Here is a 72,089-nt window from a genome sequence, read left to right on the forward strand (position 1 = left end):
TTCCGCATACCAAATAGGATTTACCAATACTAACAAATCGATGCTAATATAGGAATAGATGAACATACAATCCAAAAAGTGAAGAAAGCCAAACTGAACGGGGTATATATAAAGAAGCCGAAACACAAAACAACCTGGATGGGAAATTACCCAATACTGTTTGAAGATGCCAAGACTTTTCGACACCCTTATTTAAAACACACTATGTTTCAGAATGACTTTCCTACGAAAATAATTGCTTCCTTTTTCAGTTTTTGAATTTGTTACAAATTTAAAGAGGGTACAACAACAGAGACCAAATGTATCTATCCGAAACTAACGTAAGAGCAAGGAACTTGCTATGAATTGACACATCGAATGATGTTAAAAATTAAGAGACATGATTTAAACGCGCATATCTCATGTAAGTAAATGTGCAGTAAATACATTTCATGTAAATTTTGCGGAGTAGGGCGAATTTAAATTTTCTAATTACTTCAGCTGATGAATACCATACCGTTCGTTAATACTCTACAGGATAATTCATAGGAAAGTTGGCTGACTGCTCGACAGGAAAGAGGCCTTGTTTAAGGCGGAATATTTTTGTTGTTAATTTACGCTATTCGGGCGTTAAATTCGTTTCATTTTACAGTCTCCAGAATTACGATGAGGGACTTTCCAAATGCGGGTATACTAGTGCGCATTTCATCAAAGTTAAGAAAGGACCACTTGACCATCACCGAATTAGTTTCGACAAAGTTAGCATTAGTAAAAAAAATCGCCGTCCAAGGCTCTGCAGCATATAATTCACTGCTGTCTATTGGCCAAAGATGCAAGTGGAAAAACGCAAGAATCATTTGTTGCACCTCGGGTAAAACCATTAGATAGCAAGTATTAAAGCCTAGCAATGAGTTTTTCTGGTTGTCGCCAACACGAATATTACTCAAGTCGTCCAGAAACGGAGAATGCGATATAATTCTGCTTGACGAGGCTGGGATTGCTCTCACAGATGACGGTATACACTTCGCCCTGCTACTGTAAATTAGGACGTCGACATTCGGTTGAATAGAGATAAGAAATAAAATAATTAGTATTATTCTTCATTCACAAAGTTTTTTGATAACTCGCCATTATTATTTAGCAGACTACGCGTAACTTAACGCGCTGCTTCTCCAAAATGTCCACTCTCGCCGCGCCGAGCCAAGCATTAGAGTAAGCCATGAGATTGCGCAACTTAACCTCGAACGAGTGCCTGCACTGCCGAAGTTAAGCTGCGCTCTCGCAAGTTCACCTTGCCCTTCAGCAACTTACGACTCGCGTAGGCTATCACCCATTCTTGCATTCTGCAAGACGTAGTCGGGACAAGATAACTGGGCCAATCTTCAGGCTTCCATTTACCTGTCGCAGTTCAGGAGCACAGTCAACAGCCGTATCTGAATTACAAAATTGACTACAAAACGAATGTTCCACAAGCTCATCCCGAGATATCGACGCAACTTTATTTAATTAGTCGGGGACTATAGTACAAGGATCGCTCTTACTTCCTACGGATCGGTTCAGATTTCCTCCCCGCATATCCCGTAACCATGATAGATGCCTAATGAGATCAAATTTACAGACTAAATGGCAACATCCGCTATTGTGACAAATCCCTCCCCAGAAACGTAAGTGCAATGCATTCTCCATGCGGATATCAGGAACATGGCCTATAGCTGGGAAACTCAACGGAAGAGTTGCGATTAGTTGTTGTTTATATTATTGAGCGGTCCTCCTACGCTCTCCCGTATTTGTTGATAGCTCGCTACCAGCCTCTTCGTGCGTCGCTGATGAATATAGTGTATGAATACCCTCGATCTTAAGCACTCACTTGACTCAATTTTTTTATTTGTCTTTAATTCCGTTTAGGTCAGTAGAACTGCTCCTTTTTGCCTTTTCTTCTCTATTTCTGTATTGTCTCTTCATCTATTTTCTTTTTCTTTAAACTCTCTTATATTTTAAGCAAACTGGAAAAAAAACATGGGCGTGCACCACCTCCTGTATCTCACGGTCATATCGTTTTTTTCCTCGCGCGATGCCAGAGGAAAATGGAGCCGCAGATAAACACGCAGGTTCCTATTCCGACGAAAATTGCCACCGAATACACTGTTCTGTCTTGTCCGGTTTTCTCTAGACCGCTGGACACTTTGTGCCTTTTGTATTCAGGCTCCAATCTGTTCCTGCCAACCTGGTTCGGGATTGAACATTATCTCAATTAGTCTTCGATTGGCGACAGAATGAATTGTGTGGTCATTCTAACAAAATTATCGCAGATATATCCTCGATTCTCCTTTCTATCTTCAAACATCTTGCTAATTCTAAGAGCGGGCTGTGAAAACGCTCTTCATCACCGTTTGATGTGCTGTTTAACTAAGGTGCTTTCTCTATTGTCACCCCACAATTGATTGACAACAATAACCGCATTGTCTCTGAGTTGAGAGACGCCGCATCGCAGTATATATCACGGGAAAAGTATTGATTATTTAGATAAGAGATGTTCTCTCGTCCACTATGGTGCAGGACGTAATCTGTTGAACGATAAGGAACTTAGAAAATTTGGAAATACTTCTTATTGGTTGAGAAATATTATATAAGTCTTTCCCCAATGTGAATTGGGATTGGGATTTCGCCAAGCTCTTGTTTGTTTAGGTGCCTATTATAGTTGGCTTTTGAACTGACCCTGCATCTTAGAACAATTTCGCTGGCTGACTCTGTCATTTTGGGAAAATAGTAATCGGACATGAGCTGTTTAACATTCTCTTTAGCATCCCTGTGCGCTCGGTTGTATTATGTCACAAGAATCTCACGAATCTTGTATTGTGGAAAATGTTGGACACGAAGTTTTTGCAGTGGCGAAAATTTGTAGCTGGAAAGTTCCGAACCTGAATATCTTGAAGGAACGCCAGTGTGGGAAGGTCGCAATACAGTGCGCTTACCACGACTTATATAAACGCCGCTTTTATTTAATTTAACACGGACTCTTTGAAAGTGGACGGGCTTATATGGCGCATCTTGTTGCCGAACAGAATGTGCTTGAGGGGGAAACGGGCACACAGTCGGCTCACTGTGGATAGTGTTTACATCGGACCCGTCACACTGGTTTTCTAACGCGTCAAAGTTATTTCGTGACAAGGCATCAGCGACATGATGCCCTACCGGGCTTGTAGAAATGGTAACATTCAATTAAACATTGAATGATCAAATGGTGAGGCTTGATGGTTTGTGTACATTTTTATATCTTTTGGTCCATATAGTTGATGATGCAGCTTTGTTGAGGCAAAAATTTCACAAAACTTCTGTAATAAAAAAAAACAAGACAACAAAACAACAAACAAGATTTTTGACTCAATGTACTCCTTGAGGGCCAGGCTTTATTAGACTAAGTCGTGTGCTCGATCGTTTTCAGAGAAAATAATTTCATCGTAGACATAGACATATCAAGTCTTACCGATTTGTTCGCGCAGACCTTCATCAATAGCCCTCTAAACTATGCCACCTGCGTTTTTAAGTCCACATAAAAGTCGACAGAACTCCCACTTCCCTCCGTTAACGGAACATAAAGTCTTCTCCGAGCAACATTTTATGATAGCCGGACTTTAGATCCAGTGGTGTTAAGCATCTGGCCATCCCCAAATTTACTAAAATTTTTGAAATATCTGGCATCGTGTTCTTGTCTGGAAGAGTACTTTCGTTTAGTTTACGAAAATCTATAACCATCCGCTTTATATTATTACCCAACTCATCTGCTCCCTTTTTATCGACCGCCCATATTGGATTATAAATGGGGATCGTGACTCTTTGACAATGCAGTTCGTTAGAAGGTCTTCAATATCACGAGTTTTGAAGTCGTTTACTTCCATTGTGTAGGAATATAGCTTTGAATAAAGGAAGTGGTTATTCGTTGTTCAGATTGTGGCTACTACAGATTGTTTATATGACTTTAGCTCTGCTTTTGAGCACTTTAACAAATTTGGCCTTTGCGGCTATTTGGAATTTTGGTTAAATTACCATTTATACATTTTTTTCGTTGGTCCTTAAGCTTATGACATGAACAAGAGAATGGGTTGCTTCTGCCAAATATTTTCAACAAACGTTTTTGTTTTATATTATTTGATCTGTAATTGGAATAGATCGTGCAGGTGGAGTCTGCCCTGGGAAGAGCTTGATGTTCCATTTGAACGCCCGTGTCGATTAAGAATTTCATCGTTATCCGTGCTACATTTCGCTTTTCACTAAAAATGAATATCATCACCATCATACTTGGACTCATCTTCTTTTTCTTAAGCCCCGGATTTTTAGGCTTTCTTGAACAACAAGGTTTGCCCTCGGACCTTCCGTGAAGTATTTACTTTTTTTCCTGCCCACGGATTTAAGTTTTGCCTCCCCAAACCTTGATGTTGCTAATGGGCAGGGGACGCCTTGTTTTTGTATATTATTTTGATATCTTAATTTGAAGTTCGATTTGTACATATTTTTGCAAATATTGTTTTTATCCCCGCAATATTTTGATTTTTATACCCTGAACCCATTAAAAATGGGTAAAAGGGGTATATTGTATTTGTGCAAAATGTATATGTAAGTAACAGGTAGAAGAAAGCACCTGCGATATATTCTTGATCAGCATCAATATCCAAGTTGAGCCATGCCGTCCGTCCGTCTGTCCGTACGTATGAACGCAAGGATATAAAAACCTATAATAGCTGGAGACTTACAATTTTAGATGTAGGTCCTCCAAGTGCCTGCGCACATCGAGTTTGTTTCCGATAATCGATAACTTGCCCCGTTTCCAAGTAATCGATAAAAATCTATATCAAATTCCTGTTTTTGGGCAATTTTGGTAAATAATAAGCTAATGAGCTAGAGTCACCAAACTTAAAATGTAGCTTCTAGAATAGTATATATATTTGCATTTGGTGTTGGAAGAAGAGGGTTCAGGGTATCCCCTAGTCGAGAGCTTTCGACTAGAACCTCTTTCTTGTCTACATTAATTTATCTGACATAACATATCACAAAGATATTGGAAAGGAATATAAAAAACTCTTGACCATAAATGACTTCCCGTGGAATGTAATTAAAAAATTATTCAAAAAACCCCAAATCAGATCACAAACCAAAATATACAAAATTCAAACATTTGTACCACGATTATTAGAACGCCTCAAAAACTCAGAATGCTACAACGAACAAGATATAAAAGTAGCTCACAAGCCTGCAAATATAATACAAAAATTTTTTTGTCGAAAAAAAAATAGTGAACAAAAGTAACATTATTTACAAAATACAAAATTTCGGAGATAACAACAACATTTGTAATAGCGTGTACATCGGCACAACAAAATCCAAACTAAAAACAAGAATGACTTAACACAATTCGGACTTCAAATTAAGATTTCAACATAATAATCTAAAAACAGCACTAATGACCAACTGTATGAAAAGCAGCCACACACCAAATATTGATACGAAAACAATTCTACAACAAGAACAACACTAGAACAAAAGACATATGTACATTATTTCACATAACAACACACACCAAAAAACAAGCGAGTAAACAACAAAACTACACTCAATTATATAGACATATATTATACTGCTGAATAGTTGTAACTGTAAAGAAGCTACTGGCCGGGAGGCAAATCTCAATTTCACTAGGGCCAAGACATTTGTTAGATGCTAGGATGGAGGGCTTAGAGAGAAGGGGAAGTGATTCAGACGGGCCAGTCCAGTACTATTTTACAGGGTATGAAGAGCTGTCCACTGCCCGCTCGAGGCTCAGTGGCCATCCAGGACATCGCTACCCTGTCGTTAGTCGAACACATGCATTCACTTCTCGTGTGGACGAGCCTCGCAAAAAGGGCCGCTTATACGGAACTTCTGAGGTGACCTTGACCACTCGATGGCTATCGCGGGCGTTCCCTACCGGAGCTCGTCTCAACACACGCGCACACTTAAAACCGGGATTGCTCTTACGGACGACGGAATGAAGCCTCGTCATTCTAAACACCACACTTTAGGTAAGGGAAAGGGGTAATGTTCAACACCGGCTAGCCACGGTGCCCGAGATTAGTGCTTTCATTGTGCTTCTTTTTCTCCGATTATTATACACTACCCTCCTCTGTGTCCGCCCACTTAGGGTTATGTTCGTCGCTTTATCTTCCTTGACACACGTCTACTTACTCTGATAGTCACTGCACGGCGACCGGAAGTTAAATTTAATATAAAATGACGCCTTCGATGACTAAGTGGCTACGTGCCCTTAATCAACCACAATCTAATAATAAGTACATTTAATTTATACTCATTTTAATTGTTTTTTTTTTTTTTTTGTTTTTTTGTTAGTGCCCTGAAGATCGGTGAAAACTTAAGCAAAATTGTGTTTCTTTGTTGACTTAAATAAAAACCACGGACCTCGGATCAGCCAAAGAAATATTTATAAAATGGAAACGTCGCCAAATACAGCATCTTTGAAAATTAAATGAAATCACCAAATCGCTGAAACATTAAGTTCTTATGTAGTGTTTTGAAAAAAAGTTTGAAGAAAATCGGACAAAACTTCTGATTTCGCAGAAAAATCTTTTAATTGCATTTTCCGCTGAGGCAGCTTGGATAATGCGAAAAATGTGAAACACGTCTCAAATAATTTTTCCTTGGAAATTAAGTTGGGCGCGAAACGTCACCTTTGACCCACATTTTTACCAAAGAGGTGTGGATTTTTCAAAAAGTGTAAAACAGAAAGAAAATGAGTCTGACGTCTATCGGTTGATGAACAAAAAAGTTGCAAACAATCGTGATTTTGCACACTTGTTGGTGGGAAAGTGAAAATTTCACCATGTTTTTTTTCTGCAACTTTTGCACTAAGCAGTGAATTTTAATTACACGCTAATTATCCGTTAAGTCACTGACACGAAAGGTTTAATTTTAAATATTTAAAAGGCGTTCAAATAATAAAGATTTCATAAATTGGAAAAGGTCGGCAGCTCGTTGCCGTCGTAGGCTATCGATTAAATTTGGTGCTCCATTTTTTTAAAGCTTGGCAGGTGCGGTTTATTATTCTTCATGTTTTAGAGCACAAAACCAAATAAATTTGAATGCTTAAATGTATATTATTAAATTATTGTCTAAATTTATTTGTTTTTGAATTTCAACTCATAATAAGGATAGGCCTTGGGGTTCAAAAATTAGGTTTTCACTATTCTTTAATTGACCAAATTCAGGGATAATGGATCCGAAAACCGCACCTAGCTAATTGTGAAAATTTGGTCAAAGAACAGTCTATCGAACTACTAGTTCCTACGTGAACTGAACCACTGTTTAAATTTAGTGCTGCAATTTTCTACAGTATTGGGCGGGAACACAGCAATTCGAATTTTATGTATGTATGTTTATGTATATATTTATAGATAATAAAACAAAATTATGTTAATTTTTGTCGACCACAGGAAAACGTTGCAAGCTTGATATATATATACAGTATGTCAAGAAATTGTTTTGACAAAGCAAAAATATATATTTTAAAGACTTATATGTACTTTCAACAACATTCTTTATCAATTTATTTCTTTTCTTAGAACTAGTTAGAAATAATACATATAGAGATTCATTGCTCCACATTATTTTAAATAAGTGTAAATTCGGAACATTTCGTGTTTTTTGCGATGATTAATCAATGGTTCTATCGATGTTGTAAACAATGTGAAAGAAAGTACCATAACCATAAACAGCTGATAAATTAACGAAGGCAAGCGGCAACTTTAAATAAGACATTTAAAATTGTACTAATCGCACAGTTTATAACATTTTAACATGGCGAAATGTCGAAAAGAGTATTTAAAAAACTTTGCGGCGCTTATGTAAATTAAAGCAACTAGATCAGCTGTTTACATGTTACGCACAACCGGTGGAACACCAATATGTGAAATTTGAACATGAGACATTGCTAGTGGAGAAAGGCTATTACTTTGCCTATGAATTCTGTTAGCATTTTCTGATGGAATTTTGAGCGTTTGTTGAACAATGTGGACAAGCAAAAATGCCAGGGAAGAGAACATCTTTTGATATTGCCCGGTTGGTTTATTATAACCACCAAATCGGGAAAACTGTAATGGAGTTGTCCGCGATGTTTTCGTTGTCGAGACGAACCATATATAACATCTTGGACCGAGCAAAAAATGAAAATAGACTAGACACAAAGGTCTCAAGTGGACGTCCGCGAAAACTATCTGATCGAGACGAGCGGAAAATATTGAGAAAAGTGGAAAAAAATCCCCAAATTTCTATCAGGAACATTTCACGGGATCTTGAAAATGAAATTGGTGTCAATGTTTCCCATGAAACAATAAGAAAGCTTCTGAATTCCAATGCCTACACATCGCGCGTTGCACGCAAGAAGCCCTTCCTTTCAAATATAAATATTGAAAAGCGGCTTACATTCGCGCGAATGCACTTGGAGAAGCCAGCAGGGTATTGGGATGACGTCATATTCTGTGACGAAACTGAAATTATGCTTCTTTATAATGATGCACCATCCAGAGTCTGGCGGAAGCCTTTAAACATAATGCCGACGGTAAAGTGTGAAAAACTTTCCGTAATGGTATGGGGCTGCATATCAAGTAAGGGCGTTGGTGACCTGGTCTTTATTGAAAGCACTATGGATGCTGCAAAATATTTGGAAATATTAAAGACTCATTTAATAAGTAGCGCTCATAAATTTGGGTTTTTTGATGGCAACAGACCAAATTTCAAATTTTATCAAGATAATGAGGATATCAAGCATGAGACTCATATGGTGAAGATGTGGTTGCTATACAATTGTAAAAAAGTATTGGACACTCCACCACAGAGTCCAGACTTAAATCTAATTGAAAATGTTTGGTCCTTTTTAAAGAAAAAAATGGCAATGAGGAGTCCGAAATCTCGCGACGAATTGAAAGCTGCTATTCTTGAAGAATGGATAAAGATTCCTGAAACCTATAATATGGATAACCTGGTAAAGTCTATAAACCGGCGATTGCAGGCTGTATGTGCTGCGAAGGGCCGTCATACAAAGTATTAGCGTGTTTTATTTTTACTTATTTCCATAAGTATTGTAGGTTTACAACGTTTTATCAAAACAATTTCTTAACACCATTGGAAATCGATACTTTTTCAATTTTATTTTTAAAAATTGCTTGGACCAATGGATCTAAATATGGATTTTTTTTAATAAGTTCTAAGAAAAATATAAAAGACATTAAAACACTAAAAGTATGTGCTTTAAATTGCATATTGCTCTGGCAAATATGAATTGTTTGCTTTGTCAAAACAATTTCTTGACATACTGTTAACATACTATACGCACATATATATATACTATATATGTATATACAGGCTGTATATATGTATATACTATACTATATGGATATATGGGCGACTTGTTTCTTTACTAAAACACATCTTGTCCCAGTCTTCCAGGCACTGGCCTTCTTTATTGGAAGTTCTAATTTAAACAGTATTTCGATTACATTATTGGTTTTCCATTGTAGCAACTGCGACTATTGGGTCCCGTCGAGTTGACGGTCCAGGTTCATCGCCAGGTGAAGAATTGTCATCATCATCTCCCTCAGGTTTTGATATTATACTTGATGCACCTCTCTTTTTAGCCATATTTAGGTAAAAAATATTTTCTTCCTCATTGAGTATCTTGAACGGTTGATCTTTGCCAACAATTGCAATAGTAATATTCTGCACAAAAAAAAATATTTAAAAATGTAAAAGTAATTTTAGTTTAATAAAAATATATTTTACCAATTGAGATGCGCCGTCATCTTTGCTTAGCAGTTCATCATTTGGTAATGAACTACGAATCGCATGAATGCCATGACAAATAATTTCGTCTTTGGAACAGTTAATGAAATCTGACAGATTGCGCTCCAAATAAGTGCGTGCACTTTGTGATCGAGATCCAATAGTCATAGCCACACAATTAAAAAAGTTTGCAGAAGGTTCTACTTGATAAATATGCGGTCCCTTCTCATCATATCCGGCAATAAGTAAACCCACTCCATATGGTCGACGGTCGTAGCGTTGAGTTGTCGTTTGCATTTTGTTACCCAAATTGGTAATTAATCGAGAAACAGGAAACGCAGATTCATAAGAATGTTTATAGCTTAAACACTCGGATCTCAGGTATTTGCTTAACACCCGCGCATCAGCTGTAATGCCCGCAATTGATATGCCCAAATGATCATCAATTGGAATTAATTTACGTTGAGAAGCCGACAACTCAGATGGCGGCTTTGATAGCGCTACAAGAACGGCATAGTCACGATTTTTTAAGCCAACAGTTGCAGTTCCGAGTTTAACGGCAGCTACAGCGTATTCGACTTGATGTAAGCGACCCTGAGGACTCCAAACGGTAACATCACTATCATATTGATTCCGAAACTGAAATTAAAAACATGTTTTATAATATTAAAATAAAAATTGCGATTTATACCATGATGATTTAGCCAATACGAAGTCAATTCAATTCAGTATATTCAATGATGACAATCAAATTGTATTAGTGCTGGGTTATTTGAATTTACAAAACAATTAATCGATAAGAACATAAGTAAAAGGTACTTTATCAAACTTTGAGTATACATAAGCATACATTTTGGAACGCAGAACCAGAACATCGTAGTATATACATGTTAACCATTATTATAATATTCGGACTATTTAATTACTGCAGACATGTTATTCAATATGTAGGCTCTTATATAGAAGACACCAGTACACGTTCTATATCCCCTTTGAGGGGAATAGCCACATTTAACAGCCACTGCAGTGAGGAACAACACATACATATATGATTTTATGTATGTACACTCATGCACATGCAAACATAATTGCTGACACAGCACTCATTACGACGGTGCTAAGAAGCTATTTAGTCTGTGAGAGCGCACCAATAACAATTTCGTTTTCGTTCTCAATTTTGTGAAATACAAACTGCATAGTAACATTTGGTTTCATGGCGTTACTCATCTGACTGTCTAAATTAGCCTTGGTTATGTCTATATATATATCTTTATATATAAATTATATAAATAAGACAGGTGTCGAACTTTTTGTCCCTTGAGCGTTCTTAACAACTAGACAATGCAAAGGTGGCCTAAGGGAAAGCAGTTCACATGACGCTGAAAAATGGTACATACTCATATTACTTCCACAATTTTGTAGGGTCCTATTTAATAATGGCTTTTGACAAGGGTAACTTTTTTAACCCGCATGCTTGTGGAATTAAACTGTAGATTTTTTTGCAATAAATAAATTTTCTTAAAAGCCTTTATGTCGTAAAGGTTATAAAATATCGATAAGAAGCAAACTCTTAGCACTTAAGGTTTTGACATGAAGCTGTTGGAAGATTATATACGGAGCAAGAATCTTATTTGAGTCCCTATTTTTGTGCTCATGTGATTTATGTGAGTAAACGAGTATTCTACAGCACAATAGGTTGTACGAATATCATCAAGATCGGTTAAAAAACACAGACGTTGATAGAGTAAGCGTGTGGTTCTGTTAGCAAGACACGTAACCGACAGCGCAATACGCAGAAAATGTTGTATACATGTACATACATGCATATACAATTGCTATAGTTCAATTGTTATAGCGATTATATTTTATTGTACACATCAGATACACAGTACTCAAATTTTCAGCGTTAATAACCACCAAACAGTAGATCCTACACCATCGGCCCATGTTATACGTTGAATTTTGTAACTGTTACTTTAGAATGTGAAAAAGCAGTAATTAGTTACTTCTAAATACTCGATAACTGAAATGGTTTAAATTAATATCGATCATCTCTACTATTATTACAAATCCACTATTATTACTTAATCAAGTATAAATTATTGAACTGACAGTAAAAGTTGTTGATATTTAGAGGTAATTGGTAATGAATGAAAACCCAAAAAATATGTTTATGTACTTAAATGTGCATATTTATACATATTCACAGTTACTGTATGCAATCCTAAAGAAGCGGCCATAGAAGAACACATCAAATGTCACCATCAAATCTTAACGCAAATCTTTTAATCATTGCACCCATCTTAAAGTCGGTAAAAAGGGTATAATGGTATAGTGCAAACGTACGCGACAGGCAGAGTTAAGCTTCTGCGACCCCATCAATAGCCGAGGCGGTCTATACAAATCGATGTCGTAAGCCGGTTTTTTAGAAAAGCTCTTAAATCGAAGAGCAAGTCACCAAATTAGATGTATAGTTTCTATCTCTATATATAAAACTGTTTGTCCTGACTGACTGACTGGTTGATTGGTGATCAACGCACAGCCCAAACCGTAAGAACTAGGAAGCTCAAATTTTCACTGTAGTTACCTTATGTGATGAAAGTGCACGTTAAGACGGGATTTCGGGAAATTCCACCCGCAAGTATGGTGAAACTTTGGCCTCCTTGGTGGAAATGGAGGTCAAAGATTTGGTGGATGACGTTTCGCCCTTAAATTAATTTTCAAGGATCTATATGAAAAATCATTTGAAACGTGTTTCACATTTTTCGCAAAATCTAAACTCCTTCGGTAGAAATGCGATTCAAAAAGTTTTTGGGCGAAGTTTTAAGTGGTGTCCAATTCGCTTCAAACTTATTTTCAAAGCTCTATAAAAGAACTTAATAAATACGTGTTTCAGCGATTTGGGAAATTCCACCCACAACAGTGGTTAATTAGCGAAAAACGTTGGTATGAAACTTTTTTGTTAACCATCGGATCGGCCTCAAAATTCTTTTCAAAGATCCTTCCTCAAACGCACTTTTTGCTAAATCCATTCCTCCTTGGTGGAAATAGGGGTCAAAGATTTGGTGGGTGACATTTCGCGCTTAAATTTATTTCCAAGGATCCATAAGAAAAATCATTTGAGACCTGTTTCACATTTTTCGCAGGATCAAAGCATTCTGTGTAAAACGTGCAATTCAACGATTTTTTGGTGACGTTTTAATTTTTTTTGGATTTGCTTCAAAATTATTTTCAAAGCCCTACATGAAAACTTTATGAATACGTGTTCAAACGATTTAGGAAATTCCACCCACAACAGTGGTAAATTGGCGGAAAATGTTTGTATGAAAGTTGTTTGTTTACCGTCCGATCAGTTTCAAAATCATTTTCAAAGCTTTTTGGGAACATTTATTTTATACGTGGCACGGGCAGTGCCGAGCTATATCCGCTAGTAATATATATAATATAATATACAAATTAAGTATCTTACATTTTATAGATAACGACACCTCCGCCTCAACCAATAGCTGTTTATCGAATAAATAAGTCAAGTGGAACTATCCACTTTATTAAGCCCCGATTTTTTACCGTTGTCCTTTAGAGAATATTTTATTGCACAGGAAGGTCTTCTGAAAATTTCAGCAATGTCAGTTAAGAACTACAGAAGGTATTAAAGAATACATATGGCAATATTAACAAGCCACATGGCTGCAAACGCAAAGCACAAGAACTGTATAGATGTGTATACATAAACTCAAATCCATACACACAAATAGAAAATTTCAATTCTGATTGTATTAAATACCGTGCTGTGTGTATGTGCTCCTATTAAGGTTCAGTTTTCATACCCTTGTACAGGATATAATAATCTATATATAATTCTATAGCTGCATTGAAACGGTCAGTCGAAAATGAGGCTCGTGTAGACAGAATTTTTTATTTATCGAGATATCTTGACTCGTTTAATAGTTTCACTATGCTCCTCATATATACATATGAACAATCTAATCAACATCGGGCTATTTTGTCATACAGCTGCCATAGGAACGATCGGTTGAATAGTAGGTTCTTTTATGAACAACATTTTTGTTTATCAAAACATCTTGACCCATGTCGGCATTTATGATTTTACTATGATCCTTATATATGTATATGCAAAATCACATCAACATCGCACCACTATATAATATAGCTGTCATAAAAAAGATCGATAGATACAGCACAATATAGCAGGGATTTTATTTTCCAAGATATTTTCATCAAACTTAGCATTTACGAGCCTCACAAAACTCACTTCTGCAAACCTCACTTCTACCAGGGCATAAAATCTTCGCCTTGCCGATATATCATTGAATGAAGTTATGGGTAAAAAGGGTGTCCAAAAGTATGTGACAGGCAGAAGGAAGCATTTCCGACCTCATAAAGTATATATATTCTTAATCAGAATCCATAGTCTAGTCGATCTGGCCATATCCATTTGTCTGTCTGTCCTAATGTAAGAACGCAAGGATATCAGAACCTATAAGGGCTAGAGAGCCTCCTAATGCATCCGCAGATCGAGTTTGCTTCCGATGATCGATAACTTATTCCGTTTCCAAGCAATCAATAAAAATCGATATCGACATCCTGCTTTTTTAAGCAGTAAAAATAAAGAGCTAGAGTCACCAAACTTGATGTGTTGCTTCTCGAAAATTATATATATATCAAGTATCTTTCATTTTGTATATATCGCCACCTCCCCGCTACCACCTCATAGCTATAAATCAAGTGAATAGCCCAACTTATATTGCCCACCAATTTAAGCCACAATTATACACCAATATTCTATGGTACTATGATATACTGTAGAATATTTCATTAAGATCGGTTAAGAAAAAACCAAAGTTATGTTTTGCTGCGCTATTGGATGGGGCAGCTAGCGCAAATTCCAAGAATTTCTGTATACATGTAAACACACACATTCATGCGCGTTTGCTTCGAATTCTATTAACAGCATTGCAATTGCAATTGTTTTCTATGCTGCTATTGGTGTGGCTGTTGAGTAGAGGCATATCAACTGGTGCGGTCTATCGCAAGTTCGAGCCCTACCGGGGAAACAATTTATTTATTTTTTTTTGCCTGCGTGCTTCTTTAGTAGAGTCGTAATGTAAGTAAGAAAGTAATGGTTAGTTGTTTGTTTTAATGCTACTAGCGCAAACCAAAAAACTAGCGCGTAGAACGAGATGCATATTTTGTTGGTAAAAGACTTGAGCACTCTTGCTTGTTTACCATTTATAATGTTGTTTTTCAATATATGTAACCGCAAAAGTAATCTAGCTTATGTTACTGATAAAACAAAAGAGGTTGAATAAAAAAATTGGTGATTGTCAAACAATAAAGTTCCACTCATTGAAATATTAGGCTATCTGGACTTATTCATTGGGTGGTTTTAGGTTCAACAAATGGCGACTTAGTTAATAATGATACTATTGTACTTGTGGCAGTCTCATAGACAGACCTCAGTTCCCCACGCGACTCGTTCAAACTAGATGTCAGATTTATGTAATCATTTAATTGCAATGAATAAGATTGACAAGTTATAAATAAGAAAGCAAATAGTACATCGCATGCTCAGCCTAAAGTGAAATTTTTCGGGTATGCGTCAAGCCGCCATCATTTTACAAGGAGCACCCGGTCGACAAAATATTGAAAGCTCAGCGCCACTCAACGGTATGCGCACTGTAAAACGACTTTAACAACGCCAAACTTAATGCTGGAATCGAAAATTTACGCAAGGAATGGATAAGACTTCAATCGGTATCCAGAAATGAGGAAAACTCAAAGCTACTCCATCCGGGATGGCGGACAAAGTAGGGGCTACTAATCGTTGATTATTCGCAACTTAGTCAGTGGCTATGCAAATTGGATAAATGCAATTATTTTTATTTATTTTACCTGCCAGAGCTCGTGGCCCCTTAGCCCAGAATCTGTACGCAGCAAACGGAACTCCAATTAAAAATTACTACAGTCAAAATGGATTGATTTTGCGAAACAAATTATAGAAGCTGGTTTTCTACAGAAAAGCTTCTTACGGATAGGTTTACAAAGCCGTAGATAAGGGGCACGACGTGCAGTTAGAACAATTACACACTGTTTCTCCAGTAAGCAGCGACCATTTCGTGTTACTTCTACGCGAATATAGCGATCGTCTTCACAAAGAACCGGCCCTTGGTATCAAAAGCGAGTCGGGTAACCCCTGAAAAATTAGCAATAGCAAAGCGGAAATTTTATTACATGTTTATGTAGGGCATTTGTAGTCCAAACAACAGCCAATGAGTAAGCCCCTTACACATGGTAGCCAAGAAGAACAAAAACGCAGTTGCACCACTCACCATTGCTTCTCAGCAGCATACAGTCAAAACCATACCAAAGATAACTCGACAGCTCAGCTTTTTCAGCGAATATATAACGGATATTCAGCACAATCTTGTGAAAACAAATCCAGCTGGACGAATCAAGGGCGTTGTTGTACTACCACATTCAGCTACTGTAAGCAAGTTTTAAAATCTATTCATAACTTTGTCGCACCTAGATAAGCGAGCTAAAAAAAAAACTCATTAATAAACGTTTCGTCTAGAAACACAAATTCCAAAGTCAACAGGCACACCAAAGTAATGTTTCAAAAGTTCAACCTGCATAAAAAGCGATTCAAATATATAATACGACCATACCACTCACAAGTCCATATAGTATCTTAGAAAGAATGCAAACCTTCCGAAGAGTACATCGAAAGTGAATTCATCAATCGCCATATACATATGAAGTCGGTGCTTGTTGATGCTGACATGAGCAACGAAGATAGATGGGGCTCTGCGTCGTTCCGTTTTTGAAGTACATTAAGCGAAAAAGTTTTATATTTACGATCGACTCATGTTAGTTTTTCCTTTATCCATAATATGAATGCTTTATGGGAATAATATATTACCCTAGATACTATTGAGAAATTTCAAAGGCAAATTTAAATGTTAAATAATATCACAAAGCACACCTTGTGCAAAACCCATCTTCAGAAAATAGGCTAGTGTACAGTTTATGCTGGAAAGAAGTTCTTGCGTCAGCACCTATGTTTGTATGTGAATTGTGCTTGCATACATCAAAATATGAATAAATGTGTTGTTATTTACGGCTCTGAACACGACCGTTCTCAAATTTTTATTCACATGTGAATGTTTTTACACATACAAACATAATTGCTTGCCTGGCCATCATAGAGCCGAAGCTGAGATTACATTTTCAAAAAATCCAGCTGCAATCAGCATTTTGTTGTATGGCGTTACTCATCTTGATGTTTATAGAGTATTAGGTTCAACGATGTCCCAGCTGGAGCCTGTAATACATCACACCAAACTTTAACCGAAAATTTCGTACAAAAGGATATCAAAACATGTAGTCACATTTTCCTACGAGATGACACAGGCCCGACTCGTGGTGGCCGTGAAGTTCGCACACAATTTTTCAACTTATTCGCTGCATTGCAGGGGGAGTAGATGAGGCAATCTCAACATCTTGATGAAACATCCAAAACCGATAAGTTAGGGCTAAAACAAGTGCAAAACTTGACAAACAACGGTTCCTCAATCATCATTTGAGAAATCTACAATTTTGTTGAGTCGTCATTTATGTGTGGGTTCAAGGTTAGGTATTTCGATAGTACAATTTACAGCGAAACTTTTTTTCCACAATTTGATTTTTGCTCCTGTTTAAAACTAATATATGAATGTATATTTTAATTAAATTAAGTGTTATATAAATAATTTTCTTTTGTCATTTAAGATAAGATGACCTGGACGGAGTTGCTGTCTAATCTTTCCACAAATCCATACTTTGGAGCGGGTTTTGGTTTATTTGGAGTTGGTGCCAGCGCAGCAATCCTTAGAAAAGGTCTACAAGGCGCCTCAATTTTATTTCGTCGACATTTAATGATAACATTAGAAGTACCATGTAGAGATAAGTCGTATCAATGGCTATTAAAATGGATAACCGTTAAGGGAGCTAAAAAAACTCAGCATTTAAGTGTAGAAACATCGTTTTTACAAAACGACAACGGTCAGGTTAAAACAAGCTACCATTTTATTCCTAGTCTTGGGAAACACGTATTTCGGTACAAAAATAATTGGATTCAAGTTGAGAGGACGAGAGAACAGCAGACATTAGATATACAAATGGGTGTTCCTTGGGAATCCGTAACATTGACAGCGTTTGGTAACAATAAGCAAATATATTTTGATATCCTAGAAGAAGCGCGTCAGCTAGCATTAGAGGCTACAGAAGGAAAAACACTCATGTATACAGCTATGGGTTCTGAATGGAGACCATTTGGGCATCCTCGAAGACGTAGACCTACGACTTCAGTTGTGTTAGACCTTGGGATATCCGAAAAAATTATTGCTGATTGCAATGATTTCATTTCAAATTCATTGTGGTATACAACTCGTGGAATTCCTTACCGTAGGGGCTACTTGTTATATGGACCACCAGGATGTGGTAAATCAAGTTTTATTACTGCCTTGGCGGGAGAGTTAGAATATGGAATCTGTTTGCTTAATTTATCAGAAAGGGGGCTTACTGATGATAGATTAAATCATCTTTTAAATGTAGCTCCAGAACAAACAATAATATTACTTGAAGACATTGATGCTGCCTTTGTGTCTCGAGAATCTACATTACAACAAAAATCTGCGTATGATGGTTTAAACAGGATAACATTTAGTGGATTGCTTAACTGCCTAGATGGCGTTGCATCTACCGAAGCGCGCATCGTTTTTATGACGACTAATTATATAGATCGTTTGGATCCCGCATTAATTCGACCTGGTCGAATAGATTTAAAAGAATATATAGGATATTGCAGCCAATATCAACTTGAAGAAATGTTTAAAAACTTTTTTGGTGAAAATGAAACTTTAAAATCTGTAGAATTTGCTCAAAAACTTATCGCTTCATCTCGTGCAGTTAGTCCAGCTCAAGTACAAGGTTTTTTCATGAAACATAAGTCTTCCTCTCCACAGCATGTAGTTAACTGTTGTCAGAGTATTTGGGAAAATTAGTATTAGTATAAATTGTTTTAAAATGATGTAGTAAAAATACAATTAAATTAAAATATTTACCGAGTGAGAAACGTAGTTAAAAAAGACTGCATGTATAATAAAATAATAAACAATTCAGTAAAATATTTGAAAAATGTAAATTAAAAAAATTCGGAATATATTTAAAACACGCACAAGGAGACTCATCTCTCAATATAAGGTATATATGGTTGAGTCGATATCGTCATAACTGTGTACCTATTTGAACAAGTCGATCATGAGAACAGATATTTAGAATATACTTTGATTGTGCTGTTTTGATTGGAACAATAGCAGTATAAGTGTTACTTGAAGGGAACATATTCGATACGTCTTTCGGACATATTGGAGTAGCACCAAACGCCAATAAAAAACGTTTATGTGCAGATTCGATTTTGTTTTGATTTTATGGGGACCAGACAAAAAAGGAAAAGTTAAGAATGTGTCCAATAGATATAAACATTTTTTTTGTCGTCTACGGAGTTCGAGCCCTACCGGGGAAAGTATTATTATTTTTTTTTTGCTGGTGTGGCTGTTGAGTAGATTCGACAGTAAGAAATGCGGTCAGTTGCAAATTCGAGCCATGCCAAGGGAACTTTTTTTTTAATAATTTATTTGGTGTTGGAAAAACAGGGTTCAGGGTATCCCCTAGTCGGGAGCTCCCGACTAGAACCTCTTACAATTGAATGGGGCAGCAGCTTTAAGAATTTCTGTATACATGTACACGCACACATTCATGCGCGTCTGCTTCGTATTCTAACAGCATGGTAATTGCGACTTTTTTCTGTAATGTTATTTTAGGTCCTTTTTTTATCATAAGTACTTAATTGTTGGTGTGGCTGCTGAGTAGGGGCATAGCAAGTGGTGCGGTCTGTCGCGAGTTCGAGCCCTACCGGTGAAAGTATTATTATTTTTTTCGTTGCTGGTGTGGCTATTGAGTAGAGTCGACAGTAAGTAATGCGGTCAGTTGCAAATTCGAGCCCTGCCAAGGGAACTTTTTTTTATTAATTCATTTGGTGTTGGAATAAGAGGGTTCTGGGTATCCCCTAGTCGGGAGCTTCCGACTAGAACCTCTTACTTGTTTTATTAATTTATTTGGTGTTGGAATAAGAGGGTTAAGGGTATCCCCTAGTCGGGAGCTCCCAACTAGAACCTCTTACTTGTTTTATATTGTTTCAGGGTATGAAAATTGAAATTGTGTTTGATCGGTTGATTGGAGGGTAAACAAAAAGTTTCATACATATGTTTTTCTCGATTTTCCCACACTTGCTATTTCCAAAACGCAAGTGCTCGCTTTCGATCGCGAGGGTCATATGTTAACTTATACATCAGTAATTATAGAATTCCACACGCTCCTACAGAATAAAACCTCAAGTAGAAAATTTATTAATCAAAAAAATAAACCGTCGGTTTCAGAAGAAACTTTTACCAGATTCCGTGTTCGAAAGATGACGACTAGAACATACAACACGCAAGGATAAAAGATATTCTTGATCAACTAGGGCGAATAAAATATTTTTCATGTCTCTTTCAAGCAGGATTTCAATATCGATTCTTATCGACCCAGAGCAAATCCCATGAATGCTGCCACTGGAGCAGCTCGGATGTAGTGCTAGATCGCCTTTTTAAGGAAATAATAAATGCAGGTAAACACGTGTCGGTTTTCTTGCTTGAACTAAAAAGAAAAAACTCTCTGTGAGAGCTTTAGATCTTTCGTGAGAGCTTTTAATTCGCTCACTAACACAGTGAACAATAAAAAGCTTGCCAGTGCTGGTGCAACAGCCAAAAAGTGACAGTGCAGAGCGAAAATCTCGTGACTTGGTCAACACAAGTCACGTTGTGGGAATAAAGTAAAGGATTAGAAGGCATAACTGTCTTGCCGGAAATCCAACTGTGGGCAGGGTTTACCGCAGGGTGTCTATCCGGGTCAAAAATCTGCTGGAGATGTACAGACAAAAGGAAACCACCCGTTTTTTGGAAAATGTTTCTCCAAGTGAGTCTTCAAGTCACTCCCTGTGGAGTGACTCAGAAATTTCCCATCAGCTAGCATGACGGATCCCACTGAAGTGTTCGCCAAATACTTAGAGGTACTTTTCAAGCCATTTAATACAAGCTGGGCAAGCATGAACAGAAAGTTAAAGTTACGCTGGAGAGTCCAGGACAGTTAAGTCAGTTGCTCCAATATCACCACATAGCAGGACTTAAGACTAGAAAAGTTCCTAGCAAAGATGTGTCTATAAAGCTACTGATGTCCTGCAGCAATACCGCCACAAACGCTGGAACATTGGTATACATTTAAATAATTGGTATGTCCAGGAGTTTTCTTGCGCGGTCAATTATTGACGCACCACAACAGCTAAACATATTAAGGAGTGCCCTTAGACAGGCGTTTCACGTTTAGCAAAAACATCGCAAGTATTACAGGAGCATTGTAAAACAGATTAAACAAACTTAAATGGCTTCTTAATAGTAGCGATGCGTTATCCTTAAAAAATCTTCAAAATCTTCAAAGCCTGCATAGCTCCCGCCTGGCGTTATGGAATTCAAGTATACGGGATTTCTGCAAAATCTTGCTTTGCAAAAATCGGGATGTAACAAGCAAAAACGCTCCGCAATCTGTCGGATGCCCCTGGTACGTGCATACTTCCGATTTGGAAAAAGATCTAGGAGTGCCCAAAGTCGGGGACGTTATAAATATACAGGCTGAAAACTAAATTACGCGGCTGGGAAATCATAATAAGTAAATACTCATATAAGTTTAATTTAAGTTGTTTGCATAATAACAGTGAAAGTGAAGTAGGTAAATTAAAAAAAATATTATAAAAAATTGCTGTGAAATAAAAGACTCTTCCTAATCGGAAATGGGAAATTTATCATTAATTTTAATGACGTTTGATCCTGAATTTATCTTTTCTGAGGCGTCTGCCTCTTTTGGTACTTTTCATAAAGGACTACAACAAGGCATCTGGCTATGCTTGCTTTGCTTTTCGACTTGTTGCTCGAAACCGAAACGGTAACCTTATGGTATGATATGTTTAATGTCTATCAACCTACATTCTTTAGAAGCCACTAACATTTTCTCGCAAACGCTTGTACGATTTATTTGGTCTACCTGTACTGATATTTTGATTTAAAGGATTATTTATTTGTGCGTGCTGCAAATTCTGTTTGAATTCTTGAGCCGTTTGCACCTTCGAACGGTCTTATGAAAATTTGTGGCTTTCATGATTGTTACTAAATTGAGGTTTCGTTTTTCGTCTTTAATTGATAACATTGTTAGAATTTTGATATTATGGTTATTATTACAACTGTCTTCAAAGTGTGCTACTTATTTTACTTATTATTTTTGAAATAGTCTAAATATTATATTTTGCGAGTGACATAAAAAGTCTATAGGTAGCTTCCTATGTATTAAATTTTTAAAAGTGTTATTTATTGCGCTTGTGTACAATTTGGCACAATCTAAATTCCCTACTTATTCTAACTTATTAGTTATAATTATTATCTTAGCCTCGGCCTCATTACAACATTTATGTAAATTACCACCTGATAAGTAGTATTATAGAATCTTTGCAGTAGTTCCAAGGTCTTCCACGGTTGTTTGCGTATTGTATTCTCAGTTTAGAACTTGCCTAAGTCTGGGTCAATCGTTGATTTGCAGCATTTGTAGTACCTTCTGGGCATCCCCGGGATATGGAGCCCAATTGCCACGAATATGATGCATTGTCGTCCATTGTGAGTAGAGTACAGTTGAAGCAGATAATCAATGTTTTTGATAAATGGATCCAGGGTTATAAGATCTCCTTCAAAGGTTGGCACGTTCCGTATTTGTAGTATTAATTGGTTTATATGTTGGTCGCTTATTTATTCATTGATCGAAGTGCAGCAACATGAGATTTTCCCAGTATTCAAGTTTTTAAGTATTTAATTTAGTTGTTACGAAAATCAAAGTGTTTTACAGCGACGGAATTGGATTTGTTCGTTGGTTGAATTGTCCAGAGACGCCAAGTTCTTTTGTGGAAAGCGAATCTTAGAAATTGAAATACGTTCGATTTATTTGTGATACTGTGCAAAATGGATAAGCCTCTCTTTAATTGATCACGAACAATTATTTATTTCGTTTCACAAAAATTTAACGCTGTCAGGCTGCGCCAATAGCTTAGTGATAAGTTTGCCATAAACGAAATCTCTTCGTGTATTTTGTTCAGTATCCTTCTTATTTTTAGAGGAAAATTAATAATTGGTGTCGCCGCCAAGTAGAGGCTGTGGCTTATGCGGTCTGTTACGGGTTTTAGCCGTATTGAGGGACCATTTTTTTTATATAATAATATTTTTATTACTGTTTAAGCAAACGAACTGCATTTGGTCTTGGTAGAAGGGGGTTCATGGTATTTCCTAGTCGGGAACTCCTGTCTAGAGCCACCTGCAGTTTTGTAAAAGACCGCTTTCTACAGATGTTAAGTGTAGCCAGGGATGGAATTGCCCTCGAGAACCGATGAGCAAGCCGGCGCAAAAACTATTTTTTTCTTGTTATCACTAATTATGCTCATGGCGGTTTTTTCATTTATGATGATGCCGCCGTCATCGATGACCGCGAGTGACTCGGTATGGCTTGGCCGAGTGCACATCTTATACAATAATCTTTTGCAGAAAGTTGTTGCAGTTACGGTAAAAGGTTTTGACATTTTCGTCGGCATTGTTGGGAATATTGTTATCGTGCTCTACCGGGCATTTTTTTTTCTTATATTTTTACATATTCAATAAAAAGTAAACACGAATTATTATTTAATAAAATCTTGATTTGATCTACTTCCATCAAGTCAGTGATGGTTATGTTTTATTACTATTGCTGGGTAAATAAATTCAATCTTTGTAAGTGTAACAGATAGCATTAAAGTTTTAAGTTCCGAAATCAATATCCTTTTCCTTGAATTTAATGTTTATAAGTCGTATAAGTGTTTGATATTCATTGGGTTCTTTTTTTAAATATTCCATTCGAATATTAGCTGCGTCTGCTAGTTTAATTAATTATTCTTTCATTCTTATATTTTTTTTGACGTTTTATTTTTGTCTATTTTCTTATTGAATGAGTTCCTGTTGTGTTATTTTTAGTCTTGTTGATGCCAGTTCAATGCTAGTCTTAACGTAGCATTGACAGAGCCTCACTCAGTTAGAGAGAGTCGCTCAGTGAGAGAGATTCACTCAGTGAGAGAGACTCACACGATCCCGAATACGCTCAGCACTCTCCTCACGGTCTCCACTTCACCTCTATAACTCCAACCAAAAAAATATGAAGAAACTCTTCTACTATAATGTTCATTTTATGCAGCCGAAAGTTTCTAATAAAGTGTCACTACCAAATAACCACTTATTTTTCTTCCAACAATTGAGGAGTATTTATCTGACGCCTCCCCAACAAACAAGTCTTTCAAAGTCATCAAAGTCCGAAGTCCAAGCCTTTTAAACGGTGCGAAATAGATTATGTTTCTAGCCTGCCCATGGTTGATGGTCCTGTATTTACAGAGACAGAGACAGAGAAAAATTATTCCTCACTTCCTCTTTTTAGCTTGTCATTTCCGCATTCGAGTTGCCAACGTGAGAAGTAGGAAAGTCCCGATCCTGAAGTGTCCATAAGAAAGAAAATTTATGTTAGCTATCTCACATTATCAGATCGTTCTCTCCTTTATTAAGACTGTGGTTCCCTAGTCTGCATCTACTGTTACCTCATTGTACAAACGTGTAAGTGTTTTATTTCAGAGCCTGCTACTGGATCTTGCGAAGAATTTATCTCCAACTGCGAAATTTCTATTTGATCTTACTTCATTTAATATTTACTTTTGGATATTGTGTGCTTTAAGGAAGTTACTTTCTAATTCTGACGCGAGCCTTGAGGAAGATAAATTATGTCAATAGGACGTTTCTTTGTAACCGAGTGGTTACATGCTGACTCCGCTACGCCGCGGAGCACCTCAATGCCTAACAGCCACTTAGCAACAGCTGCCAATACATTCTCCGCACTGATGTTGCAGTTTCATCTTCCTACCCTTTAATGGTCTCCGAATACCTCGGCAGCAGTCCACATGCTGGTGCTAGTGTGAATAGAGACCCCGTTGACGCCCTAGTGCATATAATAGTCATCGTCAAACACAATTCACCCGCCGCAACTGCTGCTTGCCTGATTCAATCACAGGCGAAAAAAAAAAAACGATAAGCGCAAAGTCTTAAACAGCAGGTCCCCACCTGCCGCGCAGCGAAAACAGAACGAGACTGACACTAGTTCACTTCAAATACATGCATACAATCGATATGCTCTCTTGGCACCACCCAATAACGACCAACGAATCTGAGGCCAAGGAGATAAGCTCAGCCCAAGAAGAGAACTTGCCTGCCTCAGCGACTCCTCAGGTTGGGGGCGGCAGCCAGCCCAACGCTGTCGCACATGCCAGCAATAAAAATACCAGGCCATGATGGAATATGCCAGAACACTCTGAAGGCCCAGCCAATGCGCGCCAATGCCTTTTTATAACGTTGATCTTCAACGCCATATTAAAGACGCAACACTTCCCTGCCCAGTGGAAGTTAGCGAGTATCCTTAAGTCTGGCAAGCCGGAGTCCCTGAGTCACATCGGCCGATCAGTCTCCTGCCTTCCTTGTCGAAGGTCTGGGAAAGACTTATTGTTTCCCGACTTGCAATGCTTATGGATCATGGCGCTGTTGAACAGGTTCACAAAGTGATTAACCATATTCTAAAGGCTTATGACGACAAAGACTATTGCTATGGAGTTTATGTAGGCGTTATGCAGGCCTTCGACCTAGTCTGGATTGATGGGTTGCTCCAGAAAATCAACATGATTCTTCCCCCCCCCCCACTTCTTTCTACTTCTGCGCTCTTATCTAATGGAGCGAAAGTTCGAAGTCAAGTCAGGACAGCAATCTCTTCTGTTCCCAATATGAAGGCAGGTGTCCCCAAGACAGCGTACGGGGCCCGTTTCTCTACAATTTGTACACGGAAGACATCCCCACTCCAGATGATCTATATATGTTTGCCACCCCAGGCAAACACTTGATGGTCACATTTGCCGATGACGTGTTAATATTTTACTCCGCCCACTGTAAGTTCGAAGCCACTGACGGGGCTAAGGAATACATCCACTTGATTAAGAGCTGGGCACGCAGGTGGAACATCAAGCTCAATGCCTCGAAGCGCCAGGTGGTCAACTTCACAATGAGGCGTTGCAAGGCTACAGCAGTCGGGATAGATGGCAGCCCCCTTCACTCTAGCATAATCGCCAAATATCTTGGAATTTTACTAGATAAGAGGCTTACGTTTCCGGTGCTGACTGGTACGTCAGATATTCTACCTTGCACAGAGACCTCAAAATGTACACTATAGACAGCCAAGTCGGAGCATTCGCCAACCGATACAACGAACGCTTGCAGCGACATTGTAACCGGGTAGCAAGAGTTCTCGCTGGGAGGTGTGTTGTCAGGAGGCTCAAGAGAAGATTCTTCAAGGACCTCCTCCAAACTAGATATAGGAGACGCCCCTGAACCCCCCGACTACCTACGTGACGATGCAGCTTTATTAAAAAAAAACTCCTTTGACGTTTTTCCACGATAAAGAGTGAGGACCCAACCAGGCTTGGCGAAATATCATCTAAACCGACCGTGCTGAAATAAAAATGTACGCTATTTTTGTTTCAATACAATAAACATATATAAACATGTAAGAGGTTCTAGTCGGGAGCTCCCGACGAGGCGATACCCTGAACCCTATTCTTCCAACATCAAATGCATATATATATTCTATTTTAGAAGCTATATGTCAAGTTTGGTGACTCTAGCTTTTATTATTTACCAAAATTGCCCAAAACACAGGATATCGATATCGGTTATATCGATTGCTTGGAAACGGAGTAAGTTATCGATTATCGGAAAACTCGATCTGCGCAGGCACTAGGAGCACCTACATCTAAAATTTCAAGTCTCTAGCTCTTATAGGTTCTGAGATCCTTGCGTTTATACATACGGACGGACGGACGGACAGACAGACGGACATGGCTAGATCGACTCGGCTATTGATGCTGATCAAGAATATATATACTTTATGGGGTCGGAGATGCTTCTTCTGCCTGTTACATACATTTGGATTTTGCACAAATACAATATACCCTTATACCCATTCAGAGAACCATACCATAATACCAATTCCATCAATTCAGTGGGTAGAATCATCATTACAATCAAGATTTATTGAAATAATACACCCATGGAACTGGACACAACTATATCTATCGTATAGTAGAAGGAAACCTAGACACACTGTGTGGGCGAGAATGGAACTCATTATTTGCAAAAGAAATCGATCTACTGGGATCCTTACAATCAATTCTGTCGACACCAAACACATAGATCACGACATGTTCTTGTCGTTGTTCTTATCAATAGCAGTCGACGAAGAGATCACAACTACAGAAAACACCAACCAAATTTATTCGATATCCGAACCTGCAGCAGGAGCCTTTAAACGACCAGCTTTTAAGGTGCACCTGACGCAGGAGGCAAAGCCCATTTTCGCTACCAAAGATATCGACGCATAAATGATGCAGGCTTCTACAAACGAGTTGATTACTCAGAATGGGTAACAACACGTAACGAAGGAAGCGGGAGGTATGCGAATCACTGGCACCTTTAAATCAACTTTAAATTCTTAAATGATTATTGTTAAGCATCCGATTGCGAAGGCAGACCATATATTCAATCAAGTAAAAGGATGCACAGTGTTCACACACCTGGGTGTAACTGATCGTATTCACATTTGCGCATTGACGACGACTTCGCACACGTACTGACATTAAATGCGGCCACACACGGTCTCATTCGGCCGACTCCTGCGGTGTGCGGAGCAGCAAACATACCGGCAATTTGGCAGCCAACAATGGAGGCCACATTGAAAAATATTCCTAATGTACGTAACTTCTTTGACGATATTCTAATATTTGCGTAAGATGTTGACGAGCTGCTAAAAACCTTAAAATCAACATTATAAAACTTAAAGAACCTGCCTGTTCGCTGCATCTTCGGTTCAGTTTTCGGGACATAAATCAACTAAGAATATTGAGGTCATCTTAAAAGTACCGAAACCATCTACAATCTAGTAATCTACAATCTACAATCTACAATCTAGTAAGTTAAACTGTTTTTTGGAAAAGCGGCTTACTGCTCAAATTTCATACCAACTCTGTCAACTTTGGAAAAACTGCTGCGCGATATACTCAAAGGACGACAATTTTACTGGTCAAAAGAAACGGAATTAGCTTACATCACAATCAAAGTAATTCTAGTTGCACAACAGGTGATGATGGCTTACCCAACACCTCCATTAGTGTTAGTAACGGATGCCAGCAACACAGGTACATTTTCTGCACTATTGAATCGCTTGGAAAATGGTGGCGAACGTCCAGTTGCAGACGCCAACCGTACAATGAGTGCCACAAGCAATATTCACAAATCGATAAGGAACTTGTATGAGCTCTACAAAGATTCTTAAAATATGTATACGCCAGAAGTTGGATATTGGTTACCGGTAACAAAGCACTCGCATAAATTGAACACCCTTCCAAATCTCTTTCGCCAAACTTCTTAAGGAACCTCAGTTTCGCAGTAATTACCAAAACATCTAAGGAAAATGTAATTGCTGACTACTTTTCTCGATTACCACTCAACACAAGTAAAGGTGTCCAAGTCGGGATGACTTCGGTAATTTTATAACACGACAAATAAATCAGCTTCCAGTTACAGCTTCGCTAGTTGAACGAGAAACCAGATAATACCAGCACATAGGAAAAATTTGCATATGCTGGATAGCAGTCAATGTCTCACAAGAAATGGATACAAATCACCATAGTGCAATTATGAGATATCATCCACCTGCATTACTTTTGAATATCATGGTATCAGCAAAACAATTTTTAAAATGCAAGCAAACTTGGTTAACACACAGCAGTAAACATCAGCAAAACTAAAAATTCACCGCCTGCTGATAGCATAGCAGAAGAGAGACCTATAGAGTCAGGCAGACGAAAATGATAGCTTCAGAAAGCTTCGCGCACGGCTGAAAATAATAGTTCACTAAATGAAGATGTACTTATCAGCACCAAGGGGATCGCCAACATAACCGTGATAGTCAACATCAATAGAAACACCAATGCCAACAGAGCAAAGTGTACGTCGCTCGACTCGAGTACATAAATCAAGATTGATATTCTCACCAGATCCTTAAAATGGGAAGAAATGTTATGTTTGATTTTAATTGAAGCTACTACCGATAAATATAACTTCTTTACGACTTGTGAAGTTACCTAAATTAATAAAAGATTAATTAAAAACAAAAGAGTTTTTAGGCACAAATACAACATTTGAACCAATGTTTAGCAACAGTGACGGAATTCCAGAAGGAGAAACATATTAACTTTGCAGGTTCGAATAACATTTCTGGGCAGGGAAACTTGACACATTGTAAAATCTTTATCAGACCTTGAGGATAAACTAGAGACATACGTCTTACGAAGGAAAGTGGCACAGACCGCTTCTGAAACTTACGAAAAATCCGACGGTAGCTCCAAATATTATGATGCTTTAACGGACTAGTTGACATGGTACATTCGACACGCCTTTAAACTTCAAAGCTATAATAAGCCGGCTTGACTTCACATGTGCGGGCAAGAACCCCATATATTTAAGAAAAAAAGCAATATTCACGCTTCAGAAAGGAAATCTAATACGTCTGCAATACTATAACGCGGCAGAGAAAAAGCTTACGTTACTTACGAACAGAGCGATCATGACCAACGACAACAACATAGCTGTCACACTGAACGAAAAGTATAGAATGCACGCTCTACGTGTGTTTTTCCGGAAATAAGAAATCATTAAACAACGTTCTGTTTTCAGCAAGACCAAAGGAATTTCGTTCCGTATTGGCCTTAGGCCAATAGGTCGAATCTAATCACGAATAGAGGACACAGTTCAAAGATAGAAGCTCTGTAATGAAAATGGTACTGCCCCACATGGAAAAAAACCACAGTTAATAGCAGACAAGGATCTCCTTATGGATGTAGGCAATTCGTTACTTTTATGTCAAGCCACATAGCCTAACCCGAATGAATCGTCTGACTCAGGACGATGCCCCAATCGACCGTCTTGGTCCCATAAATATCTACTATGGCAAGCCAAGAGACAGACCACCTCGCAAAACACGATCAGGTTAATTTTTTAAGAACAAACGTAATGATTAAACATCGTCACCCTCAGAATCATATAATTGGGGAAACATAGTCCTTTACATTTATTACCTATCGATAAAATCTATCCATCTCACCAAATATTGACGCAGAACTAAAAAGTAAAGCCCTTAAAGCACAATATGCGAATGCAAAGGCTAAACGAAGTAGGACAGAATATGAAATTCTGAATGGGAGATAAGGTCCCTGACAGAGCGGGTCACTAACCACTTTCTGCAGCTTTTGCGGGCATTGAACGGAAACAACCGTTGCAGATGCTGCCGGTCGACAAACGACACCATGCACGAGGGATAATATTAGCGATTTTAGGGAGTAGGGCTAGCTTACATTATAAGAAAATATGTTTTTTAGAGTTAGTTGAATTTTGGTCAGTAAATCAGTCGGTACCTACGAGCTGTGAAATTTCTTTTTTGCTTTGTGCCACCAAATCGGACTGACCAGAAAATTTGTTCTTGTTGCGTCATATCTGATACTTGTAAATGCGCTTACTTTTTTCATACAATGCATCGTGCAACCATCTTTAATGGAAAAATTATTCATTTCCATAGAAAAGCGGAAATTGTTTAATATCGCACTTCAAGAGTGCAAAATAAAAATAGCAGGCGAAAGTCTGGAACAATATTACAACCATCTGCAGACTGAATTCACTGTCTAATAAGTCAACTTTCATAGCCAATCACTAAATAGTCCAAGACCTTTGCTTACATCGATCAATCTAATGATTAAAATTGTTCACCCAATATTCTCCTTTACAAGCAATCAGACCAAAATACTTTATCGCATTGCTGTCCAATCTTAGCTTGTATCTTTTAGGATCACATCCATCTATTAGATTGAATCTAAAATAATGCCACTCAATGAAAAGACCAAAACACTGCAAACCTCATGAAAATCATTCTTTTATTCAACGGCCATCAATAAAAATAGCCAATAAAAAAAGAAATCGGTTTGGCCATAACTAAATGATGAGATTCTAGCTTATAGATTATTATCGGTTGCTTGGAAACGAATGTGCGAAAAGCTCGTACTCCGAGAATACTAGGAGGCCTTATAGGTTCTAAGATCAGCGCGTTCGTATATACGTACAGACGGACGCAAAAACGGACAGACAGATTCGGCTACTGAAAGTGTAGACTTTATGGACTCCCTTCTGCATGTAACATATGTTATTTTCAATACTTCTTTTTACGAGATTAATAAAAAACTACAGGATGTCGCAAGCCGCATACAAAAGCTGGCGGTGACGAAACCTTAGATACATATATATGAGGATGTGACAATGGAAAGTATACTTTGCGAGCAAACACTCGACGTTGTAAAGTCTCTCCCATTATTTAATGAATATCAAAAGCACTACGTTTTTTGGCGCCCAACGGCAAAGGCAGTTTTTTTAATATCATTATAGCTAGACAACCGACTACTTCACTTGATTAAGCGGGAAGAGTTTGTTAACATGGAGTATGGTGTCTCTGTGGCACAGCACATGAATGATCAGCACAGAGCAGACAGCACTCGCGTGTTTATATCAGGACTATTTGTACAAGGATCCGTACTTATGTTCTGTTCTCTCGGTAGAAAATTGGATGCACGCTCACCGCACGAACCAGTAATTATCAAAGTTATTAAAAGATATCTGCCAGCTCGGATACGCAAAGTGACCAAAGGTGTTAGAGAGTTAATCATAAAGCTCGTCAGAAATTATGTGATTAGGAGTACGATGCATCCGCACCAGTCACAGAAACCGAAGATGAAAATGAAACATTTTTATTTTTAACGAAATCTTCCTGCTCCCGTTCATTGAACGTTAATTAAAAAAAAAAAAATAGGCCAAATAAAAGTTCCTTCAGTTGTGAAGGACTAGTTTTTAAGGCTGATGAAAGTACGTATTAGGGTATTCGCAGATCCTAATTAGCTGCTCACGTTTAACACGCACGTCGTCGGAATAACCCGGACCCGCGACGAGGAGCCGTGTTAGGGCATTCGCAGATGTGGTGCTCTAGTTTAACACTTAGGTCATCGGAACAGCCCGCACCGAAGACGATGAGCCGGCTTATTCTAAGTTTTCTGTGGACACTCAGGCACAGGTAAAAACTTTCTGACAAAGATTTCCAAAAGCTCAATCGAAAACCACTGCGAATAAGTATCCGATTCGGAGCATCATTATTGCAGGGGAAGTACTTTCCAAAGAACAATCGATGTACTTCGGGAGAATATCAACAAGACTTCTTACTTCTACGTCGCGATAAACACACCCATTTTAAACTCATGATAAAGAAAAATCTTTCACTTGACTGCTTTGCGCCAATTTACAACAAATGCGGGTGCATTTAGTTCTTATATAGAGCTTGGAAAATAAGTTAGAAGCTAGTTGTGCATTTTGCGAAAAGCTTGAAACACGTCCCAAATTAACTTTTTTTAATATCTATGCGAATGAGCATACACCTGTAACTTCGCCCATTCAACTTTTGTTTCGCATTTATCATTAAAGAGGGTTGTTGTTGTTTTACATTTTTCGAAACATATAGGGCATGTCTTAAACGATTTTTAATAAAGATCATTGAATATGAATTTGAGGCCACCGTCTTGGACCTCAATATCCACTAAAGAAGAATGGACATTACGAAGTGTCAGGACCAAGAGTTGTATATATAGAGAAGTTTTTTTGGTTATTGTTAACTGAAAATTACTTAAAATGTTGGAAACTAGGGCGTGGCCTAGAACGAGATTGAGCTCTGCAAACCTTTTACAGAAGAGGTAAAAGAGAATGTAACTCGTTTGCCATTCGCATGGTTTGCTAGGGGTTCCCTTACGATAACGAGTTTTGTACCACTGTCGGGCCAGAGTATGCCACGGAAAAACACACGGTCCATGCCCATTTCAATTGGGAACAATTTAAACTTTTTTTGCTCCTTATGAGTTGTTATTGCTCGTCTGTTATTTTATTCCCAGTCCACACATACGGAACATATTTATTTTATTTGATAGTTTATCATTATAATAATTTATTTGTTTTTTTTTTTTAGTTCTTTCTATTCAATAATGTTCCTTGGTATTTAGACATTGAGGCTAAAATTCCGTTGTGTTTCGCACAATGTTCCTAAGAAGTCTATCAGAAATCTGCACCCAAAACTTTCACCTGCCCGTATTCTGTCCTTTTCAGATGGGCCCGTAAACTATATGAAACATTAAACAGAAAGCAATTGCTATTGACTGCCCTTTACCGACATTTATAAACAAAGAGGAGTTTTCTATTTGGGATTGCGCGACTTTGAGATTTCTGGACTCCCGTGCGATCACAAAAAATCTATACAGACAAAAACTAAATAACAAATGCACGGAAAACGGAACAACGCTATGGGAAATCCTTTTGTGAATTACTTTGGTGTCTACTATGTAATTCTTATAAAATTTTAATGGCATCAATATCGATCTTTATTTATATATATATACATGGATATATCAATATCTATGTAAATACCAAAGATTAAGACTTCATATAAATGATCTGTAATCATTTATTTGACGAATGTAGGGAAGCATCTAAATTGTGTAATATTCCTGATCGGTACATACTATACAAGAGTCTCAGTACCATTTAAATAGTTTTAAAGTTTAGCTTTCAAATTATGTAGCGGTTAGCATCTCGTGAGTCGCAAAGAAAGCTAGATATCATAAATGTTGCCATCAAAATGCTAAACAAAAAGAATGTATTCATAAGACATTGTGCTCTTCTCGCAAAAATGTGTGAATTATATTTGCATTACACAAAGTGTAAATGCAAAGCGAATTTGTATAAATATAATTTTTTAAAACTTTAAAATTTAAATTATTAAATTATACATCGCATCAATCCGTTGATAAGCATATTTTTTATAAGCAAACGAGGGTTCCATAAAGGTTCACAACCACAAAATGAGTTTACATGTGTTCTGTTTTAGAGTTCCTACGGCCATGCTAATTCACATAAAATATTTCATTAGAGTACTCATGCAGTATTTTTTAAATGGCCAAGTTTCAATCAAATATTTTTACTGTAGATTATTGCATGCTCTAGTGACCCAAAATTATAGTTATGGATAAAGTTTGGATTGATAAAGCTCGCTACGACAATGCAGAAAAAATGTATTATGAATGGTTGTGTAACGTAAGTACATACATATGTAGAAAATGATATACACGCATTTGTTGTAGATATAAATAACATCACACGGTATCTGGTTGGATAATAAATCTGTCAATCATACATGCAGAGAAATGTTACCATTTGGTGTTTGTGTAAATTTTGTTTTGATACTAAAGCACAGTGGAATGACATACAAAAATGAAGAATACCTAAAGTAATATATAATTCTAGATCTAAAGAGCATTTCAAACGAGAAAGAAAGGCTATCTTCGGCACGCCGAAGATCTAATACCCTAGCAGACCCAACCTTTTCATAATGCTTATAGTGATTTACTCGTATCTAAGAAGCACAGGGAAAATAGTTAATGCCGAGTTTGGTCAAGTTATCTTGAAAAACAAAATGTTTTTTTTATTCAACAACTTAATTTTCGACCGATCGTTCCTATAGCATTTATATGATATAATGGTCCGATCCAGCTGTTTGTAACATACATATGTGCTGCGTGCAACAGAAAGAGGGATTTCTGCAAAGTTTCATAAAATAGCTTTAAGACAGAGAGACTAGTTCGCATAGAAACAGACAGACGGACATAGCTATATCGACTCGGCTGTTGATGCTGATCAAGATTATATATACATTATAGGATCGGAGATGTCTCCTTCTATGCGTTACACATTTTACGACAAAATCTGCAAGGGTATAAAAATTAAATGCTTATACAGGGTGATGGTCTCACAGGGTGCTTTGAACTCTTCTCCCAAATTTAATAATGGATTTTAAAATTAATATATATATATATATATACTCAATTATCAATGATTTTTCTACCCGCAAAGTATACATTTTCTTGGTCAGCACCAATAGCCGAGTCGATCTAACCATAACCGTTTGTATGAAAGAATGATGGCAAGGATCTCAGAATCGATAAGAGCTAGAGACTTAAAATTAAACTGGGGTCCACCTAGTTCCCGCGCATTACAAGCACTAATCATACAATGCATTGTGCAAGTGTACAAGTGGTACATTTTTGTTTCCGATACTCATTAACTTGCCCCGTTTGAGCAAATCTCATAAGTTTTAAAAGCTAGTCACCAAATTTGAAATGTAAGTTCTCGAATCGTGGTTATGGTTTAGAATTAACGAGTATATACCGATATCTTCGGCACCGAAGATTTAATTCTTTACTTAAGAATAGTGAAGCTCATAAATTCTGAGTTGCATAAAAATGTCTTTCAAAACTAAATACTTTGTCATACAATATATTACATTTCGACCAATCGTTCTCATGGCAGCTATGTATGTATGAATGTATGTATATGATGTAATGGTCCGATTTTGATAAGATTTTGCATATACATACATACATACGTAGGGAGCATGGTGAAACTTAAAAATGCCAAGGTTGTCGAGATATGTTGAAAAGCCAAAATATTTTTCATACGGCAACTTAATTTTATATGATAGAGGGGTCCGATCAGGCCTCTTCCGACATACATATATTATACCTACAACAAAAAGACAGTCCTAGGCCAAGTTTCAAAACTGAGAGATTAGTTCGCAAAAGACGAATAGATATGAGTATATCAACTCGGCTATTGATGGTGATCTAGAATATATAAACTTCATGGGGTCGGAGATGTCTCCTATGCGTGACACATTTCTGGCCTCCTCTTCAATGGTATACAATATAAAGAGAATTAGGAACATATTTACATCAACCGCGTTACATAAACAAGTAATAGAGCTCTAGTCTGAAGTACCCTCCTAATGCCCTGAACCATCATCTACTAACGCTTTACACTTATTTTAAGTTAACTGATGGGTAAGAGGATATACAATCATTACCAAAAAATCCCAAACAAAAGTCAGGGAGGTTAATCTAAACGGTGCTTTAAAAGTAAAAGGTTACGGTGCACAGTGAGGCGCCTTACTGAAGTTGGCGTAAATGACAGAAATTTGCAAATGGCAAAGCTATGGAAAATCATATTTTTACTAACGAGGTAAGTTGACTGATTCTTTACGAATCTACGTTGAGCAGGGTTGGTATTTTATCAAATATTTCGTGGATTGGAATTCTATCCAAATAAATAGAATGTTAGAAAATCTAAGGGTTAGATTAAAAGGCAATTGGCGAAGAAGGGAAACACTATGCTCCTTTAGTACACAAAAGAAGTTTTATGAGAATTTATAGCTGGAAGAACGAAGCTATGAGAAATAATGACAGCAAATTTGTAATTGAAGGAATACAAATTTGTAAGACAAGACATATTAGCACCATCAGCTAGGTTAAGATGCTAAAGAATAGTATAAAATTAGCTAATAAAAGAATTTAAAATAATAAAAATAAAAAAATCACCATTAGAATCATTACTGGCAGTATACCTACCAAGAATAAAAATTATGCGAAATTGCAGGCTTACGCCTCAAGTCTATTTTGGAACAAGAATGATACATTTTGTAACAGGTAGTTGACTATAGAGTATTTAGTTGCCACGTGCGGGAACTAAATGTAAAAAACTAATTAACCAAATGTTGTTATTTTGGGTAACTCAGGTGATAACTCCTTCTCTCTGATCTCGAACGTCCAGGTCGATTGTAAGAAACAGGTAGATCGTAGGTGCTTCAATCTTTTTCTACCCTGAACTCATTGAAAATGGGTAAAAGGGCATAACGTATTTGTGCAAATGTATGTACCAGGCAGAAAGAAGCATCTTCAATCCTGTGAAGCATATATATTTTTGATCAGCATCAATAGCCGAGTTGATATAGCCATGTCAGTCTGTCTGTCCTACCGTCTGTATGTATAAACGCAAGGATTTCAGAGCCTATAAGAGATAGAGAGTGAAATTTGGTATGTAGGTACTCCCACTCCTTGCGCGGTACGAGTTTGTTTCCGATAATCGATAACTTACTCCGTGTCCAAGCAACCGATATAAATATATACCGATATCATGTTTTTGGTCAATGTTGGTAGATAACAGCTAGAGTCACCAATCTTCATATCTTGATTCTAGAAGAGTATATGTATATATATATATATATCAAGTAACTTTTATTTTATAGCTATCGCCAACTCCCCGCTACCACCATAAAGCTATGAATCAAGTTAATAACTTAATTTGTATTGCCCACCAATTTAAGCCACAATTTTAATGCAATTGACTTTGAGAACACACAAATATTCTATAGCACATTAAGGTGTACTGTAGAAAATATCATTAAGATCGGTTAAGAAACACAACAGTTATTAAAGAAAATGTGTTTTGGCTGACCACTTGTTCTAGGCAGATAGGTCAAATTGAAAGAATTTCTGTAAATGCGCGACTTCTTTGAATTCTATCAGCAGAATTGCAATTGCGATTGAACTTTTTTCTGTGCTGCTACTTTAGTTGGTTTTTTTCTCATCGAGACTCAAATATTAGTATTGTTGTTGAGTAGAGATGGTGGCAAGAAGAGTGGCCTGTCGCGTGTTCGAGTTCTATTGAGCTCTCTATTTTGTTATAGCCTAAACACATAAAAAATGGTTAAAAGCAACTAAGTAGCAATAAATTAAATAGATAAATTAAATAAATAGGAAAAATTGCAAGAGTTTTTGTATACATCTTTCGTCTTTATTGAATTTTATCAGCAGCATGGCAATTGCGTTTGCATTGTTTTCAGTGCTGTTTTTTTTCTCATTACGTCGGATTAATTATTGTAATGCGGTCAGTTGCGAGCTTGAACCCTACCAAGGGGATTTTTTTGTTTGATTTGTTTTTATTACTACTAAAACAAGCGCGTATCGCGAGCTGCATTTGGTGTTGGAATAAGAGGGTCGTTAGCTCCCGACTAGAGCTTGTTTATTATTTTCAAATTATTTGTTATTATTTTGAAATCAATCCATTTTCATACAGATCCAATTTCGTTTATAGCTACTTCTTCTTGTAGAATGCGATGTTAGTTTGTTAATTTGGAAAATAATTACGTCAATTTTATTTATATAAATGGAAAGAGGGGATTGATTTGAAAAACATTAGTAGGGAGCTCGTTTCGTATATGATCTTATAGACGTTAATATTAAAATAATGAAGCATTTTAAAATTTCCTGACTTTAAACTATTAACTCTGAGTTCGATGATAGCTACCTCAGACTTGAAGTTTGTGTACTTCGCATGGGTTCTCATTTCTTGGGAACCAACAAACTTTTTTGGTTCCTCTAATTGCCTAATTTGCGATTCCATGGTAGCTGTATGCAGCTAAGTTGCATACGCAACACCATTTTGCCAGCATGTTGACTTGCCACTTGCGGGAATCAAATGAAGGAATTTTGGTTAGCTTAGGTGTTAACTTATACTAGCATACGTTAAAATAATGTTAATGTTGCGCGTCATAAGATTAGCGATCCTATTAACATTTTTAGTTAATGTTCAATATTATCTAAACCATTTGAACTATCGTCTTAAATTTGTTGTCCATTTGCCTGTCATCTTCTTAAAATAAAACAACTATGGCTTTTGTTACATTCAAGATACCATAATTAATTTTTAAGTAAAAGTACAAATAAAAGTAACGAAAATTTGGTCATCGGGATAGTGCCATCTGCGATAATTATATTTTTCCAAAATATTTAATCAACGATAGTGATTTTTATTCCTGATAATCACTTCGTGATATCGATGGGGAATTGAATTAAAGTTACTAATGTATTGTAGGGAAACAGTAAACCAAGCGTGTTTGATGCCTTCGATTAACTCAGATTTTGTTCTATATTGATTTTGCGACTCGTACACTTTTTATTATATTTTATGGGATTGCTTTGTTAAATTATGCTGATTAATCTGCTTTTCGCAGCCTGCAATGGTTCCACGCCGTAGGGTAATGTTATATCTGCAATAATTGTTATTTGTTCCTTTTTTTTTATTGGATCTCCTTGCCGATACATTACATGAGTATACTTTGATGACGAGTAGTTTAAGTTTAACTTGTATGGTTGCCACTAAAGAAACAGTTTTTTATTTGCCCTCCTTGAATTTAACTTGAAGACTAGGATGACAAGACTTCTTTTACTGATCGAAATAAGATTTTAAATATATGATTCTACTTTAACTAGTTGCCTTGCATAAACAGTTTTTTTACAATTCAAGAATCTCTTCTAAAGGTTATCTCAACATCCTCATGTGTCGTAGTCATCACCTCTTTATAGACTTAAATCTGTAAACGCCAAGCCATTTCTTTAGGATCGGAAGTGGAAGTAGTCGCAAAATCGATTGTATTTTGTTGGATACCACGAAATGACGCGAAACTGAATTGAGAGTGGAGTTAAACATCGCCTAAAAGACCCATTAATTCTTTACCTTCCCGATGGCACTTCTCGGAAACACAAATTATTTGATTTTAAGTATCAAAGAAAATGTCTCAGAAGAAAATTTAAAAGCTTATTGATTTTGTGACCTGCATCCCCTATTTGACTATGCAGAAGGCAAAGGGCTAGAGAATGAGAGTACAAAAGTAATCTGCAAAAAGCGAGCTCATATTAGAGAGCTTAAATAACGTCAATGTAGCCTTCCTGGCTAAAGTCTGCGTACTTTTTAGGCTAATAATCTTCATGTAAATAAATGTCAATATATGTTAAAGCGATACCCCAGGGCCTACTTAATTCGGTATTGTGACATATGCGCTGTGCATTAAAGTACGTTCTAGTTGTACCACAGCCATCGAATTATAAGGGTGCTTCGGTTTTGAAACTATTTTGCGCGACATACTTCCCCTTAAAGGTCAGTCTATCGATCAGATCAAGTCGGTATCTCCACCACATTCGCCTGAGTTGCGTAGCTACAATACAATTCCTGAACATTCACATTAAGAGCGTAACTTCCGACCGCATGGCCGCGGTCCGCCTTAGCGTACGCTTCGTATACGACTACAACAACATAACGCCCGCAACAATGTTGTCGTCTGCGTCCTATGCACTGTCCGGAATATGATCCGCTTGGATAGAGTGCTTTATTAGTGAGTATGGGCCACAGGGGCAGTTTCGTTTTATTTTGTCGCTAAATAAATAAATTATTTATAACCACCCACCTATTTAATCCACAATTCTGTTGTCTTTTTGATAATATACGACTATTTTTCGCACAATAAGACTTACTCGTGAAATTTCAAATTTCAAACACAGAAATTTTTAAAGAAAACGTGTGCCTATATTGGAATGCCACGTGTTTTGGCAATCTATATTTTTTGTATACATGTGATCAAATACACACAAATAGAATTGCAATTGCCATTGTATCGTATGCACTATTCTGTGTATGCTGCTATTTGAGTTCAGTTTTTTTTTCATCGGAATTGTATTTTTGGCATGGCTGTTAGGTATGAGGCGCTAGCAAGAATGAATGCTGTTGCGGGTATGACTCCTTTACTGGGTAGAAGCAATATTTTTTAAATTCTAAAGCAAACGAGTGCGTAGCTCGAGCTGAATTCGGTGTTGGTAGAAAAAGTTCACGGGTATTCCCTAGTCGGGCACTTCCAGCTAGAATACTCTTGTTGTATTTAGCTTTAATTTGATTTAAATAATAAACCAGAACGACTAATCTCTTTATGACATCGCAAAATTTAGAAGATCTAATAGAGTTAAACTTACACTGTTGTCCGTATCCTTTTTTAAAACCGTCAATTGTGAAGTTAATTCAAGGAGGTTGGTGGTTGTAAATCTACGCTTCACGAACGCACGCTGGGATGGTGAAATAATAGAGCTGCATAAATGTTGCAGTATAGATGTTACGATTCTCTTAAAAACATAAGGTATAGCGGAAAGTTTGAAAATACCTTTATTGTTTTCGGCATTCTTCTTGCTTGCCTGGGGCCCTATTTTCAGAATAATTATCGACCGACCACGATATGATTGTGCTGCCTCCTTTCCAAGCTCGTACGTTCTTTGATCAAAGATGCTTACTACCACAGCTTCATTTTTATGCGTGACCAGCTGAAATCCAGCGCATCCGAGGCACTGAACCACTATTATTGCTTTACTGCAGTTATCCCGCTCATCCAGGTGCTATGCAGTAGTATGCATATGTGTCTAAGTATGAATTTATTAAATCAACTAAATGTACATTTATAAGTAACATTAGTCAAAGCAATCGATACTCATTTCTCAATTATGTTCTGAACCCTCAAAAATAAGTAGAAAGGGTATAAATTCCTCATCTATGATAGCTAAGCTGATAGAGTTTGCTCACAATCATCGATAGTTTGCCCTTACTTACGGAATTAAGTATTTTGTTGTAAGAATGTTTGTAACGGCAGCCCGTTAATGGGTTCAGGGTATCTCCAAATGAGACACTCACAAATAGAGCTCTATTACTATTGCGAGCAAAACGTAGATAAGCAGTTCAATTGTATTTTTTAAATTAATTAATACCAAATTGAAAAATTTAACGCAATTGTATATTTCATATTCGTAATGTTTTTTAATTTATTCAATTAATATTTTTTAAGGTAACCAAGCCGAACAACTGCAGCTTTTTAGTGTCCGAAATTGCGAAAGCTAGAGAGCACATACAAACCTCATTGGAGAAGGTAATGTATTGGCATTAACGAGCTATTTATTATTCAATAAGTTAACGTAATTAGATTAAATTGATAAATTAAACACTACATAGAGTTGATTCTTATAGCTAGAGTCGGCGGACAGATTTAACGCCGTAGGAGACCTTTTCTGAGACTGCAAATGTTAAGGGTTAAAGGATGCTAAGTGTCTTTGTTATATCTCTTAGTCCGTTTATGTATTGACGGATATTTTCTATGCTCTAGACGATAGCTAACCTCTCTCTCTCTCTTTTATTTGCTGCGTATTTCGTTACACTTTCCTTTAATGTTTGAGATAACATATCAACAGGGCAGTTATTTTGGGAAAGAACTGTTTCGATCCCATAATTTGACGCTACGATCGTTAATTCAATCGGTTTCGTATAGTCTAAGTCTGAGCAGGGCGATTTCAAAGACGAAGATGCTTCTGAGCTGAATACGTTATTTAATCGTGAGAAGGGTCATATGGACGCAACACTGTCGAATAAGTAATTTCATCGGTACCCCCACAACATTACGATGTACGACTAGCAACAGGGACCTTCCACTAAAAGATTAAAAGCCTGGTGAGCTACCTGGTATACCTTTTGCCTCCTTTGCCCAGAATACGGCTCAGAAGTATTCACCCTTTTTCCTGCCTGCGACCGTGACCCTCAGAACCTTATACTGTCACAATCATTTAGTGTGTGACTGATACCACGAAATCGGTACTATCCGGCCAAAAATTGAGTTTAATTAAAAAATATATATTTCTGTCTATATTGAACGTGTTTTTTTTTTGTACCCACGTGGATCCTGTTTGTTTCTGATGAATAAAGTATTTCGGCGACCAGATACATGGGACATACTCTAATATAGGTCATACCAGAAATATATATAAAGTATCTTTGTCGTGTACGGATCGTCAAACCAAAAAGGTTTTTTCAGAAATCGTTTTCTAAATGAATTCAGGTGACTTTCCTCACTTTCCCCAAGGTAGTCATCTTGGTCCTTTGCTCTTTACACTTTTCATCCATGACCTTCCCTGATACTGTCTCACTATAGAGTTCTTCTTCTATACGCCGACATTGAAGCCTTTATGTCTTGATGTCAAAAGAACCTGTTACATTTAATCTGATTGATTTTTGTGCAAATGTATGTAACAGGCAGAAGACCCATAAAGTATACATATGCAAGATCATGTCCTTCTGTCTGTCCGTATGTATGAACGCAAGGATCTCAGAACCTATAATAGATAAAGACCTCAATGTCTAGATAAAGACTTTGGAATGTAAGTCCTCCTAGTGCCCGCGCAGTATTAGTTTGTTTCTCCTCATTTACAAGTAATGGATAAATAAAACGTAAGCCATAATTTTAATGCAATTTTATTTTTGAGAAAAATATTTAAAATGTTATCAAGATCGGTTACGAAACAAGAATATTAAAAAAACGTATGGTTTTATATATATTGGCAGGCTACATGAACGCGGCAGCTAACGCAAAGCACATTGCAATTGGGATAGTATTGTTTTTGTGTGCTGTGTGTATGTGCTGCTATTTTAATTGATAATTTGGTATTTATTTTATTCCTGCTAAAGCAAATGAGCTCTTAGCGCGATCTGCATTTGGTTTTGGTAGAAGAGAAAATTTATTTGCCTGCGACATAAATTTTTAACTGTATAAAGGCTTTTATTAACGATTGGTTCTACTCGTATCGGTGTCACATGTAACGGAACTGAAATTGTGTCCTAGTATAGCTACAGGAGTAATAAAAGAGTCTGTGTGATCGTAATAGTAGGCTGTTGAATTGCAGTCGTAGGCTGAAGGGTATTTGTCAAGGTCAAGTTACAAGGAGGAGGAGGACGAAGGAATAGTATTCCCAGAAGTCTCATCCAACAGCTTTCAGCTAATCATTTATTTTACGAAAACCAAAGATCAGACCCTCAAAGATAGTCTTGGTCTACCGCATAAACTCCCGCATTTCGCATTTCCCCCTACACGAGTCGCAACTGCAGTGCAAACCATAACCGGCCATTAAGTATTCACTCAAATTTCACATAGCCAAGAAGGTATACTTGATTGCCTTGCCATTATATGATTTTGGCAAGCGATTTAGAAGCAGAGAACTTTTGATCCATTATTGTTGTGGGTTTTTACTGTAACAACGCAGCCGAATGTAAGAAAAGTATTTAGTTAGAAATTATTAAGAGCTTACGCAACACAAACAAGCGGCGGAATATAGAAATAAATCAAAGTTTAAGTTTGAAAAAGGCGCGTGAAAAATTCAAAGATTATCGATTGCCCACGAGATATTGTACACCAAGAGAGGCTTACCCACAAAGCTAATGGCGCAAGCGCACAAACCAAAATGCACAAAACACAAATTTAGAAAATGACAAAGTTAATATATTTAAATATATAGGCCAAAAGCATGCACTAGCGATAAAACAAAAATAAACCGAGAAGGCAAAAAAATGTAATGCATATTTTTAAATGGTGTTTTAAGGTTTTACGGAGTGCACAAAAAACACGTCTGTTCGCTTCAAAGAGGAGATCGAAGAGCTCTTCCGGCTTCGGTGTCAAGTTTGTGTGTGCGCTGCACTGGTGGATACGCTGTGCGTGATTTTTTGTTTTTTATTATTGATTGAAGCGCTGACGCACTTTATCTTAACCTTTTTCTTTGATGCAATGTTATTGAGTTTTAAATGAGTTGTTGAGGAAGGTTGTGGGATTTTATATTTTTACAGTTTGGCTGGGTTTTCTTGCATAGTTGTGTTGATCCTCGTTAGACCGGTTAAGGAACAAGATCGGATCTAAAACTTAACACATTTGGTTCTTACAAATTGAATAGAGTCGACTTCTGTGTCCTGGATAGCGCTGAGCTTGCTGCTCCTGAAGGGTATCATATTACGTGTAGCTGCAACTAAGTTGCTGTCCGATATAACGCACTGCCAGCATAATGGGCCAAGTACATGAACTGCACAGTGTTATCTATCAAATTATTCACATTCAAATTTTACTTGCTATAACTTATATATATTTCTAACTTGATTCTCCTAATAATTTTTGGTTTTTCTAAATTTCTAAAGAATATCTGCTAAATATGGTCCCTCCCAACCCAAAAAGTAGCTTCATAGTTGCTTCGTTTCAAGCTGAGCTTACAGTCTATATGAGGAGTGCATTTTGTGGAGATAATATTTAATTGAGTGATGGCCTGTCAGATAATTGACAAAATGTCTTGAATCATTTCATTAAAAACTTCCAATTTCAAATCTTAGTAAGGAATCAACAGAACCTTAGCTTTTAGGATTCATTATAGAAATTGGATGTTAACATGGATTGGGTGGAAGCACCCACGGCAATCCACAGCTCTTATCCTGGCCAATTTCTTGCTAGCTCGTCGGCTACTTCGTTACCGAAGATACAGGCGTTATAAGGAACCAATCAAAGTATTATCGTGAGCTAGTGACGACAGTTTCAACAGTCTTCTACAAGTTTCAGGGTAATACTTTGTGAGGAAAGCCTGAATGGCCGTTTGGCTATCCGTAAAGATATAAACGATGGTGCTATTGACCTTCTTTCACGTTTATTAGAAAAAAAAAAAACAAAGGAGTGAATCTCAGATATATACGCAGACAAAACACCCATAGGAATTTAAATTCCAGTGCTAGGTTCAAGGTTCCCCCGTTCAGTTTTGAGTCCATCAATGAACTACTGTTGGCGTCCAAGGCCACTGCCTGTGATCGGAAATAGAAGTTTGAAATTTGGTATTTTTTCCAAAATATTGCATTTAATGCAATATTTCATGCATTTAGAAAGCACACGGATATAAAGTCTTATCTTGAATGTGACGCTCTGAAAAATGAAATTAAAAACTATAAGTTCATCAAACTAATGAGGTGATATTTTCACCAACCATCCTTCTAAAGTCAAACACTAGAATTTCCTTCTTAAGTTTGGTATAATATAATAAAATTGTTGCATTTGAGGAAAAGTGTTGATATAACAATAGCAAATCAATCAATACTTGTAAAACTACGGAGGCTTTGCCAAAACTATCGTAGCCTGCTTACCCCTCTCTAAATAGATCATCGCATAAACTTTTGCAGGGTAGACCACCATGCGGTGAGGTACAATTTTCCATTGAAGCAGATTCTGTAGGAGGCATGACGAAACTACAAGACTTATTGTTTGTGAATGTGAAGCCTGGATTAGTGGAAGATAAGGACTGCAGCGGCAAGATGCTTGCTCACTGCTTGCTCACCTTCATTAGGCGGTGGACTTGCTCTTGTTGTCACAGGTGGATTTGTGGCTCAATAAACTTTGTTAAGGTCAAAGAACCTCTTCCTCTCCTATGCTGTGCGAGTCTTTTTTTAATAAGGGGAATAATAATAAGAATATCCGAAGTCCATTGAAAATGGCTTAAAGGGGTATAATGTATGTAATGTATGTATCAAATGTATGTAACAGGCTAAAGAGTTCAATTAAAGAGAAAGAGGCAATTAATCTGCAGCTTTTGAAAACAGTTAACAAAAATTACAAAATAGCAACATATAACAAATAAAATTTGTTTGATGAAAACGATATATAAAATACCTTTCAATAACAAAAGTTGAATCAAGCTTAAAATATACATGCTTTTTAGAAAACTTTAAAGATTGATGTCAATTACTTTATGTACTTTAGAACACACATAGAAGACTTACAAGGATACTTCCAACTACAAAAATCATTATATTTTTAACCTTTTCAGATTGACGACATTACGATCGATGCTTCTTCAAGTTTGGAAATTTTAAGCAGAATTGCAATACTGGAAGCTGAAAATAAGGAAATAAGAAATCTTGTTTCGGGCTTTGCACAATCATATCATGATATTTTGCAGCGCCTTTCTTTTATCGAAAATTATCTCAATGTTTCTAGTAATAGACAAAATAATGATGTTAACTTTGGTGCCTTGAAAAGTAAAATGAAATATCCTGAAAAATAAATAAAGAACAATTTACAAAATATATAGAGCTAATGTGCCCCTATTGCCAAACCCAGTATTATACTTGTAATTAACCTGTCGGACGACCAAATTAATCGGAAAATAATAGAAACACAAATACATTAAATGGGAAGCATTAAAAATGGTATCAGTAGTTTTTGGAAAACTAAAACAAACAAATTCAGGGCATTGGCTTTATAAAAAAATCGGAAAAGTTGTCGACCTTGTTGAATGTACCAATATTGCATTATTCAACCAAGTTTAAATCTTAATAAAAATTGAATGCGAACATTTTTGGTAATACGGATTGGTAAATACGGATTTGGAAAAACCCCGTCTAGAGTGCATTTTATAAGATAGTCTTATATGAGGCTTAAAAACTTAACGCAATTTTTTTAAGTAAAATATTCATAGATTCAATTTTGAACTGGCACTGCAAAAGCTTCAATAAATCCGACAACAATTCAGCTTTGAATTTCCATTTTGGTATACATATATGGTATTTCATGCTACGGCTGTGGCAAACTTAACGTCTACAAGCCACAGTGCCAGATTTGATTGCGAGTATAGTCGGAAACCCGTTGTGCGGGAGCAACCACCAACAACAGGATTCCCAAAATCATAAATTCTTTCACCGTTAAGAATTTTCAGAATGTTGCCAGCTGTACCTTTTCATCTGTAGCCTGAGCCGCTGTCTGAGCCAACTACTGAAGTGCCTTTTCACTTTCATCTGTATAAAGAACGAATTCAAAATTAAAATTAATATTTTCATTAAAAGTCGTATATTTAATGAACTCGAGCAAAAAGTAGTAAGCGCATTACCAGATTGAAATCCTTTTGGGTCAAGGTAGAACGAGAACATAAATTACTGGATTCAACCATTTTAAATCATTCCACGGATTTACGCATCTATGTCGATTCTAGATTGGACAGATAAGCGAGCATAAGCTGTAATGCCTCGGTAATGAGGCAATATAATGATTTTCAAATTTTGCTCAGCTTAAGTCTGTGAAATATCGCTGATATGTTATTTAAGTAATAATAATAATAAAAGTCATATAAATAATAATAATAATTAAAGTAATATTTATAATAATCATAATAATAATGTTAATAAAAACAATAATAATAACTAAAAAAAAGTGATAATGACGGTAGAACAAGATTTTTTTTTCAATGTGTGGTTCAAGATTTTAAAATTTTTGCCACTGCTCAAAGTTGAAAATGGTTGATTAATCAGATCATATTTAGTTTGTATTTTCATTCATGATTAGTTCTTTTATCGGTAAAACAGTTTTAGCTCTTTATGTTCCTTACATATTGTATTTATTTTATATATTTATTTTTATTTATTAATTTTTATTTCTATCTTTTATTTATTGTACATCATAAGGCCCTAAGTAATTTAGATCTGATTTAAGCCCAGTTTTATTTCATAGTCTTACTATAATTAATGAATTGCCTTGGTCGTATACCAAGGTCAAGCTGATAAGGGCATGTTCATGTACTACGGATGGTTGCAAGTATGAGAAGTAATTCAACCATGGGACATATGGTCAATCGAAATGTAATCAACAAGTTCGATCTATGGTACCAAGTGTTTGTTGATGATGAGCGAAGAATTTTAATATTTTATATCATTTTAGAATAATAAGTAGCAAGGGTGAAAAAGATACCCTAATTAAAAGCAATAGTTTGTGACCGCTGCTGCCGATAATGCATCGACAGTAGACCTCAAATAAGACACTCTATTAGTATATAAGACCTAGGATTCGTAAGAATTAACCTGTATCTCCGGGAAAAATTGCATCGCTACTTGGGAATTATTTACCGAGCGTTATGAAAACAAACGGAAAATATTTTCCGAACAATTAAATCAGCTTATAAAGTTGCCAGTACTGAACAGTGATTCAGCAGAGCACATCAAAGCATTGATACAATTAATGAATCAATACATTTAATAAAATTGAAAACGGGCTTATCAGAAGAAGTTGATGTAATTTTTGCACTCATGATTCGCAAGTTTGATAGATAAACTTTGCAATCATAGGAAAATCATGTGAAAAGAACACAAGAAGTTCAAAAAATGTCCGACCGACACCGAAAGTCAATAAGGACTTTTCGGAAAATTGCCTAGTTTGGAAGGTAGCAGGGCATTATGCATTAAGCATAAGGGCAGAAGCCGCAAGAAAGGCACCATTATGTCTAAAGTGTTAAAAACGTTCAAGAGAAAGTTGTTAACACTTGTGTGGCGAAAAAGCAAGAGCTATTAACGACAGCAATTGTCTTGGTAAAGTCAGCTACTGGGGAATATGAAAAATTGCGGGCACTTATTAATAGTGGGCCGCAAACTACAATCATATCTGAGGAGACAGTCCAGATAGAAGAGGATGATAAAAAAGATGCAAAAAAATGTTATTGAAACAGCAAGAGAATTAAATGGAAGGTATACACTAACCATTTCCTTTAAGGAAGAACAAGACAGGTGAATCAAGACCAGAAGAGATGGCACGGTTTCTAAACTCAGAAAAAAAATACAGAAGAAATACACAGCTTAGGAAGAGTTATAGAAATTTCTTAAGAGTGTATGTGGACCAAGGAAATATGGTCGACTCCAACGCAAAAGAAACTAATATCGTGGATGCGACAAGGAAGCTAGATCAAGATTTCGGTAGGTAGACTTTAATATTCAAATACAGAAATTGAGGAGATTTATACACTGCTAAAAGTGTGAAGGGAATTGGCCTTCAGTCAGATCAGTGCCAGTGATAACACCTGTGAAACTTCATCTTTTAAACCAAACAGACCATCGAATTGTGTGTACAGATCTATAGTAGCATCCAAAACATGAGTAGAATTAGAAGGCAGAAGCAGTTGGCTCTTTAAGAACCTGCGTTATACGACAGCTAGGATCCACTGTGAAAAAACATCACCAGAATTAGTGAGCTTGAGCCAGATCAAGGAATACTATCAATCAGACCTGACTGTAGAACGGAAGACAAATTGTTAATTGCTTGTGAATTGGGAGGAACCATTATTCCCTCTTACAAAAGAGAGTTGAAAGAAATACTTAAAGTTACGTGGGATCCATTAACAGCCACTGAGATTAGTACTTCTGAGGAATTAAATAAGCTACTGAGTAATGTTCAAGAATTAAATGACCACCATGTTGAATTAAAAGACTTAACCTTTTACGCTTCGTTAATGATTGTATTAATTTTTAGACGTAATTATTATTGTATATCTGATAAGAAAAATAACTGCAACTAAAAAACTGCAGGCTCTCCGTAGAATGTTCACACAGGAACACTTGACACCCAGTCTCACTAGACCCACGGTAAAAACTTATATTGTACAACTGCAGGCAGTAGCATAAAAATAGATAGCGCACATCTGGTCGCTTAAGATTCTAAGAGTAACCTACGCTAAAAATATCATTTTAAAATAATAAGTAGCAAGGGTGCGAAAGATACCCTAATTAAAAGCAATAGCTTGTGACCGCTGCTGCCGATACTGCATCGACAGCAGACCCAAAATGAGAAACTCTATTAATATATAAGACCTAGGGCTCGTAAGAATAAACCAGTATCTTACAAGTAATCACAGTTAACAGATTAGTTCATTTGATGCAGCTACCTGCCGTTTGGTCTTCTGGGCCGCTCGTCTTTTTGTTTTGGCGCTTTGGCACAAGATTTTCTCCAATGGTTGCCAAGATGTTGGTTTCGCCTGCTAGTTTTTCAGGCTTCACGTTTAGAAGTGCAGCTGGTATGGCTAGTGGGACCTTTAGCTTGATCACTTTCAGCATGGATCTGTCGAACCATTTTGCGGTCTGGTACTCTGTTAGGCGAGCTGCTCTTGGCTGCACCGCTCGAAGGCCCAAATGAACGAGTGTGAAGGACCAAATGAACGAATCTGTTAACTGTGAGTACAGTACTTGTTAAATACTGACTTATTCTTACGAATCGTAGGTCTTATATACTAACCGATTGTCTTATTTTAGGCCTGCTGTCGATGCATTATCGGTAGCAGCGGTCATAAACTATGAATGTTAATTAGCCTTTTTTCTTACCCTTGCTAGGTCACTTTACAATCTTAAGTGACCACATATGTATTATTTATTTTTATGCAACTACCTGCAGTTTGGTACAATATGGTGTGATGTATTTTTACCGAGGGTCTAAGTGAGACTCGGTGTAACGTGTTAATGTGTGAACACCAATTTTTTAAATAAGTATATTTAGCTAAATAGATTCGGAAATGTTCATGGATTTTGTATCTAAATTTGCAAAATACATTTTGACGTTATATACCCCGGTACTTTGGAAAATAAGTCATTAACTGCTAATCGTGAAATGTTTTCTTTTCCAAGTTTCAATAAACACTTATTTATTATGCAATATTAATATGCACTAATTTTTCACGTCATTATTGCTAATCACTTCGTAGACTTCGGTCTTTATTTTGTGATCTTTGGTCTTAGAAATTGTACTCGGCCGAGAATTCTCCTGTTTAGTCGAATATTTCGTTGTGACCGTTATGTGTCTGTTCATAGTTAAGAATTCATTTATTGTTATGCGCGACTGTCGGCAAAATAATTATCTTTCCCTTTGATCTATTCTACCGTAAAATAGTTTTCTTTCAAATCTAATCGTAAACTAATTAGTTTGGATGCGGGATCAGTATTTACTGTGAAATGATTTCCATAGATATTTAGTGTGAAATATTTAATTGGCCAGTGTATAGCAGCTCTGTCGTATTATAGATCTATTACTTTCACCCTGAGTGACGGTTCTTGTGGCTTATGCAGGTGGAAGTTGCTTGCTATCATGCATACTTCTATCATCAGTGCCGTTTGCCAAATTCATTGAAATAATAAGGGGCTTGCAGTAAAGTATGTTTCATTAGTGTCTTTTTAACACTAGATTTACTATACCAGTCAAAATAACTGTTTTACAATTTTATTTGTAAATACTTGCTTTGCGATAACTATTTTTTTCTGCAGTTTGAAAGCGATTATTTAACTAAGTTTACAACATTTTAAGACTCTTGGACAATGAAATTGTTTGAAAAAAATTCACAATCAGATATAGTTGAATTTAACCATGTTTCTGAAAATGCGATAATATTCGAATCGAAGGAGGTGCTATCCATTAAAAGGTTTTTAAGCTTAGAAATAAACCCTCTGACATTCTGATAAAGAAGAGAGAATAGGTCAGAAGGCGAAGATAGTTTTTTGTGGCAGTAACAATGGGAGCTTGTAACGAAGGGACCCGAAAAGCTGGTTTTGCTTTTTTTCTTAGACTCGTGAAGAAACATGTGAGGAGGCCAAAATTTAGGATCAGAAATGATTAGGGACGGATCATTAATTTTTTAACGATGCTATTTCACGAGGAGTGGAGACTGCTAATTTAGAAGTTTTTAGCAGTGCTAAAGCAGTTTTACTGCCAGGGTCAGGTACTAAGATGGGGTCTACACGGTTTACTTCAGGGGTTACCACAGGGGCGATATTCGGACAACCGCTTGGAGAAGACGATAAAGGCATAATTGTGGATAAATCAAAGTTGCTAGGCACAGACAAATGTCGCGTAGGCCGGATGTAGAGGAAAAATGTAAAAATTGAGGCTTTATCCGGCGATTACATTACACATTGCTGAGTTATACAAATTAATTTCTCACAGAATTATACTTTCTGGAGATATTAATTAGCATGCCGATGCATACTGTGCATGACCAGAGCAGGCCGCCGCAGCTCTCTTGGTAATGGCAGCGATCTTGTGGCAATCACGCCCAGTGAGGCCTGCACAGTTAGTATACATCATATTCTCACATTGCCAGCAAATAATAAATTGCGGCTGTTCTGAATCTTCAGCAGTCTTGAACGTGCAAAGTTTATTACAGCACGTCAGATTCGGAAGTCTTTCGGTTAAAAATAAACAGAATAAAGTTGCAAGAGCGCAGAGCGAACGAGAAACGGTGCACAAGAATAGAGCAAGCAAACGGTCGTATGCAAAGAATTTTATTTGGAAACTCAGAAAATAAATACAGAAGAAATACACAGCTTAGGAAGAGTTATAGAAATTTCTTAAGAGTGTATGTGGACCAAGGAAATATGGTCGACTCCAACGCAAAATAAACTAATATCGTGGATGCGACAAGGAAGCTAGATTAAGATTTCGGTAGGTAGACTTTAATATTCAAATACAGAAATTGAGGAGATTTATACACTGCTAAAAGTGTGAAGGGAATTGGCCTTCAGTCAGATCAGTGCCAGTGATAACACCTGTGAAACTTCATCTTTTAAACCAAACAGACCATCGAATTGTGTGTACAGATCTATAGTAGCATCCAAAACATGGGTAGAATTAATAGAGCAAGCAAACGGTCGTATGCAAAGAATTTTATTTGGAGTAATAGGCAACAGCAAATATTTGAGAGAGCGCGATGCACGAGCAGAATGTGCAGCAGCGAAGACACGCACAGACAAGTGTATGCACAGGGAGCGCTAAAGTTACAGACGAACAAAACAAATACTAACAACAACACGGAACCGACGCCGCAGTCGATAAATTCAATAACCTTTTGCACAACAAAAAAAGCCTTTTAAATAAAGCGCAAGAGATGTAAAATACAGAAACAAAAAACAGATTAGAAGCTCAAAAATATATCAAAATCTTGGGGCAAAAGTAAAACACGTCAATCCCTCTCAACTGAGAACTTTATCTCTCTTGTTGACTATTATATTTAATGATTACATTTGACGATTCGGAATTAAACTTCTCATGAATAGCTCCAGATAATTGTAATTCCAAACCTTTAAGAACGTTTTTACCAAATTTATAATATTACAATATACCTAATGTTGTAATACTTTTAGAAGTCTCCTTTCCTGGTCAAAAATCATCACAGAGCTCGCTCATCGTCTTGCCGAAGGAACACGGGCGGCATCCACAATCGATCTCATCCAGTTGCCGACAAAAGTTCCAACTAGGCTGTTAAGCTTAGGTTGACGCAACTGTTCGCCAGATTGGACAGAATGATGTCTCTCGCTGAGTGCCTTATGCAAGCGCAAAAAAAGCCTTAAATGACCTCCCTTAGGTTAGCATTGTGGAACGCCAACGGAGTCTTTTCGAAGGCGAACGAGATCTGTGAATTCATCGAGCTCCACCACATCAATGTGTTTCTTCTTACGGAGACTCACTTTTGCTCCCGAATCACCTTCAGAGTGCCAGGCTACACTCTTCACAACCCCAACCATGTAGACAACAGCCAACATGGAGGAGCAGCAATACTGCTCAGATCGTCCTTGTTACAGCATCCGCTTGAGTCCTGCCACTGGCATATGATCTACAAGGGATTCTGACAGGAAGCTGAGAATTAAAAGCCTTCTGGACCTCACGTCGGATCACCATCCACTACTGATTGAACTATGTTAACCACCTCTCAGCGAAAATAACGGAAGCTGCCTATCGCATTCTTACCTTAAGAAGCTCAAAAGCCAGGAGTCTCCTTACCGACAAAAAGCGTCTGAAAAGGCTGTACATCCGCAAAGGTGGAAATGGTCAGCGCGTCCAACCGGCTTTGTCGACTGCTGGCTAGGACCCGAAGGGAAAACCTAGACAGCTTTCTGGAAACAGCTGGGCATGACCGCAAAAGCACCTTCTCAGTATGGAAGCGCACCTCTCTGATCATGGATCACTCTGGTCTCGGGCTTCGATCAACGAGGAGAATGGCAATGCGTTTGCTCACCTTCTAGAGGCGACTTCACGCCTTCACCCTAAAAGATTTTGCACAGCGCCGTAAAGTGGGTGAGTCACTCGATGCGCCACTGCAGATGGCTCTCCCAATAAACATCATATCTTCTGTGAAATCGAGCTGAAGAAGACGCCTGGGTCCGACGATATAGACAACAGAGCAACCACGGCACTCCCAAGCAAAGGCATCATGGCTTTCTCGATTTTCAACTCCATGCTCAGGCTCGGTCACTTCCCGACGAAATGGCTGCTGACGCTTTCCATAGTCTTTGAGTGACCCTACCTTATCGACTTCTGGAGCTCGATGAGGTCACGTGCTTGGTCCCGGACCATCAGTTTGGCTTTAGGAAGTTTCACGGCTGCACCGAGCAGGTCCTCTGGAGGAATTCAAACGGAGTTGCGTTGGAGTTTCCCTCGTCGTCAAACAGGCGTTTGACACGATCTGGCAGGATGGCCTTATTTTCAAAATTAAAGACCTACTCCCTGCGCCATATTTTGGCATCCTGAGCTCATTTCTGGCAGGACGCACATTAAACGTGGCCGTTAAAGAACAAAGCTCGAGTGTCAAAGGCATCAAAGCAGGCCGACCTCCCCAAGCAAGGACAAAGCAGTATAGCCTTCAGCTCCGCGAGACTGCCCGTGGCAGTCTACCTGGCTTCGCACGAATCCCTACATTCTGCAAAAAATGCTGTGCAGGACTGGCTGATATTAGTCGAAACATGGACAGCTAATTGGTCATAAGCTGTGCCAAGTCCGCAGACCAGCTCGATGTGCTACTTTGGCGTCCACTTGGACCTTAGGCTCATTTTGGGTTCACGCATCTCAAGCTAAAGTGCTTGAGAAGACTCCGAAAGTTCGACTGGCTCTTTAAGCCGTAAAGCAAGTTGCAAACTTCCATGAAGGCGCTGCTTATGGGAACAATGGTGACGCCCATCTGGCCATATCCTATCCAAGTCTGGGACACGGCGTCAGCACACCAGCTACGTAAGAGTGGTCCAAACCAAGGCAGCACGCAAGGTGCTGCGAGGCGAATTATTTAAATACTCCATTTCCCCTCATTGTAAATATCCCATCATTGTAAATATAATATAAGTTACAAACATGTAACTACATCTTTTTCCCTCAGTCATTCGCTTGGTAGAGATCAGAAGGGACTGATCGATTCCAGCGCAAAATAAAATATGAAATATTTAAAGAAGAAATGTTTAAAGAAAAAATATGCCTAATGAAGGGAACTTGGTGTTAGTTATCCCACATCTCTACCCTTCCTACCATAGCAACCAGAAAATTCAAGCGCAGGCACATATGCTGATCTTCACCGAGCAATCTCACATGACACTGGAGCACTATCTCCTTGGAGTCGATTAACTAATTTTGTCCCTGAGGTGCACCAAAAGATTAGTGACCAAGAATAAAAGGGACTGTAATATCGAGCAAACGTCTAACACCTATCTATTGCTATTAATAGCCTATTTCCACCATGCTTAAGAAATGTTACATTTTCAAACTTTACATATTAGTGTTCCATTGGCAAGTGTCGGTTATCGGTGGCAAAAGTACCGCTTTTTTAAGCACACAGCTAATCGGTTTGATTTGATTTACCTAAGCTCCGTAAAGTTTTCCTTTCAAAAATCAAATAATACGGCCCCTACATAGGGGCTCCATGTAATGGACTCTACGGGAGTTGGCCAAACTGTAAATGTTAATAGCTGTGGGATCAGTAAAATTTAAAATTATAATTTAAAGTTACCGCTTGCCTTTGCTGTCAGCTGCTATAACATCGATACGAAATTCGATAAATCACCGCAAAAAGACGACATTTTCGGGGCGAATTCACACATTCCCTGAAAATGTTAAATTTTTGATTTTTCCCTAATTTTTAAAATGCGAAATTTTCAATAATGTGTAAGAAATGTGGAACGTGAAATAACGCTATAAAAATCACATGTTTCAATCGCTTGCAATATGTTACGGAACTGCTTGTTTCTTGGTGGGCATCCCTGGCCGACAGTCCGTACAATTGATAACACCAAAGCTACAACTTCTGTAGACAACACTATGCAAAACCTCTAACCAAACAACATGTAGACTGGACATCACATAGAAATTAATTGGGCACAAAAATATTGGTGGCATCTGGTCCAAAATCGCGAGCAAGGGAGTAAGATATAAATATTATGTCTTTTTATTCTTTTGTTTGTTTATATAGGTATACACACATAGATGTATATAAAAATGTATGGCGGTTGTGGAAATTTAAAACTCCCTCCTATTTTTTGCAGATGACAGACGCAATAACTTATGGGGGCCTTTCCCTCACTTTCGCACTCTTAAGTGAATCTTGGCGTGAGTACATATGTTATTTATTTTACAAAAAAAAAAAACTAGAATAAATAATTGCAACAAAAAAAATCTTTTCCTCATCTGGGGTCTTGAACAAGAGTCTGCGTCTGACTCAGCCGGTTGCTCGTGGCGAGGAAGGACGACTTCGAACGGACGCTTCTCCGTTGTTGAAGCCGGCGTCCGCTTCGTCGATATGGCAGAGATGCGCTCTGGGCCGAGAAGTGGCCTCTTCATTGCCGGAACCGTGGGTCGTTTATTTTATTAAGTGTCTTATTGTTTATATGTGTTCATCACGGGTCGCACGTAAGTTTTAGTTTTTGAATTTGTATGCCTCGGCACACTGTTTAAAATAAAGCTCCGTTATTAGCAAAACATAATTTCTTGTTCTATATATATATTTATCTTGTACGCGTCGGCTTAGTTGACCGGTTAAAAAGCATAAAGCAGAACTTAATATAAAACTTGCTTTCAGCACGGCACGCCCGAACTCCTGGCTGTACATTTGGGCGGCAACACCATAGATACCGAATTTCCGCACACGCATACGTTCAAATATGGTCACCGTTGCTGCCCATCTGCACAGCTGCATTTTTTAGGGTCAACGGCCCAAGTAAAGGCCAAGGGCATTTCCAAGGGCAGGCGATCCGCTCTCCCTATAATCTCTTTAAGAGCGAATCGGGCGGCCAATAGCAATCGCCCCTTTTAGCGCTGTGGATCGCAAGTCCGGCGTTGCCACTCATCACAAAACATATTGGCGTGACCGATACTACCGAATGCAATCAGCTACCGACAATATCGACAACTCGATCACGGTATATCTGTACTAAGCTGACATCTAAATTGTTTTCAAGTCCGTCGTGGGGATGCTCTTTCTCTGATTTGGCTGAACGCAAAATTGGAGACTTATGATTCTCCATCTCAATCATAATATACTGCTTTTACGCCGTTGACTTACTTCTTGAGAAAAATCCAAGCGGCTTAAAATTTCCGTTGACAATCTCTCATTGCGTCGTTTCACGCATGGTTATAAGCTTCCGATTTGCGTTGGTTGCCATGTACCCGAACATGTTAGTTGTTGACATCGTCGAATATACATACTGTATCACCGGACTATTAATATAATTTTTGCTATTTTTATAACCTGAACCCATTAAAAATGGGTATTGTATTTGTGTTAATGTATATATAAAGCAGAAGAAAGCATCTCCGACCCCATAAAGAATATATATTCTTGATCAGTATCAGCAGTCGAGTCGATCTAGCCATGACCGTCTGTCTGTCCGTCCGTCTGAAATTTTAACTGTAGGTCCTCCTACTGCCTGCGCAGATCGAGTTTGTTTCCGATATTCGATAACTTGCTCCATTTCCAAGCAACCGATGAGCATCGACATCCTGTTTTTTGGGCAAATTGGGTAAATAATAAGAACTAGAGTCACCAAACTTGATATGTTGCTTCTAGAATATAATATATATATCAAGGGTCTTTGATTTTATACCTATCGCCACCTCTTGCTACCACCGCAGATCTATAAATCATGTTAATAACTTAACGTATATTGCCCACCAATATAAGCCACAATTTTAAGTCAATTGGTACAATAAGAAATACTGTAGAAAACTTCTTTAAGACCAAAGTTATATTTTACTGCGCAATTTGATGGGGCAGCTAGCGCAAATTGCAAATTGTTTTATTTTTAATACGCACTTAAACAACGATTTTCCCATTTGCCTTAAGAGTTTTCTTAGGAAATATGTAGTTATTGCTCACTTATCACCCAAAAGAAAGCTTCGGTAAGATTTTCAGCTTTGTGGCCCTTAAGGCGTGGTCACCCTGCAGACATTATAGACAGCTTTAAATATAGAGATACAAGCCATCAACCTAACTGTTTAAAAAGCACAGACTACTATGACATACGGCTAAGACAAACACTAATACTTCATTATTTACTAGCCTGACATTCGAGACAGAATGTCGGTTCTTCTGTTAATAACTCCTCGATTGAAATAGTTAATTATGGTATACCAAACCAGTCACAACGTACATAAAAAACACACACATATCTTCCACATTTTTAACACTTGGTTGTTTTTTAAATGTTAATATATATATTAAAATGACACACATATTTAAATAATTAGGTTAACATATAAACATTTAAGCAATAATTTAAAAATATAGTCTTTAATTTTGTACTCATACTGAAATGGACTTTATTAAGCTCTTGTAATAATAATGATTTTGATAACTCATTCCAGCGTAAATTTGTTCTTGAATATCAAAATTAGTAGTCGTCGTCTTCAAAAATATTGCTAAGTATTCCTTCCCCACCTCCTCCAATGTCAGCTATTCCAAGATCATTTTCAGCATTGGGGGGTACAAAAGCTCCATTAAATGTATCTTCCAGACGATCTTCTAATCCAATAGTAGACGCAATGCCATATATTAACCGCATAATCACAAGTCGTACGAAATTTGGTGCACTGGCGTCCGAAATTTGTTTTGAAGTTTGTAAATCAATAAATTTATTGCTATTGTAATTCGCGTTGTCATAAGTAGATGCAGCAATTGTTGGTGAAAGAACATACAAAATTATAGCTTGAATTATTTTCCTCATTTTATACAGCAAATATAACTGATTCTAAGCAAAGATCAAGTAGCACTTTTGATATGTCGACTGCCTGAATAGTAAATTAAGTTATAAGCTTTGGTAGTTTCTTTTTTTTTTTTGTTGTTGTTTTCCAGTTCAAGTTAAATATTTCTCTTAGAGTATCAATATGCATTATAGGGTTTGTACACTCGAATACGTATCATTGAATACCTATGTACATACATATGTACTATGAGTACGCATTTCGGGCATGTAGTAAATATAAATTTGATTAGGACGAAGAGCTGTTATTACGTTTATATTTATCACCTTTTGCCTAGCAAACTAGTTTCTTAACATACTTTTTCTACATTCATATACACATCGTTTTATTAAGGATATTGTCAATATAGCCGACTTACTAATAAATTTGATTGTTTTGAAAGTTTTCAAACATACGGTAGTGCCGTTAATTGTATAATGCTAAATAAATTGTGCTGCATAAAACTTTTCCCGAAGTCCATGAAATCGATAAAAATCGTAATCAAAATATCTATGTTTATCTAAGCATATATTTTTAAGGTATGTGGACCCACAGACACCAAATTTGGCAATTAGCTATTCGTATAGTATAAATTAATGAAATGACTGAGTTATATATTGCGGTCAATCTTTATTGATCATCGTGGTCTGTCGACTGCTTTATCCAAACTAAACTTATAACTTAATCTGCTTGTGTCAAAATTCGTCAATAGCTCCAGTTTCTCACAGCTTATTTTATGACTTAAAACATATGTATGTATGTACATACATATGTAGCAACGAAACTTTTAGGAATTGAACAAACATATTGGTACCATTTCACACTTCTATCTGCAGCGGTACTTTACTGTTGCACCATCTAACGGTACTTTATTTTTGCTTCTAGATACATACGTTTTTGCAAGCAATTATTCCTAAATTTGTCACGATCAGTAAGTTTTTAGCGTAGGCATCCGCCCTTGTGATATTTTCTTAATTGTTTGTGTAAACTTCCCTTATCAAATAACGGCCGTCACGGATTTCTTAATGATAATTTTGACGCCAAACTAGTGAACCTGCTCAGTATTAGCAACTTGGATAAAGTTTAATTTTTTAATAAGAAAATACAAAAGGTTTTCATTCTGAAATTGTTTGATATGATATAGATCACGTCAGGAAAAACCACGTTCAAATGAACAATGCCAAAAATGAGTTGAGTGAAATTGAATGCGAAACCGAATATGTTTGAGTGAGTGAGTGCGGTCACGTAGAACTCGGACGCACAACATTGAAACGAAAGAAAACGAATTGAATGAGTGGGAGTGCGTTGGAGCCTCGCACTCACGCAGTTCAATTCAATTCGAGTCCATTAAATTCAACTAATGAGTGAAGCCATGCACCTCTCTGGGTGAGATGTTCATTTCTTATTTAACTTACAACTATGTCATTCAGAATTGTACAGCTGATTAGGTTATTTTTTATAGAGTTATTGCAAGTATTAAATATTCTAAATATAAATTATTATTCTGTTTATTTTTTTTTTGTTTTTGCTAAGTTTATTTCGAACTAATGTTCGGTGTTTAGACCGTATGTTTTCTGAATGCTATTTAAGAGTCTACTAGCTGGCCTTGATGGAACTTGTTTTGTTCCCGTTCGTAAAATGGCAATTTATGTCTCTATGTGGTCCGTAGTAATGATTTGTCCAGTGTATTTATAATCTTTTTATTTATTTATTAATGGTCGGCAAAACGAGTGTCTTCCTAATTATCCAATACATTATATACACAATTATGAAAATTAAAGGCCTATTTAGAGTACACAATTTTCTAGTTGCATCCCCGACCGGTGAAGGAGTTTTATTTGCCTGTCCGGCCAGCTATGCCCCTTTTTCCCAGCTAATTTTTAGAGCTTACAGCTAAGAAGCTAAAAATAATCTTAATTTATTTCATTATTTAGGAAAATATAAAAAATAGGGTAAAGGAAAGAAAGAAGTTATCAAAAAAGTAAAGAAATATAAGGAAAAAGGGGCGATAATTCCTGGTAGGTCTAGACTGAACGGAAAATAGAACACGCCCTATCAGAAAAGTAGAATCTATATCGCCAACAATCAACTTACGTTTGAAGACAACACCGAGAATTGTCCTACGTTTGGTTAACGACGGAAGATTAAGAAGAAGCAGCCTGCCTGAGTAGGATGCTAACCGAAGATTAGGGTCCCAATTTAAACCTCGTAAGGCAAAAAGCAGAAATTGCTTCTGAACAGATTCAATACGATCCTGGCCATTGTTATACTGCGGAGACCAAATGCAAGATTAATATTCAAGGATAGGGCGAGCAAGAGAGATATACAGAAGTTTCGTTATAAAAGGATCGTTAAGTAAAAAGTGTGGGTATGTGGTCAGAGTGCGAATAATCGCTAAGCTTTAAGGTGTCAATGACAGAAGTGAAGGTCGTCAAAAGTATTTTGTTACTGTAACTGCTTAACTTAATCTTGTGTTTTTGGTTACGCCTAATAAGAAATTTCAAGGTCAGATCGGCTACAATAATATCTTCTGATCTGTGTCCACTGATATCCTATTCTCTGATTTATTTTTAACCAGACTTTATTCCTTGAGTTGTAATGTACGGTGACCAGTGTCGTAACGGAAAAAATCCCTTGTGTGTAACCTTAGTCGCTCCTTTATTTCACCAAGTAAGGCTTTAAGAAAAGCGCTTTACGAATGTCGTGTTTTTGCAAGATTGCATCTTATATAATTCTCGCATGGGACCTTTTCATTATGCTTATGGACTTTCCAAATTGGACAATGAGCATATAGCACCTATTTGCTATTAAAGTCTCCCATTGGCAGATGATTTTGGTAAGTAAATTTTCAAGAATCTTTAATTCATTTATGAAAAAATGAAAGAACTCCCGTCCATAAAGGAGTGGCCAAAAATTATAAAATTTTCGGACCACGACGCTCACTTGTGTCTGAAACGAACACAAATTTTGAAGTCAATCCATCTTGTCCTCACTTTGGGCAATTTAGAATAAAGCTGAGTAAATGGAAAAGAAGAAAAGTGCCTAACGGTTTAGAACATCCCCATCCAGTTTGCTGCCAGTGTAGAGTCAACTATTATTGCCCAGTTCGACAGCGTATTTCGCGGTTGTGGGCTAAGATTTTGGCCACCAGTGTGATATTTCTTGGAGTAAGTCCTCAGTGGCAATGGGAGCCGCGCGATGTATCCCCGATGCATTGACGCTCTTTGCGGATCTCATCAAGGAATGGTTTTTCCCGAATAATACAGTAAAACACACTTTTTTTCCAATATCTTTAACCTTTAACCGACAACGCATTTGATTATACCTTACTTGGAGTCTCTGACATGAAAAAAAGAAGACCAAGCGGTTGTGGGGTCCAGGAGATCGCTGCTATCCGTCAGTCAAACGAAAACGGTTGGAATTGGGATTTGCTGGGACACGAGCGGGAAAGCTGTCTACGGATATTCAACGCCAGTTGTACCACTAATACCTGTAGCAATTTTAAAACGATCACAGGAAAGTCTGAATAGCTTTAGACTTTATAAATTTCAGTTTAGTTTGTGAGCCCCACAAAATATCGCGAAAAACAGTGTCAAAGTACGGCCAGCCCACCGAGCAGTGGCAAAATAGTACATTGAACTCTGAAAAGGCTTTTTTTGGCCATTTTCCCTCCCTTCCAGTGCTGTCACTCCGTACATTGGCAGCGACAGCGCAATCATGAGCACCCTCAGTTGGTTGACCTCGATCCATTAGCGATTCAAAGATAACTGCAACCTTGCAAATGCAGAATCACAAATCAACTTTCCCCTTGCTTAGCCCAAATTTAATAATAATGCAAATATAAAGTTATCTGCTTGCTCTACTGTGTTGTTCTCGATGTTAATAAGCTAGGGAATTTATGTACTGAGTAGCGAATCGGATGACGAGGAATCAGAAGGCGAGGATAGCGAAGTCTAGAAAAACATGCCCGTCACTTGCGCAGATTCTCCCCTGGACGAGATTAAACAGCGCTCTTAAAATTACTGTATGCTGAAAATTGGGCTTTCTCTTTTAGCCTCTTTCTTAATTTAGGAATCGCTGCCCAAAATAAACCTCAACCTACTAAGCCCAAGCCTTCAATATCACCCCCGAGGATTGGCAATCTTCCCCTAGTACTGGACTTGCTCCAAGAAAGCAGCATTGAGCTAAGTCGCGTCAAGAACTTCAGTTGGGGTGTATCCCGGCTATATGCCCAAGCTGCAGATTATTTAAGGCTACTGAATAACTATTCGAAGTTGCTAACATTAAGTTCTATATGTACAAGTTATACTGTCAAAAACTAGAAGCAACGGTCCTACTTTCCCCAGAATCTTTGGCTTCAAGGCGTACCCTCTACACTGGACTTAAAATCGCTCAGCTAGTGGCGGCGGCGCTATTCTCGTCCGGAGTAACTTGGTTTACTTCCCGCAATAGAGCATTGCAAATCATGTTTACCAATATTCGACTGTGAAAATCTCCACTGATGCTGGTAGCGTGGACTTTGGAGCAGTCTATTGCAGGCCAAATGAGCAGACGTCGACTGACGACTTCAACGTCATACTCAGCTCGGCTGGAAGCAGATATCTAGTGGGAGGCGATTGGAATGCTCATCACTGGCTGTGGGGCGCAAATAGCAGCAATGCGCACGGCCTTCAACTAGCTAACAGTCTAGCGCTTCGTCAAGCGAAGGTACTTGCCACAGGTTCTCCCACAAGATACCCGTACGTCAGCACAGGCACAGGCAGCCGGACTTCGCTATCTACCAGGGAATCCCTGACCAGCTCCTTTCAATCACTGACGATTGGGACCTCCCGAGCGACCACCTGGCACAGATAGTTACCCTAGAGAGCAGGATCGGAGTGGTCAGCGCAATTCCGAGCCTGATCAACTCATGCACTGATCCCGGTGTCTTCCAAAAACAAATGAGTAATAGTATAGACCTGAATACTTAAATTGGCAATGGACTGGATGTAGAGGATGCCATTGAGCTGCTTAACACAAAGATTCGCCACCCCCCCACCAGTTGCCATACGGCTAGATAGTGTTGGCAACGGACTGCCCGTAGATATAGCCAACCTGCTCAGGATCAAGAGGCGGTGCAGACGCAGGTTCCAGACGACTCAGCATCCGTAGGACAAGACGGAGTCTCGAAGAGCGGAGCGGCAACTCAAGGAGGTCTTTCGCAGACACAAAGACGCATCCTTTTCCAGAAGGTTGGAGAGAATAGACTATACCCATGACTCAGGATACTCGCTCTGGCGAGCAACTAAGCCCTGGAGAACCGTTCCCCTTCATCGCCACAGTGAAACATACTGCCTTACAGACGAAGAGCACGCCCAGTGGAAGTTAGCGAGGATCCATATGATCCATAAGCAGGGAAAGCCGCAAGCTGAGTCATATCGGCCGATCAGTCTACTGCTTATGGATCAAAAGGTCAAAAGTATCACCAATTTGGGTTCAGGGGTGGGCGGGCGCTATTGAGTAGGTTCACAGAGTGATTAACCATGTTCTTAAGGCTTACGACGACAAAGACTATTGCTATGGAGTCTTTGTAGACGTTAAGCAGCCTTTCGACCGAGTCTGGATAGATGGATTCCTCCAGAAAATCAAAATGAGTTTTCTCGCCCCCTTCTTTCTACTTCTGCGCTCTTATCTAATGGAGCGCAAGTTTGAAGTCAAAGGCAGGACAGCAATCTCTCCGGTTCGTTATATGAAGGCGGGTGTCCCTCAAGGCAGCATACTGGGTCCCTTCCTCTACCATTTGTACACGGCAGACATCCCCACTCCGGATGACCTACATGAGTTCGCCACCCCAAGCGAACACCTGATGGCCACATTTGCTGATGACTTGGCAATATTTTACTCCACCCACTGTGAGTACGAAGCCACTGATGGGACCCAGGAATACATCCACTTGCTTGAGAGCTGGGCTCGCAAGTGGAATATGAAGCTCGAAGCCTCGAAGTGCCAGGCGTTCAACTACACAATGCGGCGTGGCAGGGCTGCAGCAGTCTGGATAGATGGCAGCCCCCTTCACCCTGGCATAAGCGACAAGTATCATGGAATTGTACTGGATTTCAGGTGCACATCGACGGCCTTCTCAAGCAGTGCCGCTTTAAGATTGCCAAGGCCAACTGGCTACTAAACCCTAACAACCTTTGTCACTTCGCGGCGAACGGGCAGTTTACAACGTCGTGTGCAGTCAGGAGGCTCAAGAGAAGCTCCTTTAAGGACCTCCTCCAACCACGACCCAGGGGACCCCAGAGCCCCCCGACTACCTACGTGACGATGCAGCCTTACTCAAAGAAGACGCCTTTAACGTTTGTCCACGATAAAGCCTGAGGACCCAACCCGGCTTGGCGAAATACCAAGTAAGTTTACTGTGTTGTGAAGGAGTTTTATTTGCCTGTCCGGCCAACTATGCCCCTTTTTCCCAGCTAATTTTTAGAGCTTACAGCTAAGAAGCTAAAAATAATCTTAATTTATTTCATTATTTAGGAAAATATAAAAAATAGGGTAAAGGAAAGAAAGAAGTTATTAAAAAAGTAAAGAAATATAAACAAGATATATAGAATGTTAGGTAGATAGGATAAGGAGATAGTAATGGGTAATCACCCGGTGGGGGTATTATAGCCTGACCGGCAAGGCCCTGCTCAAAGCTGGGAAAGGTCAGTGACTTCTCGAAAGGATCCTGAAAGCAACGATTTTATTAGGGGTAGAGAAAGTTCGGTAGAGATGAAACGTGATGCAAACTATTGTAATTTCTAACACGCGAAAGGGATTGTGCATCGCGTAGTCTGTTGTGCACGTAAGTAGGAAAAAGGGGCGATAATTCCTGGTAGGTCTAGACTGAACGGAAAATAGAACACGCCCTATCAGAAAAGTAGAATCTATATCGCCAACAATCAACTTACGTTTGAAGACAACACCGAGAATTGTCCTACGTTTGGTTAACGACGGAAGATTAAGAAGAAGCAGCCTGCCTGAGTAGGATGCTAACCGAAGATTAGGGTCCCAATTTAAACCTCGTAAGGCAAAAAGCAGAAATTGCTTCTGAACAGATTCAATACGATCCTGGCCATTGTTATACTGCGGAGACCAAATGCAAGATTAATATTCAAGGATAGGGCGAGCAAGAGAGATATACAGAAGTTTCGTTATAAAAGGATCGTTAAGTAAAAAGTGTGGGTATGTGGTCAGAGTGCGAATAATCGCTAAGCTTTATTTTTTATTTTTTTATTTATTTATTTATTAATGGTCGACAAAACGAGTGTCTTCCTCATTATTCAATAGAATATACAATAGAATTTTATGCTAAAAGCCTAGTTAAAGGATACAATTTTCTAAATAGCATCACCGACCGATGGAGGTGTTTTATTTGCCAGACCGGCCAGCTGTGCCCCTTTTCACAGCTAATTTTGTCAGTGACGCTATTAGAGCCTACATTTAAGCAGAAGGTTGTAAGTAGGAAAAAAGTGTTTTCAAGTAGCATTAAAATAATCTTAATTTTCTATATTAATAAAGAAAATACAATAAATAGGAAAAATGAAAGTAAGAAGAATTGTTAATAAAGTAAAGCAATGTAAGTTAGATAAAGAGTGTTAAGTAGATAGGACAGAGAGAAAAGTAATGGGAAATCACCGACCCGGTGGGGGAAAATTTTTCAGCCTGTCCGGCAAGCTATGCCCCTGCTCAAAGCTGGGAATGGTCAGCGACTTCCCGAAGGTATCCTGAAAGCAACGATTTTATTAGGGGTAGAGACAGTTCGGTAGAGAAAACGTGATGCAAACTATTATAATTTTTACATAGCACGCGAAAAGGATTGTGCATAGCGTAGTCTGTTGTGCACGTAGATAGTAAAAAGGGGCGATAATTTCTGGTTGGTCTAGCCGGAACAGAGAATTGAAGACGCCCTAGCAGAAAAGGAGAATCTATGTCGCCAATAATCAACTTATGTAGAAGGACAACACCGAGAATTGTCCTACGGTTGGTTAACGACGGAAGGTTGAGAAGAAGCAGTCTGCTGGAGTAGGATGGCAACCGAAGATTAGGGTCCCAATTTAAACCTCGTAAGGCAAAAAGCAGAAATTGCTTCTGAACAGATTAAATACGATCCTGGCTGTTGTTATACTGTGGAGACCAAATGCAAGAGCAGTATTCAAGGATAGGGCGAACAAGAGAGATGTACAGAAGTTTTGTTATAAAAGGATCGTTAAACTCTTTAGACCATCGTTTAATGAATCCAAGTACACCTTTTGCCTCATTAACGATGGTATCTATGTGAAGATTGAAACAGAGTTTAGAATCAAAAATTACGCCTAGATCCTTAACTGTTAGTATACGTTGCAAAGGGATATTGTCGATTGTATAACTGACAAGATAAGGTGTAGTACGATTAAAAGTCATAAACATACACTTTGAACAGTTTAGATGCAATTGATTGGCCGAACACCATAGTTGCATAGCGTTCAAATCGTCTTGTAGACGAGAATGATGTAGGGGATTAGTGTATGATAGAAAAAGTTTGACATCGTCCGCATACATGAGTACACGGGCATGTGATATGACAGAGGGGAGATCATTTATAAAAAGGGTAAAGAGTAAAGGTCCAAGATGACTACCTTGAGGAACACCAGAAGTAACGTGAACCCGTTTAGAGGTAGTCAGCCTCAGCATTACTCTTTGGGTCCTACCTTTTAAATAAGAATTAATCCAAAGCAGAAGAGACAGGGGGAAACCTATTCGGTCAAGTTTAAAAAGTAAAATGTCATGGTGCACAGAGTCAAACGCCTTACTGAAGTCAGTGTAAATGACATCAGTTTGCATTTTCGAAAGGAAAGCATCGTTTACCAAGGAAGTAAACTCAAGCAGATTGGTCGTAGTTGACCGATTCTTTACGAATCCGTGTTGAACAGGGGAAACAACTGATTTGCAGAAATGCTGCAAATTCGAAGTGATTATTTTTTCAAATAATTTAGGAATAGCGGACAGTTTTGCAATGCCCCTGTAATTTTGTATATCAGACTTCCCACCTTTCTTGTGAAGAGGAATGATATAAGATTCTTTCCAAAGAGATGGAAAGATAGAAGTTTCAAGGGATAGATTAAAAAGCTTTAGCAATGGATAAAGAAGGGAAGAACTACACTCCTTGAGAATACAACTAGGAATATTGTCCGGCCCAGGAGAGTATGAAGACTTTAAAGAGTTTATAGCGAATAGGAGAGAGGAGTGTGAAATAATTAGAGGAGGTATATAACTTGCGGAAGAAATAGTATAAGGGTAAGCATTAGTATTAGGACAGACTGAAGAGTAAGTTGATTGGAAAAAATTAGCAAACAGGTTAGCAGAATCAGTGTCATTGCTAGCTTTATCCAAGCCAAGAAAAAAAGAAGATGGCAAACTTGAAGATTTACGCTTCAAGTTTACAAAATTATAAAACTGTCTCGGATTTCGGGAAAATTGTCTTTTACAACGTATTAGATAATTCTCATAGCATTGAGAATTAAGAAGAAAGAAGTTCGACTTGGCTATGGAATATTTAGCCAAGTCTGTACACGAACCAGACTTTTTAAACTTTTTAAAATATTTGGATTTTACATTTTTTAGATGTGATAATCTGGTAGTAAACCAGGGTGGTTTTGAAAAAGTAGTCGAAGGAATTGACTTAGGAATACACACATCTAAGAGGGAGATTAGGGTGATGTAAAAAAAATTAATAGCTGTATTCATATCAACTGAGTCATATAAGAAAGACCAATCGGTTGAATAAATAAGCTGATTCAGCAAAGAATAATTTCCTTTGCGAAAGCAATAGCGGGGCTTATTGGCTGATGAGCACGAAATGAGAGGATTACAATTTAGCATTGCAATCTCTAAAGTTGGATGATAGACATCCTCAGGAAGAGATAAAGGAGGGGACCTAGACACATTAGAAATAAGGTAGTCGTTAACAAATACAAGGTCAAGTGTTCTAGTCAAATGATTAGAAATTGAATTGATTTGAAACAACGAAAGATCAAGCATGCAGTCTATAAAATCGTGCTGTGCTGAGGGCACTAGATAATTTTTGGCAGTAAATAATGACCAAGAGATGTTGGGCAAATTAAAATCACCCAACACCATAAATAGGTCACTATCACGCACGTGTGAAGAAACTTCTTTAATACAAGTAATATGTTTCATATAAACTTGAATATCAGAAGAAGGTGGGACATAAGAGCATGTTACATAGACATTCCGTGTAGGAAAAGACACCTTAACTGAGACAATCTCAGCGTCAGTAGGCGTACTAAAACAGAAAAGTTCAGACTGGAGAGTGGCTTTAACGGCAATTAACACCCCACCACCTCGAGTCGGCCGATCATTTCGATACAAACTAAAGTTATTTGATAAAATCTCAAAATCAGATATGGTTGAGTTCAACCATGTTTCTGAAAATGCTATTATATCCGAATTGAAGGAAGTGCTGGCCATGAATAGATTTTTAAGTTTTGAAATAAGACCTCTAACATTCTGATAATGAATAAAGATTTGGTCAGAAGATGAAGCTAGTTTTTTGGGGCAGAAATGGTACCCTGTATTGAAGGGACTGGAAGGGTGACAGGCTGGTTACGCTTTTTAGGCTTGAACTCGTGAACAATCATGTGTGGAGGCCAAAATTTGGGATCACAAATGATTGGGAACATATCATGTGAAACATTTATTTTGAATGATGATATTTCACGAGGGGTGGAGAAATTAAATTTAGTTATTGACACGCTAGCAGAAGATTTGCTAGCAATATAGGCTGCCAATGACTCAGAAGTGGTGTCCGACGAAAGTCGAGACACAAAGACTTGCCTACGAGGGGCAACTACCGTTAAAGTAGGCGCTGGTGGGGCTGTAGGTAATACAGGGGTTGGGGGAGCTAGCGAGGCACAATGATTGTTTTTAACAATCTGGGCAAGATTGCGCGCAGGTCTACCTTTGCGGCCAGGAGCTGATGGGGCTGAGGCAGTTTGATTAATTGGGACGGGATCAGGTACGGGCTCTACTGGGACTAGTACAGGGGTTGAAACAGGGGTAATTGGACAGTCGCTTGGAGAAGGCGATAAAGACAACATTGGAGATACCTCCAAGTTGCTAGGAAGGGACAAGAAAGTAGTAGGTGTCTGAACAGACGTAGAGGGCAATTGCAAAAGTTGAGGCTCCAACCGGCGATTGGTTGGGGACTCAAATTTATATTTGCCAAGCAGCTCGAAACTCGAGTCAAAATGACTCGAGAGCTGCTTAGCCACATTATTTAATTTTAAGAATTGACTTCTCACAGAATTATACATTCTAGAGAAATCAATTTGCTTGTCGATGCATTCTGGGCACGACCAACGCAAGCCACCACAGCCCTTCTTGGCAATAGCAGCGATCTTGTCGCAATCACGCCCAGTGAGACCTGCACATTTAGCATGCATCATATTCTCACACAGCCAGCAATTAACAAATTGCGGCAGTGCAGAATCATCAGCCTGCTTGAACGTGCACGGTTTCTTACAGCACAACATAATTATTTAATGCGTATGCAAATTGCGAGAGCACAGAGCAAAACGAAAACGGTGCACAAGATAGAGCAAGTAAATACACAAACAAATTGTTTGGAGCAAAAAGCAATAGAAAAAGTTTGCGAGAGCGCGATGCACAAGCAGAAAGTATGCAGCGAACACACGCACAAACAAGTGTATGCACAGGGGAGCACCAAAGCAAAAGAATCAAAACAGGCAATAACAACAACACGGAGCTGATGCCGCGTTTTATAAAATGTAATAATTAACAGACTTACGCTGCACAACAGATAACACTTTGCACAGTTTATTAAAGCTTCTTAAATAAAGCACCGAAAAATGCAAAATTTTGAAATAAAAAGCAGGATAAAAGCGTAAAAATATATAAAAATCTTGGAGCACAAGTAAAACACGTCAATCACTCTCAACTGAGAACTCTCTCTGAGAACTCATTTAAGGTGTCAATGACAGAAGTGAAGGTCGTCAAAAGTATTTTGTTACTGTAACTGCTTAACTTAATCTTGTGTTTTTGGTTACGCCTAATAAGAAATTTCAAGGTCAGATCGGCTACAATAATATCTTCTGATCTGTGTCCACTGATATCCTATTCTCTGATTTATTTTTAACCAGACTTTATTCCTTGAGTTGTAATGTACGGTGACCAGTGTCGTAACGGAAAAAATCCCTTGTGTGTAACCTTAGTCGCTCCTTTATTTCACCAAGTAAGGCTTTAAGAAAAGCGCTTTACGAATGTCGTGTTTTTGCAAGATTGCATCTTATATAATTCTCGCATGGGACCTTTTCATTATGCTTATGGACTTTCCAAATTGGACAATGAGCATATAGCACCTATTTGCTATTAAAGTCTCCCATTGGCAGATGATTTTGGTAAGTAAATTTTCAAGAATCTTTAATTCATTTATGAAAAAATGAAAGAACTCCCGTCCATAAAGGAGTGGCGCTATT

At 37.9% G+C, this 72,089-nt stretch overlaps 3 protein-coding genes across 7 annotated transcripts; 2 read left to right on the forward strand and 1 right to left on the reverse strand.

The window, feature by feature from the left end:
- Window positions 1-9,454: 9,454 nt before the first annotated feature.
- On the reverse strand, window positions 9,455-10,570 carry LOC115763927 (proteasome subunit alpha type-1). The gene is made up of 3 exons (XM_030706718.1): window positions 10,493-10,570; window positions 9,802-10,440; window positions 9,455-9,738 (listed from the first exon to the last, which is right to left on the reverse strand). The coding sequence occupies exons 1-3, from the start codon at window positions 10,493-10,495 to the stop codon at window positions 9,520-9,522; spliced, it is 861 nt and encodes a 286-aa protein (XP_030562578.1). The 5' UTR covers window positions 10,496-10,570; the 3' UTR covers window positions 9,455-9,519.
- Window positions 10,571-11,862: 1,292 nt separating this feature from the next.
- On the forward strand, window positions 11,863-19,255 carry LOC115763944 (mitochondrial chaperone BCS1). 3 transcript variants are annotated; one of them, XM_030706739.1, is made up of 3 exons: window positions 11,863-11,937; window positions 12,011-12,213; window positions 17,593-19,255. In XM_030706739.1, exon 3 carries the CDS (start codon window positions 17,598-17,600, stop codon window positions 18,864-18,866), a length of 1,269 nt encoding a protein of 422 aa, XP_030562599.1. In that variant the 5' UTR covers window positions 11,863-11,937; window positions 12,011-12,213; window positions 17,593-17,597; the 3' UTR covers window positions 18,867-19,255. The 3 variants fall into 3 exon arrangements, with proteins under 3 accessions (XP_030562599.1, XP_030562598.1, XP_030562597.1); XM_030706738.1 differs by lacking the exon at window positions 12,011-12,213 and having other exon boundaries at window positions 11,869-11,937; XM_030706737.1 differs by lacking the exons at window positions 11,863-11,937; window positions 12,011-12,213 and adding an exon at window positions 15,805-16,308.
- Window positions 19,256-34,180: 14,925 nt separating this feature from the next.
- Window positions 34,181-47,063, forward strand: LOC115763959 (probable elongation factor 1-delta). Of its 3 annotated transcripts, none has more exons than XM_030706755.1 (3): window positions 34,195-34,331; window positions 41,788-41,868; window positions 46,610-46,886. In XM_030706755.1, the coding sequence occupies exons 1-3, from the start codon at window positions 34,260-34,262 to the stop codon at window positions 46,844-46,846; spliced, it is 390 nt and encodes a 129-aa protein (XP_030562615.1). In that variant the 5' UTR covers window positions 34,195-34,259; the 3' UTR covers window positions 46,847-46,886. The 3 variants fall into 3 exon arrangements, with proteins under 3 accessions (XP_030562617.1, XP_030562615.1, XP_030562616.1); XM_030706756.1 differs by lacking the exon at window positions 34,195-34,331 and adding an exon at window positions 36,123-36,311 and having other exon boundaries at window positions 46,610-46,914; XM_030706757.1 differs by lacking the exon at window positions 41,788-41,868 and having other exon boundaries at window positions 34,181-34,331; window positions 46,610-47,063.
- Window positions 47,064-72,089: the final 25,026 nt, after the last annotated feature.

The sequence above is a fragment of the Drosophila novamexicana genome, unplaced genomic scaffold (assembly GCF_003285875.2).
Source record: "Drosophila novamexicana strain 15010-1031.04,08,12 unplaced genomic scaffold, DnovRS2.1 tig00000796-arrow-arrow-pilon, whole genome shotgun sequence".
Taxonomy (NCBI): domain Eukaryota; kingdom Metazoa; phylum Arthropoda; class Insecta; order Diptera; family Drosophilidae; genus Drosophila; species Drosophila novamexicana.

Coding starts and splice junctions, on each gene's coding strand:
- LOC115763959 (XM_030706755.1), top strand. CDS start 34,260: ATGGATAAAGTTTGGATTGATAAAGCTCGCTACGACAATGCAGAAAAA. Junction 34,332..41,787: donor ATTATGAATGGTTGTGTAAC/GTAAGTACATAC, acceptor ATATTTTTTAAG/GTAACCAAGCCGAACAACTG. Junction 41,869..46,609: donor TACAAACCTCATTGGAGAAG/GTAATGTATTGG, acceptor TAACCTTTTCAG/ATTGACGACATTACGATCGA.
- LOC115763927 (XM_030706718.1), bottom strand. Junction 9,739..9,801: donor ATGACGGCGCATCTCAATTG/GTAAAATATATT, acceptor TTTTTTGTGCAG/AATATTACTATTGCAATTGT.
- LOC115763944 (XM_030706737.1), top strand. CDS start 16,092: ATGAGTAAGCCCCTTACACATGGTAGCCAAGAAGAACAAAAACGCAGT. Junction 16,309..17,592: donor TACTACCACATTCAGCTACT/GTAAGCAAGTTT, acceptor TTGTCATTTAAG/ATAAGATGACCTGGACGGAG.